General features: G+C 37.6%; 5 protein-coding genes across 5 annotated transcripts in view; 2 read left to right on the forward strand and 3 right to left on the reverse strand.

The window, feature by feature from the left end:
• The window catches only part of LOC131609469 (galactan beta-1,4-galactosyltransferase GALS2-like), a 3,145-nt gene extending 492 nt beyond the window's left edge, over positions 1–2,653 (reverse strand). Inside the window, exon 1 of the mRNA XM_058881165.1 lies at positions 1,329–2,653. Within this exon, the coding sequence (XP_058737148.1) occupies positions 1,329–2,449 (1,121 nt within the window). The 5' untranslated portion in view covers positions 2,450–2,653. The remainder of the gene's footprint in view (positions 1–1,328) is intronic.
• A 4,414-nt stretch (positions 2,654–7,067) lies between these two features.
• Positions 7,068–15,855, forward strand: LOC131641937 (plant UBX domain-containing protein 7-like). The gene is made up of 10 exons (XM_058912236.1): positions 7,068–7,265; positions 7,465–7,604; positions 7,680–7,781; positions 8,651–8,846; positions 12,411–12,488; positions 12,578–12,646; positions 14,130–14,273; positions 14,409–14,505; positions 14,813–15,096; positions 15,497–15,855. The coding sequence occupies exons 1-10, from the start codon at positions 7,164–7,166 to the stop codon at positions 15,662–15,664; spliced, it is 1,380 nt and encodes a 459-aa protein (XP_058768219.1). The 5' UTR covers positions 7,068–7,163; the 3' UTR covers positions 15,665–15,855.
• Positions 15,856–26,339: 10,484 nt separating this feature from the next.
• LOC131645704 (uncharacterized) lies at positions 26,340–32,394 on the reverse strand. Its single transcript, XM_058915962.1, has 3 exons — positions 31,924–32,394; positions 26,553–26,624; positions 26,340–26,378 (listed from the first exon to the last, which is right to left on the reverse strand). The coding sequence occupies exons 1-3, from the start codon at positions 32,392–32,394 to the stop codon at positions 26,340–26,342; spliced, it is 582 nt and encodes a 193-aa protein (XP_058771945.1).
• A 1,731-nt stretch (positions 32,395–34,125) lies between these two features.
• On the reverse strand, positions 34,126–38,675 carry LOC131645720 (uncharacterized). The gene is made up of 4 exons (XM_058915963.1): positions 38,519–38,675; positions 36,929–37,316; positions 36,046–36,472; positions 34,126–35,922 (listed from the first exon to the last, which is right to left on the reverse strand). Exons 1-4 carry the CDS (start codon positions 38,673–38,675, stop codon positions 34,126–34,128), a joined length of 2,769 nt encoding a protein of 922 aa, XP_058771946.1.
• A 20,085-nt stretch (positions 38,676–58,760) lies between these two features.
• Positions 58,761–61,220, forward strand: LOC131645736 (uncharacterized). Its single transcript, XM_058915964.1, has 3 exons — positions 58,761–59,604; positions 59,662–60,236; positions 60,405–61,220. Exons 1-3 carry the CDS (start codon positions 58,761–58,763, stop codon positions 61,218–61,220), a joined length of 2,235 nt encoding a protein of 744 aa, XP_058771947.1.
• Positions 61,221–72,089: the final 10,869 nt, after the last annotated feature.

Consider the following 72,089-nt stretch of genomic DNA (forward strand, 5'->3'; position numbering starts at 1 on the left):
AGGAGACGGTAGGACTGTTAATGACGCACTCTACTTATAATAGTTAAATCGTAATTAAATTAGACCTCAATTTTTTTTATCGTAATTAAATTGTGATTAATCTATGCAGAACTTCTAAAAACTTGGTTCTAATAAACGGCAAAACTCAATTTCAAAAAATTTTAACATTATTATATTTTAAGAACATAGAACCGAATAAATCCAAAATCTCAAATGAAACCGAAAGAGATCTATATCATCTCATTCAAATACGAATGACCTGAGAAAAAACAAAACATATTTAAACCAACATTATACAACTCAATCACCATCACTATACTAGCTAGCTACCTTTTGATACCTTTCATTTTCAGAATCTTATAACAATTTTGTGCAATAAAACCAAGCAACTAACACTTAGACAGCTAGATCTAACAACTATTGTTTGGGACTGTGACCAAATTAATTGGTAGTTGTTACTATGAATATTAAAATACTCAAAATGAATTCTATACCTACAAACTACAAAGCTGTCATAATCAAACCTCACTTGTGGACAAAACCATTATGGCTCTAATCAAAAGATAACATGAAAAAATCAGTAAAAATAAACATCAGGAGAATCACCATCAATTCCTGAAATTCACATGATTTTGAACATTGTGCAGCTATCTTATTGATGAAGACATTGATGAGTGAATAAAAAATTGTTCTGAACTTTCAACATATGTTGGAAGAATCTTGAACAAGTTGGACCAAATTATTGTATTATATAGTTGTTTATTTACTTATTTTATTAATATATGGTTCAATTTAGAAACAAATCACACTACTACAAAGGTCAAACATGTCCCACATTTACCTGTCTTGGTACACTATGTAAAACAAAATTAATATCATAGAAATGGGTTAATAATTCCAAATTCATGTACACCACAATAATACAATTGTTTGTCCCCTCTCTATCCAAGGTGGAAAAAATAGTATCCAAACTCAAACTCAAGTTTCATAATAACCTATCATTGTATATCACAGACACCGACTATATTGACGCACCAGACACCAGACACACCTGTTTATGTTTAGATTTGCAATGAGATTGACATAATCACGATGAAAGACTATAACTCAAGATCTATAATAATCTATGATTGTGTGTCACATAGTCAGAGACAATATTGACAATTTAGTTAACAATTCAGACACCAGACACCTTTGTATATTTTGATTTACAATGAGATTGACAGAATCACGACAAAATTATGCATAATGAAGCTATTAGTCAAGTCTAGTTTAAGCAAAAATAAAAAGAGAAGAAAAACTCTAAATCAAGGAATGCAAAATCATACCTGTAAGTTTTTCCATAATCATCTTGTAGACAAACCTTGCTATTCATAGCCATCTGTTCAATTGTGAACTGAGAATACTCAGAAAGAGAATCAACCACAGTCTTAATAGTACTCTTTGGAGGAACATAAATATACTCATCAACATCAAAAAAGAACATCCACTTAGCCATAAACTTATATCTATGCAAACAATCATTCACAACCATGAACTGATTATGATAATATCCATCAAACCTTTCTTCATCTCTAATATCTTGCAATGTAACATAGCCAAGTTCAATCCATGGCTTCAAAACCTCCAAAACCTCCTCATGAACACCACCAGCATCATGTATCACAAAATGTGACTTTGGCCCAAATAGTCTCACATGATAAGCTATCCATTCTCTCACCCTTTGTGGATTCAGATTCCCATACAATGATGATCCACAGTATAAAAATTCAAACTTTGGCTTTGAATCATAAAGGGTATGATCCAAAAGTTTGGGATGTTCAACAAGAACTTCCATTTTATCAGTAACATTGAAGCTTCTGTCACCACCACCTGATGTTGAAGCATAAAGCATCAATTTTCCACCATTGTTGTCATCATTGATTGTGTCATTGAAAGTGCAGTTAACAACAACAACAGTATAGACATGGCCATAGCCCCAGTCAGGGAGAATCTTGTAACCATTTGTGATGATTTTTTCTGAGGAAGTGTTTGTGAAAGGGATCCACTGGCATTCATAAGTGGGATTTCCATAAACATGAAGAGGCTTTGAAGAGAGACCAATGATGGCAAAAGTGTTGAGTCCTCCTCTATAAGCACTCATTGTGATGAAGTTATAGGCTGCTGAGCCATAAGGGTTGAAGAAACGTTTGATGGTGTTGTTGGTAGTGAGTTTTTCATGGATAATGGTAGAAGCTTGTGATGGTGATGGTGTTGGAGGGGTTTGAGAGATTCTTGAGATGCAAAGTCTGAGATCAGAAGCTGAGATAGTGAAAGAAGAAGGAATGAAGTGAAGGAGAGTGGCAATGGTGCATAGAAGTAGTAATGTTGTGAGGAGAAATTTGAGTTCTGCAGCATAGTTTCTTGGTGAAGAAACAAAGAGTTTCTTTTCTTTGTCTTTGATGGCCATTGATGTAACCAAGTTGAAGTGGAAGTGACTTAGTTTGGAGTGAGTGATGAGTTTGTGTGTTGTGGTTGTTGTTTGAGGTTGTGTTGTGTTTGTTGTCTTATATTAGGACAGTGTTTTGTGGTTGCTGAGGTTTAGGAACAAATCAGATTCGTTTTTGGAGAAAAAAGAGATAACCATTGTCTCATAATCTCATTGGTCATTGGGAGATGTGAAAGGGGAGATAAAAAGAGAGAGAGGTAAAAAACAAAAAGCAATGAAAAGAAAAGATATATATATATATATATAGAAGTAGAATCTAGATTGATTGCAATTAAAATTATTTTTGTTTTATTCTCATGTAAAATTATGTATTTTTTTAATGGGTGTGAAATGACCAAAATATTATTGAATTTATAATTAGAAAATAATATACAAATATAAACTAACAATTTTAATTGATTATTAGTATCAATTAAATCAAGTTAATAGATACAATTTTTTTATTTTTATCATGGAGCATTGTTTTTGGATGTATTGTATTTTTTATGAAGTACACTTTAATTTTGTGAATTTTCAAATTTGGTTTTTAAGTTTTGTAATTCTTCATCTAAATTTTTAAATAGTTGGAGATGTTAATTTATCCTTACTATTTAGATTTTTTTTTCTTTCAAATCTTGAATTATCCTTCAACAAAGTTGATAAGTCCAAATAATACTTGAACGTTGATCTAGCCATTGATTTAATGAATACATCTGTTTGATTCTCCTCTAAATCATAATCTTCTTCTATTGCATCATATCTTTTATAAAGTGCACAAGAATGTTAGTATTCTCTATCCTTTCTTGATACACTTGATAATTGACTAAGTAAATGACATTTTGATTATCATAATGTATTTTCATGCATTTTTAAGTGATCCCTAACTTCTTAACCATATAGTTTTTCTAACCCCTTCAACAATGATAATATATTTCTCTTGTGTGGTAGATAACATGACCATTGTTGATATTCCTTTGAGTTTGTAGATTTTTCCAAATAACGTAAACATAAAACTTGATAGAGATTTTCTAGTGTCCGTGTAGTGTTATAATTGTAAAACGTCTCGCCTAAGGCAATGCCTTTAGACCGCCCCATAAGAGGCGACGTCGGAGTGTCGTCCATATGAGTAAGGATGGCAAAACGGGTCATCCGCCCCGCCCCGCCTAAAGCCTGCCAAAAAGCGAGCGGGACGGACAAGTCCGCTAAGTAAAATGGGCATAGAAATCATACCCGCCCCGCCAAGGTGGCGGGTTGGCGGGCGGCGGGCTTGCCCGCCTATTTTTTTAATTTATTTTTCTTTCATTTTTTAATAGATTTATAGTCTTCTTTTACCTTTCAATTAAATTTTTCACTTATCTTTTAGAATAATTTTTTACAAAGCATATTTTAAATAAATTTGACCTAAAAAAATATTGCATATATTTATAAATAAATGTATAAAATAAAACCATCAAGAATTTGAATTACTAGAATTAACTAAAAAAAGGCGGACTTAAGGCGAGGCGAACTTAACAAATAGGTGAGGCGGGCTTTGGCGAGGCGGCGGGTTTTGGCAGGACGGGCTTTGGTGGGCGGCAGACCCAAACTCCCAACCCAACCTGCCATTTTTTGGCGGGTGCACGGGCCGGCCCGGCGGGCCACCGCTCGTTTTGCCACCCCTACATATGAGGTATCGCCTCGCCCCATGATTTTCCTATTAGTCGATCATGGAAAACTTGGGATAAGACATTTCTCGAGCAGGGAGAAGTTAGGGTCAATAACTGACCCGTGACTTTCTAGAAAATAGGGATTCAACGATCCACCGTTGACTGAGTGGGCGGTGACCCTTCTCAAGAGAATCTTATGTCATATAGGTCTCTATAAATACATCTCATTTCAAGTAGAAAACTAGTAACGAACTCGTGCACACCCACGGGTTCTGGTCCGTTACGCATATTTGTTACATAATACATTTACTTTAGATAGAAGATGAAAAAAGAAAAAAAATATATTTAGATCAATAAGAGATTTTTTCGTATATAAAAATATTATATCAATAATCGATTTTTTTCTCATATATCATTTTTGGATAAAAAATATTTGATCATAAATACCATTTCTCGTATATAAAAATATTTAGATCAATACTAGATTTTCCACCGTATACAAATATTATTTTTGTTTATGTATCATTTACAAAAATATTTGAATCAATAGTAAATTTTCATATATAAAATATTTAGATCAATAATGGATTTTTTCCGCATACCATTTTCTAATCAAAAATATTGGGATCATAAATATCATTTTTCTTATATAAAAATATATAGATCAATAATAAAAAAAAATTGTATACAAGTATTATTTTTGTTTAGGTATCATTTACAAAAATATTTGGATCAATAGTAAATTTTCATATATAAAAATATTTAGATCAATAATTGATTTTTTTCCGTATACCATTTTTGAGTCAAAAATATTTGGATCGTAAATATTATTTTTTGTATATAGATCAATAATAAAAATATTATTAACAAATATTATTTTTGTTTAGGTATCATTAACAATAAATATTTGGATCAATAGTATATTTTTTCCCGTATAAAAATATAATTTTTGTTTATGCGATGTTGGAGTATCGTCCATAGGAGGTATCGCCTCGCCCCATGATTTTCCTATTAGTCGATCTTAAAAATTTGGGATAAGACATTTCTAGAGCAGAGAAAAGTTAGGATCAATAAATGACCCATGACTTCCTAGAAAATATGGATTCAACGATCCGCTGTTGACTGAGTGGACGGTGACCCTTCCCAAGAGAATCCTAGATCATATAGGCCTCTATAAATACATCTATTTTTCAAGGGGAAATGGACAGGTCTTAAACCATACAGATCACAATCCCACATACGTTTAAACCTAAGCACAATATTCATTTTCAGAGCCTCTCACCTCACATGATTAGGACTCTTAAAACCACCGTAAAACACCATCATACAAGGCTTCTCACCGCCGTGGGAAAACCCTTACCACTATACAACATAATATACCTACTAAGACATTAAGGTTTCCCTCTCCTTGTAGACGAGACATATACACATGTACTTTTTGACTAGTACAGTGGTGTCGATCGTGGGCCCGAAAAAACTAACATGGGTCACACTCCTACTCTAACTTCATCCATCTTCCCTCAAAAGATGGCCGACAAAACCATAATCTACAACACAATCAGCACCGCCGCAAGTTTCGTCGATGGAAGTAACTCTATATTTTTTGGAGGAAATACCCAAGGCATGTGCTTGTAGCAAATGTAATATCCATTGGCTTCTCTAAAAGCTCCCAAAGGAAAGCGGGGGTTAACATCATCTTTGCTGAGGAAGACGCCCTCAGCATCAACCCCCACGATCCCTTGCTTATCACTATGCAACAGGGTAATGTTGGAATAAAGTTTGTTCATACTTCTTGGGTTTTGATGATAAAAAAATACATAAAGAACAATTGGGTATACTAACATTTGTTAAAGTGTGCAGGATCATAAGCTTTAAAGTAACTTGGGTTTGACCCTATTAAATAGCTTATAAAGAGAAGCATATGAATTAGATTCAAAAGGATCAAAATTTGATGACTCAACACTTGGAATCTCAACTTTCGATGACACTTGGAAACATAGTATAAAAAAAGGCAACTTGACATGATTTATTCTGTCTACTCTAGAATACCTATGAATGTGTTAATTAAGAAAGACACAATGGATAAAGCAATTATTCAAAAGATGAAGATCCTCATCATACCAACTCCGACGTCTCTCTCTCTTAGAAATTGCTTCTTCAATTAGATTTTTCACTTATTTGTTAGAATAATTTTTTATAAAAAATCTTTTAAACAAATTTTATTTTAAAAAATATTTCATATATTCACAAATAAATATATAAAAGGCTTAATTGCAACTCTGGTCCTCCTATTTTGTCTTTTTTACGATTTTAGTCCCCCATTTTTAAAACCGCGGTTTTGGTCTCCTTTTGAGTTTTCTATTGAAAAAGAGACCGGAATAGGGACTACTTAAAAGCAAAATAGGGGGACAAAAATTGCACAAAAAACTTTAAAAAGGGACTAAAATAGTGATTTTTAAAATAGAGGGATCAAAATAAAAAAAAGACAAAATAGAGGGACTAAAGTTGCAATTAAGCCTATATAAAATAAAACCATCAACAATTGAAATTACTAAAATTAACTAAAAAAAAGCTGACTTAAGACGAGACAGACTGAACGAATAGACAAGACAGACTTTGGCAGACGGCGAACCCAAAATTTCAATCCATTCCACTATTTTTTTAACGGGTGCGCAGACCTTCCCGGCGAACCACGACCCGTTAACATCCCTAAATTAAATAGATCCACAAAAGCTCTTTGCATTAAAGGAATAATTACTAATCACATTGATTATTAAATCTTGACTCAATATTCTTATCCACACAAATAAATTTTGACTCAATTTAATTTTTCCACACAAATAAATACTGACTCATTACTATTAGTTATTACCATATTAATATACATCCAATATATTTGATAATTAAATAAATAAATAAATTCATAAATAAATATTTCGTGAAGTGGCAAAACAAAAATGATCTTTTAGGTTTATTTCATTACAAGAGTGTGAACATAAAATCATCATATCGAAACCCTAATTCCCAAATCACAGACTCAATCAAATTCAATGGAGGGACTGTTATCTCCCACTGATCAACAAGCATTGGTCTCTTCTTTCCTAGAAGTTGCTCAGGGCCAAACCGCCGCTACCGCTAGACAGTTCCTTCAGGTTCCTTTAACTTCTCGTTCACTCCTATTTTTCCTTTTTTGTATAATCACTGTAATAAACGATTTTCCATGTTGTTGAATCTTTAATCCATTGAAATGTGTAAACTCTAGTAGTGAAGCTTTTGAGTCTTGAATAATTGTTGATTCAAGGATTGTTGTTGTGTTGAGATCTATAAGATACGGTGTGTTTGTTTTAACAGGCTACTAGTTGGAAACTTGAGGAAGCTCTTCAGTTGTTCTTGATTGGGAGTGAATCCGGGGTGGTGCTTCCGCCTGCTCCATCGTCTTTTACTCCACCTTTGGAAAATATCGAGTCTTATACAGATCAATCTCTTTTAAGGTAATGCGAGGCATTGAGTTGGTTTTGGAGTTAAGAGTAAAGATTAGTTTCTTACTTTTTTTGTAATTGTTCTAGTGAACAAATTAATCCAAGGGGTGGTGTTACTGATGGAGATGAAGTGCGCGCTCCCTTACCTGTTATAAGGGAAACTCTTTATGATAATGCAATGCTGTATGGGTATGTTTTCCTTTTGGCCGCTTCTTTGTTTACTTTGGAAGCTATATGGTTTTGGTGTTATGTAGATGCAATTGTAAATGGTATTTTTAGCCTTTCTTTATTAAGCATGTTGATGCAAATGGAATTCATTAGGTAGGATTTAATGATGACATTGATTAGGCTTAACTCCGGTTGACTATCCTTGCAACGAAGTTTGGTGCTTTTACCATTCCTTTCATTGTGCAACTAATTATTCGTTCGAATACATATCTTAGTTCTGTAGTTAATACATAATTCTTCTCCCCCGCGCATGTGTGTGCTTTCCTTTGTGAACTAGTAAGTGATGACTAATAGGGAGTATGATGAAAGAAAAGTGGAATTGTTGGCGCTGGATAGGCTGTCTCGTGAACTTTATGCAACTAGAATCAATGAATCAAGTCTTACTGAGTGGTGTGTACTGTTGCGGTGACGTATCAAGAAGCGTACTGCTAGTATCATTTTTTGGAATTTAAAATCTTTATGTAATATTTACTTATTTTACCGTTATATTTTCTTGCATATTACAGCATAGTATGCTAGGGCTGTCTTCTTTTATCTGTTGTTTCAGAATGTAAATTACATCGATGCCTCTTGAAGAGATGTTATGGTCAAAAGTCACCTGGTGCTGTTTTTGTTTCTTCTTTATCTAGGAAATGTTTCATGTACTTAAGTTGTGCTCATTAAGCTTCATAAGTTAACACACACTGTCTTTTAGTACGCACGCCATTATAACTGTAGGTTGTGTGTGCATGTATGTATGCGTCCACTTACACATGTACGTATGCACATAAGTTTATGTTGTTTTCAAGACAAATTATTTGTTGAAACTGTGTTTTGTCATTTTTGTGCAGAGCATCAAGGCTAGGACATATCTCACAAGAACCAAGCCCCTTAATTGCGTTCCGTAACTTTGAACAGGAAACAAGGCGTCCAGGGGTTTGGGAGCCAGAGCAAGGTGCCGCCTCTACAGCAGAGAGTCCCCGCGACAATCTTGCTTCTCTTTATCGCCCTCCTTTTCATCTTATGTTCAATGGTTCTTTTGATAAGGTAAATATGCTTCTTAGTTTGGATTGTTTGGTTCATGTTGGCAGTAGAATTGGAATTTAGCAAAGACAAGCTCAATTTACATTTTTTATTTGATTTGACTTCAAACTTGAGCATGTAAAACCCGGCTCATACTCTAGCTGGATTTTAATTTTTTGAACTTGAGCTTGATTGTATTGTTAATTTTTTTTATACTTTCTTTACTTCAACATGCAGTGTTTGTCACTCCAACCTCCTCTATATTTCCCAATTATCCTGATTTTTGACATTTTTTTTTTACTTTATAAGCTATCAAAAACCCCTTGCAGCTCAGTAGCTTTGCAATATAAATCTCTTGTATTTTTAGAATGCACTGCACATAAGTCCATTTGAGTATAATGAGCATGAAATGAGTAGATTCCTTGCTCAGCACACCAACATAGATTTATGGGGAAGAACAGAGTCCTTTACAAGGCTCTATTGCAGTTGAACTCCCCATCCCTATTTAGCCCTCATGCACTTGTCCTCTCATTGTTTCTTGTGCTTAGTCAGTCTTAAAAGTTGGGGTTTTTCCTTACCAGATGGAGACATATTCAAGTGTTTAAGGCATCTTATGTTCCCGAGGTTCTTTAAGGGAATAACTAATTTCTGGACCTTATGGTAAAAGTGTTCGCCATCCCATTCGTTAGTAGTTATTGCTTATCTTCTAGTTGAAGCTCAGATATTTGCATTTTTGGCTTTCTAGAAAGTTCTAAGGGACATGTTAATTGGAAACTCAGTTCTAAAAATATTTTAAGCTAGGGATCACGATTGAATAAACAACAATGCTGTTTACCATTAGCTATTACCAATCAAGGGACCTTCGGTTGCAACTTTGACTTCTTATTTATTACTATCAATTTAGAAATTAGGCTATGTTCCTACCAACCCATCAGTGAGTCATGATTTGCGTTTCTATCACCGTCTCTCTTTTACAGTCTTTGTTTTTGATATTTAAGTACATAGATCGGCAGGCAATGTAGTCATCAAGTTAAGGGTGCGGAGTACGGCAGAACAGTGGATTATTACGCGTCATAGTCTAAACATACAATCAGCATCAACCTAGTCTAAACAAACAGTTTGCATTTCTAACACCCAAATAAATGCTACTGCAGGACAGTGGATGGTGATGACCACTATGCCTAATATTGCAGGACAAACTAAACAATTTATACTACACACTTGTAAATACTTTAAAATAAAAAATTACTCAATAGATGTGTGGGTAGCAAATAGGTGCACATCATAGTCTAAACATACGCCTCCCTCAACCTAGGAGCAAAGACAATATGGGAATCAAGTTAAAAAGGGATGGTGGAGTTAATCGTAAAATACATGACACATTATATGAAAAGTTAAAAGAATGTTACCTTTGATGTCTGGTAGATAACGAAAATGTAGGTTACAATGCATAAAGAAAAGAACAGAGACTCGTGAAGGAATGTAACACGACGAATAAAAGGACAGACACCTTTGAGTAGTTGGCCAGTCGCTGGGAAATCTCAGGGTTGGCTGAAAACCGACACAGGCAAGCAGTGGGTCACTGGTAGGCATGGCAATAAAACCCGTACACGTGGGTACCCACCCGAACCCGACCCGAAGTTGATGGGGGGAAAGCCCGCTTTGAGTGGGTTTGGGTTTGAGTTTTCTCCGATTACAAAATATGGGGATGGGTCGGGTAATGAGACACTAGTATCCACCCCGAACCCGCCCCGTTTATTTCATTATGTATATTGTTATTTATTTTTGATAATTTAAAATATTAAATAAGTGGTCAATGTTTTGGTATTTTGATTTGTATTTATTATTTAAAATATTTTAAATGTATGTATGAAATTGTTTAATTTTATTATTTATAATGTAATTTTATTTTGGAAAAAATAAGTATTTTTATTAAAAGAATTGATTTCACTAAATGGATGGTGGCGGGGTGGGGGTGGGGGTACCCGAACCCGTTTGGGTCGGGTTTGGGTTTTAATTCTCCATCCCCGTTTGAGTTTGAGGCGGAGAACGGGAATTGTTTGGGGACTCAGGTTTGAGTTTGGGGGAGATAGTAACCGTCCCCGCCCCGCCCCGTTGCCATCCCTAGTCACTGGGTCAGAGAATATAGTTTCAAACTAAGATAATCTTTTGCGTATGAATGTTCGAGGAAGAAGTGTTTCAAACCCTATAATATTTTGATAGAACTGGTACCAAAATAGATAGATATTTGAATAACCACTGATTTTTACGGGAAATCTATGGAGGAAAATTGCCTCACGTAGAAATACTCAGAATTATACAAGTAAACAAAGCAACAGAAGGAAAGAAAAAGAAGTACAAGGACACGGTTCTGCCAAGGAGTTTGAGAGCCTTGGAACTCTCCCTTTCCAAATTCCGCTCTGAATTTCTAAAATGCCTCCCCTGTTAAGTGTCTTTCCTTTTAATTGTTAGTACGCACCACCCAGAACTGAATAGGCATAAATAAATACATAATTAATTTCTGCTCACAGTAGTAACACTCCATAACTAGCCATCACTGTCCTATAAAGTAATGGCCCCATATCTAGCATTAATTTTCAACAATTCTGAAGCATACAACGTACCAGATTGACAATCTGTCAAAAAAATATTGGTTTGGAAACTCAGCTGTGGGTGTTTTAAGCCCCTGTTCATCATAATGCTTTCCACACATGCATTTTTCTTGTAGTAACCATGATTTTGAGTATGACGTATGTAACTCAAAAACACCACATGAATGAGCAGCTTTTGAAGCCACCTGCCACAACACAATGGTGCTGTAGCACTGCTGTCATGTGCAATACAGAACTCTTGCCTGGGAGCTATTGTGTTGTTCTTTTTTGGGCAGGGTAGGGAGTCACAGATTCATCCAATTGTTGCAAATTTTCATTGCTATTTGTGCAGTTTGGTTACCCATTTACTGTTATTCTATTTCCAGCTATGCCCTCTTCACTTAGTTCAATTTACCTCTGTTTAACCATGTCTTTATTTGATAATGTTCATGTGTATAAACAGATTTTGATTATTAACGATTAAAATCTTTATTTTGGGCACTTCTTTTTCTGAGCATTAAAGTAATATTTACTTTGCAGTATAAATTATTTATCTTGTTCCCGCCATCTGCTATTTGGAATTAGTTGTTTTGTGCCACCATCCAGGACTTGTAACTATGCTATTGAATAAAACTAGCTGCACAAAATGATAAGAACCCTTATCTAGTAGTTTGAGAATTTAAATCAGACATAGGAGTATCTGAAATGTGTTGTAATAAAATTCTGAAGTGATTGATTGAATGTACGAGGCATAAACCTATGGCTAGGACGAACCTTTAACAGAATATAGAAGCCCCTACAAGCATCTGCATGTACATCTTATATGCATTTCAAAAAGACTAGCACAGAAACGCAGAATGTGATAGTAAATTATAGAGTTTGCTTGCATATAATGTGTCATGGTTTGCGCTAGATGGGTGGTAGTGCATATAATTGTGAAATAGTGGAACATGTAGCTGATATGCAGTTCCGACTAAGGTTTGATTTTTGAGTGCAGGCAAAAAGTGCTGCTGCTATGCAGGACAAGTGGTTATTGGTGAACATTCAATCTACCAAGGAATTCAGCTCACATATGGTATTTTGTTCTCGATACTCCATTTTCAATTTTCTGGATTATTTGTTTAAGCTTTTATCAACACTGGTGTTAATTTTTTCTCTGTGAAGCTTAATCGGGATACATGGGCAAATGATGCTGTTTCTCAGACCATTAGTACAAATTTCATATTCTGGCAGGTCAGCTTGTTGCTCTACTCACCTGAACACTTGTGGTCAATTTATTTTTATTTTTGTAATGTTATTTTAAATGGTAGTTATGACATATCCTAGCCACTATAGGTGCTCAACCTCTGTAGAGAAGTTGACTGTTAACATTAACTCATAATGCCAAAAATCACAATGTAAGGTTGACTGGTTAATTTTCGATACAAAAACAATCTTATTAGGAGTTGAGTTTACAATTTTAGTTCATTTAGGAAAAACGTGTTTACCTTCTGAGTTTGACAACCTTGATCAGGATAGTAAGTTGTTGATTATAGTTTAGAGAATGAGGATGCTCCTTGTTAAAATAAAAAGGTAAAAAACAACAAAGCTTAACCTAGAGTTTATATTTGTGGAGAACTTGTTAAACTTCTGCGCCTCTTCTATAGTTTGCAGATGGCAATCCTACTGCTGTAGAGATTATACTAAGACTGATAACATATCCTCGTTTTTCTAATTCTTTATAATCTGATGGTTAATTTGGGGAATAGTTGTTTGGCAGATATGAAGGTTTGAAATCATATCCGTTAGCTAACTTCACTGGTTATGAGATATTGGTCTGGCATTATGTAGTTGGATGGTTTTAAATTGCGGTCCGCAACCGCAATTGCACCCGCAATATTGCGGATGCGGTTGCCTCCGCAACCGCATCGGACCGCAATTGCGGTGTGATTTTAAAATCTCGCTTCCGGATGTATTCGGAACCCCATCGGATAATTTTCATCATGTTTTTTTTAGTATTTTTATCAAAAATCAATATATTAGATTTCTAAAACTCAATTTACTTTTTATATAATGAAAAAACATAAAATTAAGTGTTTTTTAATATAATATTTCAAACACTTCCTTTAAAAAATTCACGCCGCAACGGCCGCAACGCGCATCGCAACAAGCGCAATGACCGCAATCGCAACATCCGCAACCGCAACCGCATCCGCAGCCGCAACCGCAATTTAAAACCAAGGTGGAACTTGCTTTAGGTGGTAATCCATAGGTTGTTACTATCTTGGATCCTGTTGATTATAAACTCTCCAGTCTAAGAACCTTGATGATTGGAGCCAACCCTTTTTTGTGGGAGGAATTTAAGTTATTATACACCCATAGGTAATCTTTTTCCTAGTTCTGCCGGGCTTAGTCGCAGACTGAGGTAGTTATGCGGGATTTTGTTTGATCTAGATTGGGAGAGAAAAGAGGGGCTGTTTGGTTGGTATTGTATGTTGGGCAGGTTTAAGAAGGGAATGTTGGGTCTTGATGATTTGGACTTGCATAAACATTGCTCTGACTGTAAATAGCTACTGCTTTAGTTTGTGCAACTACTCTAATTCCGCTGTATTTCAAACGCTTAAGGTGAGAGTAGCTGTGGAATATATTTGGGCTATATTGGGATGTTTGATCAGTTTCTTTTGCTGGTATTTAACACATCAATTTTTAAGTTTTTTGTTTGCTTTTTTGCATACAGGTATATGATGATACAACTGAAGGCAAAAAAGTCTGTACCTATTACAGACTGGATTCAATTCCTGTTGTGCTTATTATCGATCCCATCACTGGGCAAAAGATGCGCTCGTGGGGCGGAATGGTTCAACCTGAAAGCTTATTAGAAGTATGTGATACAGCTCCATAGCTTACTATGTTGGAATCATTTTCTACGGAAACTGAAAAGCTATTCACATTTAAAATCCCGGGTTCTGTTTTTAATATTTCTTACTGATTTGACGAACCCTGTGCTTTTCTTTAGGGTCTGCTAACATTCCTTGACGCCGGTCCTAAGGATCATCACAGTACCTTGTCTAACAAGCGTCCTAGAGGAAGTTCTAGCCCACCAAAAACTAAAGGTTTGTTGCTCATTGCTATGTGCTGCTTGTTTGTATAGTGACAGGTCAGCTTAATGTTTAAGGTGTCCTTATTGTCCTGTTGACTTATTTACTTCTTTTAACGTATCAACACTACATAGAATTGATATCTTCTATGTTATTGTTGTTAGATGGACCTTGCTCACCAACCTTAATCCTATTTGATTATGATGTCTTTCCTTTGGTTTTGTTTTAAAAATCTTACTGCCTGGATTTTATGGCCATTACGAATGCTAAAATTCTATTTTCTATGTTTTTTTCGCCGTCATGATGTTGATTGATTTTACAGCTGTTGTTGATTCAAATGCAAGTAAAGAGGAGGATGAGGAAGTTCAAAGAGCGCTAGCAGCTTCATTGAAAAACATGAAAGAACCAAGTGCAGTGACTGAAGGAGATAATGCAGATGCAAATGTTGATGCCAACTTGCAAGAAACAGCCTTACCAAAGAGGCCTGCTTATCCAACTCTGCCCGAAGAGCCTAAGGCTGAAAGAAATCTCTTATGCAGAGTTGGTGTACGACTTCCAGATGGACGTCGCGTTCAGCGAAACTTCTTACGCACTGAACCAATTCAGGTAACACATGTTGCTCTGTAGGAATTCATCAATAGGCAACCCCTCAGCTAGGTAGTTAATCACTTAGTTTAGTAAGTCTAGGATAGGATATGCTATGAATAAAAATGATTATGAGATTGGAGGGAGGTAGCTTGTTATTTGATGGAGTTGGGGCCTTTTGGCATTAGGAGGTACTGTCCTTTGAAGTTCTGCAACTACGCTGTAATAAGGAAATTATGCCAAAATTATTCTAATAAAGGCACCAGTTTATACAACTGACACTTGAGCCTGCATGTCTGTTCTTGGAGAATATTTAATTTATTCATCTTCTCATGCAAGTTCATTTTGCATTTTTGTTACCAGTTTTCTTTCTTTCTTTTCTCTGTTTTGGATTCTGTGTGACCCTTTGTTTCTTTTGAAGCTGTTGTGGTCATTCATTGCGGTTCAGCTGGGGGAAGAAGACGAGACAAAGACATTTAAATTAACTCATGCAATTCCTGGAGCATCTAAAAACCTTGACTATGAAACTAATTCATCATTCGAAGAATCAGGCCTTGCCAACTCTATGATTTCGGTGACTTGGGACTGAGTTAGATTTTTATTTTCAGACTCAAGAATTTCGGATTGATAATATATGATCCTGTTTTTCATCTTTTGTCACGAGGCTGGATTACGATTATGCTGAAAGGAAAAGAGAAGTTTTATTTAAACTCTTTTGTGTATAAACTACGGATCTAAGTTATGCGTAAAATCAATGAAAATATATCAATTTAGCTAGTACTCCTATATATTTATATTTATTTGGTGACTTTTATTGGTAGTGGTCACTTAACACTAGCACTTTATTTTTAATTGGAAAGTTGGTGGAGGCTTGGATCTTAGAGAGAAGTACTTCTCAAGGTTCTGAGTTTGCTAACAACCTTTGTGTTGGGCTAGTCCATACAAAGCTTTGTTTTGGCTTGGGATTGGTCCCAAGATTTAAAGAAAAAATGTAATAAAGTATTTCTCTAAGGACTCTCAATATAACATTAAGTATAATACAATTTACATTGATACTCGCTTCTTTATCCTAAAAGAATTAGAAATATATTTTGCAAATTCATATACAAGTAAATACTTGGCTTATACCGTTTTTGGTCTTGTATATTAATTTTGGGGATCATTTGATCCCTTAACTAAACAAGTCTTTTAACTCTTTAAAACTATGTCTTATTAGTAATATTTTTTTTAGAAATCGGTGGTTGAATTTGTTACTACATGAAATTATTAATATAATGTGTTTTCACGAGTTAAAGGACTAATATATTATTTTTGAAAATTAAAGGAGGAAAAGAACTACCCACATAGTTGACTGTAGAATAATTATGCTCTTGTCAAATTATGGCGTAAATATAGTTTCATCATTATTATATTGATGCAATTTTTATGTACTGAAATTTATTTAACTTTGAGTTAATCGATTAATTTGGCAAATTAAGCATAGCACATTAGAGCTAATTAGGAATAGTTTGGTTGATGAGTATCAAAGATGGAACTAAATTGTTTGGGTTAATATTTATAGTTTGATCTAACATATTCTACGTGTAAACATTTAATTTGATTCAGCAAAGCGGTTATAGCTTCTTTAAAAAACTTTAAAACCTTTCCCTTAAAGTCACTACTCACTAAGATGTTCTTTAGATGGGGTGCTAATTATCCTTGTCTCTAAGAAGTATTGTGTGATTAAAATTCGTGTGAACGTAGGGTAACATACCCGTACTCGTGCGGTCGCACAAGTAACACACCAGTACCAGAACTGTGTGAATGCACGGGTAATATACTAGTATTTGTGCGGTCGCACAGGTAACACACTAGTACTGGAACCATGTGAATGCACGGGTAACACATAAGTACTCGTGCGGTCGCACGAATAACGCACCAGTACCGTGTGAACACACGGGTAACCAGTTGAGAAATACATTTCTTTTTTTATCGATTTTGCACATTTTTTTTTTTTGTTAAATTGGTGTTTAATTTTTTTTTTTATATTTATCTTTGACTACTTTTTATTTTTATTTTTTTCATTACTACAATTAAATTTAAATATTTTTTATTTTATTTGAATTTCAAAACCATTCTGGTGACAATTCCACGATCCACATCTGTACCTGTGAACGTACGAGTAATCATACCAAAATCCGTACAAATGCAAGTACGAGTAATCATATTAAAATCCGCGCGAACGCACGGGTAATACAACAATACCGTGTGAACGCACGAGTTATTACATTTTTTTATACAATTAAAGAAAAAAAGTAAAATGTCAGTTGTATTACTGAGTTTTCATTTTTTTTTAATATTTTAAACCATATCCCCAAATTTAATAAATACAACATTAAACTTAATTCTTTAATATCATTCTCTTTTTGGATTTTTATGTAAAATTATGTTTCTACCGATTTTCAACTAATTTTAATTTTAGATATTTATTTGTCTCATTTATTAAATTTTAAAAATATTTTTATTATTACAACTCTGTGAATAACATTTTTTTCTTTTATTTTTCACAATTGTTTTTTATGCAAAGTATGTATATCTGAATTAACTAATATTCTAAGATGCGTTCAGATATACATATTCGAAGAGTATTTTAGAATTTTTAGGGAGTCTTTTTCCATTCTATATGGGTGTATAGAGAAATTCCCAATAATTAAAAGATAAATTGAAAAAGGAAAGCTAACATAGAAAATTAAAATTTGTTTGAGTATTGCAATGAGGACTATCCATAATTGTAACTAGAGCTAGCTGAGAATAATTTAGGAGCGGATTTGTAAAATTTATTAGAGAGCTTTTAACACTGATGGGAGGGGGAGAGAGCCCTCTATTTATATGATAAAAGGTGGTTAAAATATGAAAATAATCTATGGGCTTTTTAAGGATAATAGTCAATTAAGCCAATTTTATAAGCTTATCAAGTCCAAAAATGGAAGGTTTTCAAAATAGACAGTACTAATAGATTATTAATCCTAATAGTTAATTATTAGGCATTACAATAAAGGATAATCAAGGGCTAATAAATTATACAATGTAAAAACACACCCATAAAGAATTTTATGAATTTTTAGACAATTGGCTAAGCATAAAAACATTTTCGGACGATTTTAATAAAAAGAGAATGAATAAAAAATGTGTGTGTGATTTATCTTACTAAAATAGAGGGTGAGTCTTATAGTTTTACAAATACTGATCACTTGACACAGACTCGACAAACTTTCATACTTCATTTCTTTCAATACTCTGAAGCTTCTGGTTCCTTGCCACATTATCTTTGCCTTTAAAGCTTCACTGAAACCTTGAATTTTCTTCTGATGGTACTTGAGATAATTATTCAAGATAAACACCATAATTAGACCCACTGCTTGATTAGAGATCTTCAATGACTTCATCAAATGGCGCTTGACATAAGTTGTTGTCTTCCACATATATGCTTTGATATCTTGATCTTTAAGCACCACAACTTAATCTTCAAGTACCACCACTTGATCATAACAAATGATAACTTCACTTGACATTATTCAAACCAACAACCCTTGAACAATACTTTTGATGAAGATTTTTCTTAGGAGCGTTGTCAACATAAAAACCAAAAAGGTTATTGCACACGTCATACATGCAAGCACGTTGATCCCAAGAGTAACCCTCACTAGGTTATTCTTCCCAAAAGTTGGTTGACCTATAAAAGGAAGCAAAAGAACAAAATAAAAAGCTCAAGTAGACACCACAACAAATCATACAGTTAAATAGAGACTGCCAAAGTGTATATGGTTTAATCGAGAAAAATTGTACCATTTAAAATATCTTGGCTTAAAGGATCCTGAATGAATGAATCATGCTATGAAATTAAGTGATTCATTGGTTCAAGAAAAGATCATACACTGCCAAAAAATGAGGTTAAATCACTTTTATCTAGTCCTTTATGCATATTAGGAGTAAGCTATGTGGAATATGTAATGTAGTATATGCGTGCATAAGAACATGAGTAAAACCATGCAAATATAATGCATGGATATGGAATTCATGCACACTCATGTATCATCATCATCATGTTAACCTTATATAAAGGAATTCCTTGCAATGTAAACAAGTTAATCATTCAAGCAAAATCTGAATAAAATTCAAACAAATTCTATTATGGTATCATTCACCGGTTTCGATCTCTTCCACTCTCTAACTACTCTATAATCATTTCAACCATTTTTGGTTAGTTCTAACAAATCAATCTTCATCTTCTACCTTTCTCGCTTGAGCTTCCACGGCGGATTCCTCCCCAGCTGTAAATGATGGCTCACTTGCACCACCAACACTTGCATTTCTTGGCAATACTTCAGATTCAAATTTATCTCATCAATTCAGCCCAAAAATCTCAATCAATATTCAAGTGAACCCTCAGATTCCACCGAAGTTCAAGATTGAACAAGATCACATTGATGGCAATGTATTTGCAGAATATGAAGCTTAGATTGTGCAATATCAAGCCGTGTTCATCTGCCTCCTTTCGACCATCTTTGAATCTCTATTACCACAAGACTTATAATGCAAAGAAGATTTTGAAGTATGGGACAAAATTCATCGTTACTTAAATATTCACATGAAAGCTCGTGTCAGGAAACTGCATGTTGAACTAAAATCTATGAAGAAAGGCAAGAAATGTGTAACTGGATATGTTCTTGCAGTGAAATCGATTGATATCTCGCTCTTGGCAGCTGGTGATTCCATCACTGAACAAAATCAGATTAATTTTGTTCTAAATGGCTTACCTGAAGAGTAAACTCTTTTGTCATGCAAATGTATGGAAGTCATAAAACTCTCTCTCCCTCATTGATTTTGAAGCACTTATCTATGTAGAGGTAGCACATCTTGACAAATTCAGGTAGGAATTAGCCATCTCAAATGTTTCAGAAAATTTGGCTCACAAAAATTCTCAAACAGGTGGTGAGCTTCAGCCGATAATCTTGGTAGAGAACGCATGTATCGCCACTGAGGGCGTGAATAAGGACGTTATTCCTCAGGATTTAGACCTACTTGTCAATTGTGTGGCAAATATGCCTATGTTGTAGCTGATTATTGGCATAGGTTTGATGAAATCTTTAGTCCATCAAATACCTCCTCAACCATGCATGTAGTTTCCTGTTTAGTTGATAAAGTTAAGGCCTTTACATCAAACCTACAAGCTATAGAAATGATGACTCACACTCATGAGTATTTCTTACCTGAGGCCCCTGAGAAGAAAGCATGGGTCGCTGACTCAGGTGCTTCTCATCACCTTACTCCTTATGTTTATTTCTTGCATGCTAAGCAAGTAGTGTCTGTATTGCTAATGGCCAGTCCTTAGAAATTACATGCATAGATTCTTCTTGTGTCATCCCTAAAGTTAAACACCATTTTGCTTTAATTTTAAGTGACATTCTTCACGTTCCTTGTGTTACATGGAATTTGCTATTAGTTTCAAAGTTTTCTAATGATAATGATGTGGTGTTTAAATTTATTTTTAACAAATGCTATGTGAAGTCTTAGGGTTCTAAGCATATACTTCTTGAAGGCTTTCTTGATTCAAATGGCCTCTATTGCTTTCCAAACCTGGTTGAGGGACTTCCTAACTCTGACTTTTCCAAGAAAAAAAATCCTATTTTATTTTCCTAAGCATGCTAATTCCATTTCATGTTTAGTAATTTCAAATTCCAATAAGTCTAGTCCTAGTTCCTTATGGCATTCAAGACTAGGGCATGCAACTTTCCTGCAATTAGGCTTGCTTTAAAGCATTGTAATAGTCATGTATGAAATAAAACATCACTGTATTTTGTAAATCATGTTGTCTTGGCAAGTCACATAGGATTCATGCACCATTATTTTCTACTATCTATCACGCTCCTTTTGAAGTGATCCACCTTGATCTTTGGGACCCTGCACCTTGACCTTCAAGCTCTGGCTTCTCATGTTATATATAATTTATGGATGCTTTCACAAAATATACATGGATATATTTCTTTCATAACAAGTCAGAAGCATTTCAATCCTTCAAGTTATTCCTCACCTTTGTCAAAATACAATTTAACACTACCATTAAAGTTGTTCAGTCAGATAATCGGGGGGGGGGGGGGGAGAATTCAAGATATTTACCGATTTCTCACTGAATTGGATATATCTCACAGTTTCACTTGTCCACATACCTCACACCAAAATGGTACAACTTAGAGAAAGCATCAACATATTGTAGAAATTTGGATTACAGTTCTTGCTCACTCCTCTATCCATCTGAAATTTTGGGACCATAACTTTGTTACATCAATTCACATCATTATTAGACTTCCTTCCTCGGGCCTTCCAAAATTCCATTCACCATATCATGCCTTGTACAAGAATCTATCAAAGTATCAATCTCTCAAGGTCTTTGAATGTGCTTGCTTTCCATTCACAAGACCATATAATATACACAAACTTGAATTCAGAAGTCAAGAATGCATATACTTAGGAGTATCACCTCAACACAAAGGGCAGAAATGTATCAACAAAGTGGGTAAAATCTTTATCTCCAATGATGTAATTTTTCATGAACTTGAGTTTCCTTTTCCAAATATGTTGCCATCAGAGTCAATTTCCTCAAGCCAGGATGTAACACACTTCTACCCCACATAGAATTTCGCATATAAGTTTAACGAAAAACAAAACAAACATCCGCAAGGGTGTCACATCTTCATGATAACCTCATTTAACAAATAGCCCTGCTCCGTAACATGGGTTACAAAAACATTTAAATCTAGATAACTTCTTTAGTATCATCAGATAAATTACTTCAGAGCTTCGCAATAGAATAAATAATTCAAACATCTTCATCATAAATAACCAATACCATGACGGGTAGTCCAACATCAACAAAATCACCATAATTCATGTTAAGTCTACATGATTATAAAGGTAATACAAAATTCTCAAAAATAACAAGGAATACTCATCGTTCTCAAATCAATCGATCCCAACCCAGATGTTACATATCAGAGCAAGACCCATAGACTCGATGAAACTAAAGTAAACGCATTCCGAAGCTATTGTCTAGACTTCAACGGACTACTCCTTATTACTTGAGTGTTACCCACGTGGAGGTAACATTCAAACAGAAAGGGTGAGTAAATTGTAATCATTATAAAAAGCATAATTAATAGATATAGTAGTTGTAGATGTTTTTGATTGGCTGCATTTTATGGTAAAACATATTTCTGTGTTTAGATGTCTTGACTGATGTCATGACATGCATTTGTAGTTTTCTGCAGGATATGTGTTTTTAGCTAATACAAATTTTAGTGATGTCAAGATGCATGATGTGACATCATTGCCTGAACATCATGTGATGTTATGTTTCCTACTTTATCTTAGGCTATATTTTATGAAACTAACTATTATGTGCTGATTGTATATCAGTAAGAGACCGAGCCATGGCCTGATTTTTAGCACCCTAATTTGTGAAAATTAGATTAACTTGGTTAACCCTAATTTATGTTCTTTAGGCCTAAGGCCGAGGATCTGCATATAAGAAGATTGTTAGTTCTACTTTCAGAAGCAGAGAATTGAAATGAAGAACATTGTTTGCTGCAATTTGTGAGTTAGGTTTATTTGTTCTTAGTTTTTCTTGTGAGCCAACCAATTGTCTCTTTGATAATTGTATTGGAGTAGGGTGTATTGAGTTGTTACTTGTTGTGTCACTCAAAGCTTTTAAGCAAGAGTACTATGTTCCTTGATTGAAGCTTTTAAGCAAAATCAAGCTTTGTTTGAAGTGTGTCTTCACTTTATTCTAGTTTAATTTGTCTTGTTATCACTACTGTGATTGAGGGGGAGTGAGTAGGAACTCAGGTCTTAGTATTAGATTGAAATTGCATTGGGTAAGTTTTAAGTGAGGGGTGTAAACTGTTGGTTTAATCCTGAATTGATACCTCTTATAGTGGATTTCCTCCTTGGTTTGGTAGCCCCCAGAGTAGGTGTAGTTACACACTGAACTAGGTAAATAATTACCTGTGTTCCTTATTACTGTTAATGCTTACTTACTGCTAAGATTAATAATCTGTACTTAAGTGAATGTCATAACATCCAATACGACATCAATTGTCTGTTACTAGAATTTCAATAGTCATAGCATGGAAACAACACAACATGACATCATCTATTACATCCACAGTATAATCACAACCTCCAAATCTTTGCACTAACCATCACAACTCAAAAGTCAATTACATACATCATATAGTTAAAATATCGCGTAATACCATAAATAATTAAATGCAACATCATTAGACTCATGCATGTGGTACCAAACGTCACTGATGACTTAGTCATCGTTAATCTCCAAAGATCCCCGCCATAGGATCGATTCCCACTTAGAACTGGAGCACATCACAATTTTCACTTAATCCATACAATGGGATTAAGGCCGTCACTAGACCAAATTGTCTTACAACTTCACTGGACCATCATCCTGCAAAACTTCACTGGACTACTTGTCCGACAAATGCTATGAATGCATGATGCATAACAATCACACAATATGACCACAACTAGTCAACAACGCATCATCATTCATCATATTTATCATATTCATCATTGCATGCTTCATAATTCACATATCATCATAAATAGCACGAAAACATCATATTACGCAAGTCAAGTAACACAAGAAATAGTTAAATCAACTTCACAATAACAAGCATTACTCACTATTATTCATCACAAGGCATCATAATCTCATCATAAAATAAGTACTACAAAACTATATCCTACAACTCATTTTTGTTCACCAGGATGTAGATTATTTTATTAGCTCTCTAACGCTTCGAACGACGCATCAAACTTCTGAAAACTCAAGTTATGGCCCTTACAATTTTTCTGGTTCAGGCATCCTTTGCCCGACGAGCACCCTCTTTCGCTCGGCGACTTAAGGCAATAGCCAACTCTCTCAATTTCTCAGGTCCCTCGCCTTGCGAAACATGGCAGTAGCCAACACCCCCTCTTGCCCACGCCTCTCCCCCAACACATTCCAAAAATTACAAACGGCTCGTACGACAAGCCCTCTTTCGCCCGGCGAAGCTATGCGAAGAATTTCCTAATGTGATTTCCTGCATAATTTAGTCCAAATTCTGGTGATTCCTTCACATTATAGACCCTAAATTATCATCTTAACTCAAAATTGCTATCCATGCTAAATAATCATCATCTTTTGCCGGAGGGGCAGATCGAAAAACCCTAAAGCCATTGTTCATGAATTCTAGCTTAATGGGTTCATCCATCGAAGAATTGCGTTGGCAATCAGGGTGTGGGTTTTCGACAGTATGAACCTCGTCTGTTGATCTAGGTTTCCTAATGTTCCCTATAGGTTTATACCTATCGTAAGAAGGGAAAAATGCTTAAGTTTTTCCTGGTCTACTAAAGGGTTGGGTATGGGACCTAGCATTGTATGCACTTTAGCAGTTACATAGATAGGGATCAATACCTGGAATTTGTAGATGGAACGCTGTTCTTCGCTGAACATCTCGGGGATGTACTGTTGATTTTTGACGACCTTAGGCCCTAGTATTTTGTGTACTAGAGGTAAACTCGTATTCTTCTTTCTTTCTTGAGCTTTTTTGGTGGTTGTTGTGGAGGAAGTTTCCATGGAGATTGCAAAGTATGCTTGAAGAGGATGAGAGAGATGAAGATTAGAGGATATGAGTTTGCAGAAGACTTGAAAAGAGAAAGGAACATTGAAATGATGGGTATTTATAGGTGCAGAATTGGAACCGTTTCATCAAGTAGAGGGAGCAAGATATCACTGAGTAGGACGTGTGTCACGTGTTTGATTCGCCAGAGGGTAGTAGCAGTTACTGAGCTACTGTAACTCGGTGAACTGACTTTTATTTTTAATACGCAACAATGTTGCGGTGAGCATGAGTCGCCACCGACTTTTATTTTGTCCAATGTTAGGAAGGGCAAAAAGTACAGAAAAAGACCCTTTTGAAAGAAAGCGGGCTCGGGGGGTAAGTTATGAAAAGGGAAGGTGCAAGCACCCTTTTCATCCGTAGTTATCTACGGGCTCTTAATTTACTTAGCTCATGTTTGTTTTGTTTGTTTTGAATTGAAAAGGGACATAAGGACTTTAGCGTAAATGCGTAGCCTTAGTCTTTGAAAAAGTGTTGAAAAGATGTTTTTTAATAGAGCTAGGCATATTAAGAGCACTACCCTAGATTGGTCTTTTTCTATGCTTTTTACGATTCCCAGGATTATCCATACTATATAGAAGTAGGAAATCCTTGTTATATTGGACGTGTTCGGGACATCGAAGGGTCATCGAAGGTCGTTTGAAGGCAACAGGATAGAGGTATCTTTAGCGATATCAAAGGGACAAATCATCTTTCGTTTAGGCAACCGTTCGAAGGACAAGATCATATTTTTGTAGGCAGCAATTCGAGGGACTATGATCTTTGATGATTTTGTTTATCGAGGGACGTTCGCTTAGATACCTCTATATTCGAGGGACACGACCTTTATTCGTAAGGCAACCGAGAGGGGCGTACCCTAAGGGTGAGTGCGTGCAAGTGTGTTGGATTCAATAATATTTATTCTTGAGTTAACGTGAGCTAACGATTTATTTATCTTGCCATACACACCCTAATTAGCATACATCTAAACAATATATATAATAATAATACGGAAATTTAAAAAATGCGGGAAAGTAAAGAGATTCACTATAATGTTTACATTTGGACCTATATACATTCTAATGTCTAAAACAAAAATAAACAAACATGCGCCATACATGGAGTTTCGAGATGGGAGAAGAAATCGGGAGAAAGTAAATTTGTTGATTAAGTGAAAAATTAATTTTAATTGGAAATGATTAATTATAAAAGTTTGATCAACTAAATCCTAAAACATTTAAATTATTTACTAAATTAAATTATACTAATTAAATAACCTAATTTTATTAATTAATTGGTAAATAAGTTAAATTAAATCTTAAATTAAATTAATTTTGAAACTAATAGCAACCTAGAAAATTATAACTAAATGATTAAATTAATTAACTCAAATTCAAAAGTCTAAAATATAAATGGTTAAGTATTAGTTGTTTTCCTTTTTTATATATTTTTTTATTTTGTGTTTTCTTTTATTGTTAATTATTTACAAGAAAAGTTAGAAAAGTGTGAGGAAAGAAAAAAAACATGCAATTTGCCCCTGGAAGAATCGAACTAGGGACCTTATGGTTATCAGAGGGTATCTGCAACCATTTGTGCTACGCTGCTTGGCTGTAAATAAAAGCAAAAACAATAATTAAATATTAAACGTATTCTATCAGTCAATTCAACCAAAAGTCCAAACGGGCCCACGTATGCTATGGACGGACGAATCAGGAAGGCGAGAGACGCCACGCGAGCGGTCAAATGGTCTCGTCTACTGTTCATCTTCTCTAACCTCAGTACCTGCGGAAATTCTTGCGATTTTATCCACGGAATTACCTGCGGATTTTTCCGCGGTTTTCCTTTTTTTAAAACCTGCAATTTAAACAACGCAAACAAACGACAAGGCAAGCAAACTATCGGCCCAGATCTACTAATTAGGACCTTGTGAGTCCATTGATGCTGTTTGTTTGGCCTGAAACATTACGCAAATATGAAAAACGCAAAGTAACATGTTTATGCCCTAGTAATGGTAAATCTCGTACCAAGCCTCTAAACTCCAAAACAATGGATCAGACCTTCTCTAATACGTGCCAAAAACTTAAAACAAACGTTAGTTTTCAATTGAGCAACTTAAAACAAGAGATACGAAATTTTAAATTATGAACCAAGTTTATGAATATGGAATGATCATGCTACACGTTATGGTGCTTCAATTACGATTCATTCCTCATTTATATTACCTTGGGAGATGATTTCAATGACTCTTTTGCTCTGAATGTTGGCTGCCCACGTGAAACAAAATTTCAAGCTTTCTTTGAAAAAATTTGGAACTTGGAGGCACACCAAAGGCTAGCGTCCTTTTTTCTTTTTCCTTGTATGCTGAGTGATAGAGTATTTAAAGGGAAAGAATTTGGCTAGACAAATGAGGAAAAAATCAAGTGTTTAAATGGTTGCCAAAACAAGATAAAACATGTTTTTTTAACCTTCCATTTTGAGAAGATTTTGCTTCCTCCTTGTCCATTCACGAAATTTTTGCTTTATGGCAAGATTTTTAGGTCTTCTAGAAGATCCATAAAAAGATGGGCGCCATTCTCCTTTTTTAAATATCTTTTTTTTGATTTTTTTTCATTTTATTTTAATTTTAAATGAATAAACTCAAATAAAAATAAAATAAAATCAAGGAATAAAATAAAATGAGTTTATGGGCCCCTAGCAAGCTTAAAATTTCGTGGGTGATTCAAGCATTATGGCCCATTACTCAAAAATATGAATTTTGTCACTTAGGTTTTTTACGCCTTTCTTGAAAATCGCCTACCTTGTACCAATCATATCTCCCTCATTTTTTATCGTATGAAGGTGTTCTTGTACATTTTAGAAAGCTCAAAGAGTCTTCTAAAATATACTTTTGGTTTCACCTTCATTGAACTTACCATGTTCATTTACCATTCTTTGAGAGAAAACGTCTTTTTGTTGACTTTCAAAAGGACCTATAATGTATTAGCTTATATCTTCCAAATGAAGCATTTTTGGACCTGGCATGTGAGAGCCAAAGTTGTAGAGAATTCAATTTCCTTCAAATTGAGCTTTGGATGGGAAATTTTTGATGCTCCATGTGAAAGTTATGGCCGGTCAAAGTTCGGTTGACTTTCTTCTAGAAAACCCAAATTTAGGAACTTTAGGATTTTGTTGATTTTCGAACTTTCCTTGATGAATCATGATCAATACTTGATCAAATGATGAATAACACTTCATAATGAGGATGTTGACCAAAAATCAGAAGTTTTGACTGTGATTTGACCATAGTTTGACTTTTAGGTCAACTAATCGATTATTGATCGTTTGGGCCAATGAATGAGCAATCTTTTGAATCGAGGCTTGAAACTTGGTATGGGATCTCTTTGAAGCATATAAGAATCCACGAAGTCCACTTGAGGTGTCAGAAGCTGACTTTTCATTGAGAAGAACAAAACCCTAGTTTGAAGGGTAGTTGATTAGGAGAGTATATACTCAGCCGAGTATTGAGACTTTGATTTTCAAATGATCTTGAGTGGGCAAATTTTGGGGTATGACAGCTGCCCCTGTTCAATCTTCTTATATCTGAAGATGTAGACTAGCTTGTATACTAGTCGGAATCTGAAGGTAGAAGAGGATTGAACACTAGAATACCCAGGAATTTGCCCTAGCTGAAGTAGGGACTTTTGTCGAAGATGGGCTTGAAGATGCCATCCAAGTGTATGGAGATGGGCTTAAAGATGCCATCTAGCTGAATGAGGGGTCATGCTTCCCGGGGTGTGTATATGATAGATATTCAGAATGTTTGGGAATCAAACTTCCAAACGTATATCTGGGATAGAGATTCATAGATGTTCAGGGTTCGAGCATCCGAAACATCTACTGTGGACTTCAGATCATTCGGGGTTCAAGCTTCCGAAATATATCTGCCGTAGATTTCAAAACATCCGGGGTTCATGCTTCCGGAACGTTTCTGTCGTAGATTTCAGATTATCCGGGGTTCAAGCTTCCGGAACATATCTATTGTAGAATTCAGATCATTCGGGGTTCAAGCTTCCGAAACATATCTGCCGTAGATTTCAGAACATCTGGGGTTCATGCTTCCAGAATGTTTCTGTCGTAGATTTCAGATTATCCGGGGTTCAAGCTTCCGGAACGTTTCTGTCGTAGATTTCAGAACATCCGGGGTTCATGCTTCCGGAACGTTTCTGGCGTAGAATTCAGATCATCCGGGGTACAAGCTTCCGAAACATATCTGCTGTAGATTTCAGAACATCCGGGGTTCATGCTTCCGGAACGTTTCTGTCGTAGAATTCAGATGGTCCAGGGTTCATGCTTCCGGAACATATCTGTCGTAGATTTCAGATCATTCGGGGTTCTAGCTTCCGAAACATATCTGTCGTAGATTTCAGAACATCCGGGGTTCAAGCTTCCGGAACGTTTCTGGCGTAGAATTCAGATGGTCCAGGGTTCATGCTTCCGGAACATATCTATTGAGAATCTGGGGTTCAAGCTTCCAGACTGTATATTTGATAGAAACTGGTTTTGTTGATGCTTTTTCTTTGGCCAGTTGGTCAACCTGAAAGGTAAAGTTATTTTTATGCGATGACATGATGTATGTATTGCATTGTAGTATGAAACTCTCAAAATGAATGAGAATCTTCACATGCTATGTTTGTGTTTGCTATGATAAAGCTTATGATGCATGGAAGTAGATGCATGATATATGGATATGTGTAGATGCTTATTGATGGCTCTGCATAGTAGCTTTTCGCAGGAAAATAAATCCCTATTTGTTGCTAGAGACGATAACAATATGATTGTATGGCGAATTTCTTGTCTTTTTGTGCAAGAATATCTGGTTGGAGATTTTTATTTGCGCTTGAGGCGTACGTCCTTGTAGGAGAACGATGCTTTCTTTGAGAAATGATTTGTGGGGATACTTCCATACTATTAACTATGGGAGGACACCTGGATGATTTTGATGTTACTCTATTGTTTTTCCTGTTTCCTGTGAATGTAGGAATACTCTGGCAAGCACTAGTCATGTTCAAAATGCATATGGTCATTCAAAATTATCATTGGACGCTTGCATACTCAAAACAGAGAAAGTAAAAAAAGTAAACTTGAAGTAGTTTTGTATTGATTTGGAAAAGTGCCATAACAGGCGAATTAGTACAAGGAGACAGAATTCCTAGTAAGAGGAAATTGTCGTGCAATCTTTTGAAAGGAAGTACAAAGAGAATAAAGAAAAACAACTATGTGGAAGTGATCTCATTGGGTTTCGACTCAGCTATTGCCATCATGCCTTCGAATATCTCATCCCTTGCTTGTTTGGAAAAGACAATTGCATTGATTAGTGCCTTTTGAACTTGATCTTGGTAACAGAGTTAATTGGAGATTGATGAGTGATGATCCAATGGGACATAGTCGTACGCTTTAATCCCTAACTTTTGCCTAGACCGCCTTTTCAGGTTTTCAGCCTACCGGGATACCCTTTTTTGCCCAAGCCGCCCTTTCAGGTTTTCGACTTGCCGGGTGTACATTTTTTATATTTATATCCCTAATTTTTGCCCGAACCCTTTTGGTTCGTCAGGATGCCCTTATTTTTGCCTAGGTATGTCAACCTAGCGGGTCTATTTTATGCGTAGTATTTTTTGACTATGTCTGCATTCACAGGGTGCGGGAAGTCCTCGCCATCCATTGTGGTGAGCATCATGGCTCCGCCGGAGAATATCTTCTTAATCACAAATGGTCCTTCATACGTTGGAGTCCACTTGCCCCTGGGATCCCCTTGTGTAAGAATAATGCGCTTTATTACCAAGTCACCAGTCTGGTATGCCTGGTGCCTGACCTTTTTGTTAAATGCTTTGATCATACGTTTCTGATATAATTGTCCATGACATACAGCCGCGAGCCTCTTCTCATCAATCAAGTTTATCTGGTCTAGTCGAGTCTGGATCCACTCGTCTTCGCCCAAATCTGCCTCTTTCATAATTCTCAGGGAAGGAATCTGAACTTCGATAGGCAAGACCGCCTCCATACCATAAACCAATGAGAAAGGAGTTGCCCCAGTTGAGGTACGTGCAGAAGTACGATAACCATGAAGAGCAAATGGTAACATCTCATGCCAATCTTTGTATGTCACCGTCATCTTCTGTATAATCTTCTTTATATTTTTGTTGGCGGCTTCCACTGCGCCATTCATCTTTGGTCTGTATGGAGAAGAATTGTGGTGTTTAATCTTGAACTGCATGCAGAGCTCGGTGATCATTTTGTTGTTCAGATTGGTACCATTATCTGTAATAATCCTTTCAGGGATGCCATACCGACAGATGAGATTATGCTTGATGAATCGAGCCACAACATTCTTGGTTACTGAAGCAAATGAGGCCGCTTCCACCCACTTTGTAAAATAATCAATAGCCACGAGAATAAAGCGATGCCCATTGGAAGCAGTAGGCTTGATTTCTCCGATCATATCAATGCCCCATATTGCAAAAGGCCAAGGAGCAGTCAAGACGTTTAGTGGAACAGGAGGTACATGCACTTTATCAGCGTAGATCTGACACTTATGGCAAGTCCTGGAATGCTGGTGACAATCAGTCTCCATGGTGGACCAGTAATAGCCTGCTCTCAAAATCTTTTTAGCCATGGTATGTCCGCTGGAATGAGTTCCAAAAATACCGTCGTGCATGTCTTCCATTATTTCTTCTGCTTCCTTCTTACTCACACAACGAAGCAAAGTCGAGTCATGATTACGCTTGTATAAAATTCCGTTACTCAGGAAGAACTTGGCAGAGAACCTTCTTAAAAACTTCCTATCATTGATGGATGCCCCTTCAGGATATTCCTGGGCTTCAAGATATCTTTTCACTTCATAGAACCAAGGTTTCTCGTCTGCTCCTTCTGTAACAACCTCGCAACAATGTGCCGGTTCATCCAATCTTTCAATAATGATCAGGGGTGCCTCATTGTCCCACCTGACTTTGAACATAGATGACATGGTAGCCAGCGCGTCTGCCAATTGATTCTCTTCTCGTGGAATATGCCCAAAAGTAATCTCTTCAAAATAAGGGATCAAAGTTAACACATGTTCCTTGTAAGGGATGAGATTAGGGTGCTTTGTGTCCCATTCTCCTTTGACCTGACTGATTACCAAGGCTGAGTCTCCATACACTTCTAGAAGTTTGATTCTCAAGTCGATTGCGGCTTTGAGACCCATGATGCATGCTTCATATTCGGCCATATTGTTGGTGCAGTCGAAGCATAGTCTAGCAGTGAATGGTGTATGTCCGCCTTCAGGAGAAATAATTACAGCACCAATACCATTACCCAGTGCATTCGAAGCTCCGTCAAAAACCATAATCCATCGGGATCCCGGTTCAGGTCCTTCATCCGGACCAGGCTCTTCATAGTCAGTAACAAGCATGATATCTTCATCTGGAAACTCAAAACTCATGGACTGATAGTCATCTACTGCTTGATGAGCCAAATGATCAGCTAGTACACTTCCTTTAATTGCCTTCTGCGTGGTATACTGGATGTCGTACTCTGTCAATATCATTTGCCATCTTGCTATTCGTCCGGAGAGAGCGGGCTTCTCGAAGACGTACTTGATGGGATCCATTTTAGAGATCAATAAAGTAGTATGGTTCAACATATACTGTCTTAGTCGGCGAACAACCCATGCCAAAGCACAGCAAGTTTTCTCGAGCAGTGAGTATCTTGTTTCACAGTCGGTAAACTTTTTGCTAAGGTAGTATATTGCATGCTCTTTTCGACCAGACTCGTCATGTTGCCCCAGTACACACCCCATTGAGTTCTCTAACACTGTCAGGTACATTATCAGAGGTCTTCCATCGACTGGTGGCATCAGAACTGGAGGTTCTTGAAGGTACTCTTTGATTTTGTCAAAAGCTAACTGACACTCGTCATTCCATCTTACCACTTGATCTTTCCTCAACAGTTTGAAGATTGGTACACAAGTAGTTGTCAGGTGGGAAATAAACCTTGCAATATAATTCAAACGTCCCAGGAAACCCCGGACTTCCTTCTCAGTACGTGGTGCAGGCATCTCTTGAATAGCTTTAACTTTGGCCGGGTCGACTTCAATACCTTTACTGCTGACGATGAACCCTAGGAGCTTACCGGATCTTGCCCCAAAAGTGCACTTGTTCGGATTCAATCTCAATTTGTACTTCTTTAACCTGTCAAAAAGCTTTTGTAAATGGATGAGGTGTTCCTCTTCAGTGTCAGATTTTGCGATCATATCATCCACATACACTTCTATTTCTTGGTGAATCATATCATGGAACAAGGCTACCATTGCACGCTGATATGTTGCCCCTGCGTTCTTCAAACCGAAAGGCATTACCTTGTAACAAAAAGTCCCCCAAGGTGTTGTGAATGTTGTCTTCTCCATGTCTTCTGGTGCCATCTTGATCTGATTGTAACCGGAGAAGCCATCCATGAAAGAGAACACTTTGCATTGTGCGGTACTGTCCACCAGTGTATCAATGTGAGGCAGCGGAAAATCATCCTTTGGACTTGCTCGATTCAGGTCTCTATAGTCAACACACATTCTGACTTTCCCATCCTTCTTAGGTACTGGCACAATATTGGCGATCCATGGTGGATAACTTACTACCTTCAGAAACCCAGCATTAAACTGTTTCTCAACTTCGTCTTTAATCTTTTTGGCCATATCAGGTCTACTTCTTCGTAGTTTCTGCTTTATCGGAGGACTATCTTCCTTGATTGGCAGGCGGTGTACCACAATATCAGTATCAAGACCAGGCATATCTTCGTAGGACCAAGCGAAAATCTCAACATAGTTTCGTAGCATCTGGACTAGTCTCTGTTTGACACTGTCTTCCAACCCAGCGCCTACCTTGACTTCTTTCTTTTCTTCGTCAGTACCAAGATTTACAATTTCAATCGGCTCTTCGTGCGGCTGTATAGTTTTTTCTTCTTGCCCTAGCAGTCTGGCAAGCTCTCTAGGCACTTCACAATCTTCCTCGCCTTCGTCCTCAGCTTGGTAGATCGGATTATCAAAGTTATAATAGGCAGTAGCAGAGTCGTTATCAATGGGATCCAGAGTGGATGTGAATCTGCAGTGTATTATGTGAGTGTGTGTAAGAACACATAACTTTAATAATATGACAAAAGAAAACAAAAACATAGAGCGCAATATGAAACGTCCAATGATTTATTTGAATGAAAATATGATCATGACATGACAAGCCCTAACAAATGGACCAACTATGCCCCGGGCAAGGCATATGGCTTTGAAGTTTATTGTTTGAATTACATAACCGAAACTTGGACTAGAAGACAATAAAAACAGGAAAAATTGCAATTACTCCTGATTGAAGGAGATAGAGATAACATCTTCGGTCTTCCAGTTGTTCAGCCCATGATCAGGTGTCGGGAAGATCCACTTGTCTAGATTGCAGTTGCTCTCCCCATCTTCCAAGGCATTGACTCCTTTGCTGACGAAATGAGACATTAATCCTCCAAGCCGGGTGTGATGATTATTCTTCTGAGTTCCAGCAGTACAACCTAAACCAAGTTTGTCAGATTTATACGGGACATCAATGAGCTGGCCCCAAACAGTACAACCACCTTCTTCAACTACAGCCTTAGCATCCTTCAGAGAAGCCATTGTTGAAGGGATCCGGGTAACTTTAGGAACAGTAGGAGCGTGCTTGGCGGTAGAGACAACTTGAGGAACCAATTCAAAAGTCTGGCAAGGAGTCTCGATAAATTCGCCGTTCACTTCGATATACTTGTACTCATTCACACAGCTAACCACATACTCTTCTTCCCCATGCACAGTGACGATCTTGCCATTTGCAAGGTACTTCAGCTTCTGATGCAAAGTAGATGTCACAGCACCTGCCCCATGTATCCACGGACGCCCGAGCAAGCAAGAATAGGCGGGGTGGATATCCATCACATAGAATAAGGAGTTGAAAGTTTGAGAACCCACTCTGATTGGGAGCTCAACCTCTCCATAGACTGTACTCTTCGACCCATCGAAAGCCTTTACCACCACATTACTGGGCATTAGCACTATCCCTTCAGAATCAAGTCTATCCAGCACCAATTTAGGCAATACATTCAGCGAGGAGCCATTATCCACCAGCACATGGGACAAAGTAGTACCCTTACACTCAATGGAGATGTGCAAGGCTTTGTTATGACTCTTTCCAGCAGGAGTCAGATCAGCATCAGAAAACCCCAGGTAATTGTTCGTTGTCAAACTTGCAACACAGCTCTCAAATTGATTAACAGAAATCTCTTGTGGTACGTGCGCCGCTTTTAGAAACTTCATCAAAGCCTTAGCATGGGCCTCAGAACAGGTTAACAATGACAGCATGGATATCTTGGAGGAAGTGTGCCCCAACTGTTCGATCACATCGTAATCACTCTTCCGGATGATCTTCAGAATTTCATCCATTTCCTTCTGAGAAACTTCTTCAGCAGTAGCTTCCACCGGTGTCTGAACTGGCTCCAGCATTGGCCTTTTCCCTCGCACATCAGCAGTTGAATCGGGAACAGGGACCTGGGTTGAGATATTGGCATCAGGAGATATTTCCGGAGAGAAAATTCTTCCACTTCTTGTAACCTTACTGGTCCCTACGATATTGTCGACGTCGGGACTAGGAACTTTGACAGGCTCATCATTCAGGGCTTCTTGTTTCACACCATGAATATACACATCATTACCATAGCTCCAAGGGACAGCCTTGTCAGAGGAGTACGGGATCGGACCAGGCTTGGTAATGATCAAGGGAGCTACCTTGGGCTCAGCAGTGATCCTGATGGGGGCCTTGGTAGGGATTCTGATAGGAGTCTTGGAAATTACGGACACATCTTCAATTTTCAAGTTCTGGGCTAGATCTTCACATAATTTTTCCACAGAAGGCACTTTTTCAAACATGATCTTTCGATTATCCATCAGGCATTGAATACCAATCTTCAACCTTGTACAACCATTTGGTTGAGACGAGCAGTCATAACAGTCTTCAATGCAACCCGGAAATAAACCGGCTTGCAACAACTTCTTCTTGATAAGAGGGAGTGGAGTAGTCAGACTCATCACATTAGTAACATAGGATTCTTTGTCAACAACATTGACAGCTTTGTCATGCTTCGGCATAGGAGCAGTAATAACATTGGGAGTTTCTGGAGGATCGAACTCGATTTCTCCTGCGTCAATCATGTCTTGGATTTTGTGCTTCAATGTCCAACAGTTGTTGGTGTCATGCCCCACACAGTCAGAATGGTAAGCACATCTTGCGTTAGGATCATAGCGAGGAGAAGATGTATTGATGTTTGGCGGAGCTATTGGCGCAAGTAACTTTGCCTTCAGCAAGTGTTGCCATGCTTGATTCAAAGACATATTGATCTTTGTAAAGTTTCTTCTAGGTGCATCTTGTCTACGCTGGTATCCCTGTTGTTGATTTTGTCGAGGTGTTGGTGTAGAGATTAAGACAGCCCCGACAGAATGGCCACTATCATTTCTATTGCGACCCCTCTGGCTGTGCACAGCATTAGCTTCAGTCTTTCCACTATAAGGCTTCTTCGTAACACCAGAAGAGGTAGCTACCTGAATTTTCCCACTTCGGATGCCACTTTCAACCCGCTCCCCAGTCAATATCAAGTCAGTAAAACCAGCTGATGAGCTTCCCAACAAATGACTATAAAATGGGCCAGTCAAAGTACCCATAAACATATCTACCAGCTCCCTATCTGTTAGAGAAGGTTGAACTCTGCCAGCCAAGTCTCTCCACTTTTGAGCGTACTCCTTGAAACTTTCTTTTGGACCCATGGACATGTTCTGCAATTGTGTACGAGTCGGTGCGAGATCAGAATTGTATTGGTATTGCTTGTAGAAAGCAACAACCAAGTCTTCCCAAGTACGGATATTGGTACTCTCCAGCTGATAGTACCATTCGAGTTGAGTTCCTGTCAAACTCTCTTGGAACAAGTGGGCCCACAACATCTTGTCGGCAGTGTGAGGTTGGATCTTCCTCACATAGGATTTTAGGTGCAGCTTCGGACAAGAGACTCCATCATACTTTGCAAAGGTCGGAGTTTTGAACTTTGGAGGAATCACAACTCCTGAGATGAGCCCTAGTTCCTCAAAGTCTAACCCTGGGATCTTCTGGATTTCTACAGCCTTCATTCGTTCCTCCAACTGTCTGTACTTATCTTCCGGATACTCTTCATCATCATAGTACTCTTCTTCATCTTCATCTTGCTTGACAGAACCATTGCTCTTCTGATCAGCCTTACCACTAACATTGTCATCTTGTTCAGTCTCTTCTGGGATATCGACTTCTTTGGCCTTTTTGAGAGGGCCTCGGAATCTTCTTCCCATGTTGAAAACGCCCACAGGCTTCTTAGTCTTCTTCTCATTCTTAGTAAGGAGGGTTTTCAGCTCTTCCTGCCCTTTAGCCAGACTCAGTATCAGGGCTTGGAACTCAGCATTCTGTGCTTGCAGATCCTTAACCGATTGCTCGAGAGGATTCATTTTCTTAGCTGAAATAAACAGCGAGAATATGAGTGTCTTGTTAGAGAAACCTGTTATGCAATGTTTATGAATGGTATGCTTATGTTTATGCAATGCTTTCAAGGACCTCGAAATTTAAATTTGCTTAAACCAACAAGAAAGAAATTCTCATTAATAATGTTAAAAAAAACATAAAATTGTTTGCCATTTATAGGCTTTACAAGGAAAGAAACTTGAAATAGCAAAATAAAAGCATAAAAGGGAAAAAAAAATCTTCAAGTCTCCCATGGACGCTGTCGCTTTGCCCCGAGGAATGTGTTGATACTCTGCTCATCCTGAAGTTGCTTTGTGAGCTCTAATACTTTCTTCTCTTTGGCGCGGAATTGAGCTTCAAAGGTGTCTCTTTCTTCCTTCAATTGGATCCAAGATCTCTTCAGTTCCTCAATATCAGTGGGCATGTCGGGGTGAGAAATAACCTGAGGTACATCTTCTTCATACTCGGGCTCCACAATCACAGGTCTAACATAAGGATATGGCATGACAAAACGTTGAGCGCGAGTGCGCACCCATCTAAGATAGGGTTCTGAAGGAAAGGAGTTCTTTTGCCCCCAACTCTTGCTATCTACCCTGTACACTTTATTCCAAGCGCGTATGAACTCTCGGCGTTGATTTTGAATATCTTCTTCATAGTTGAAAACAATCCCTTCAATAGTCAATCGGTGAGGGCCATCTCTTCGAGCATAACCAAACTGTCGTAGTGCTAGTGAAGGATTGTAGGTGATTCCCCCTCTAATGCCAAGGAGAGGCACATTAGGGAATTTCCCACAATGATCGATAATGGTGACGTACTCCTGAGATATGACGTGCCAACGGATATCCGAATGAGAAAGTGACATGATTCTTCGAGACCATTGCATTTTTTGATCGTTTCTTATCACTGAACGTGGAAGGTGCGAAATAAACCACCTGGCCAGCAAGGGTGTGCAACACATAAGAGTCCCTCGCTTCTTCATGATACGGGAGTAGAGAGAATGTAGAATATCTCCAAGTAGTGTAGGTACGGGGTTGTGAGTCAAGAAAATTTTGATTGCATGCACATCAATGAATTGATCAGGGTTAGGAAACAAAACCAAACTATATATCAATAAGGCCAAAACATCTTCAAAAGCTTGGTAACTCATAGCTTCCAGAAATTGTCGAGCTTTCCCAAATAAGAATTTGGCCGAGAGACCCTCGACTCCATTCTTAGTGTCCCAGTTGGAGGCAATGTCTGATCTCTTTAGGTGTAATGCAGCAGCAATAGTCTCAAGTTTTGGAGTGCTCTCCAAACCAGTAAAAGGTAAATGCTCAGAAATGGGTATACCAAGTAAATCCGAGAACTCCTCCATGGTAGGTACCAACTGATAATCTGGAAAAGTGAAGCAATGGTGCTCGGGATCGAAGAATTGGCATAAGACTCTCATCATATCTTCTTCAAATTGGGAGGTGACCAGTCGGAGTAGATAACCATGTCTTTCAGCAAACTTAGAATCTCCAGGAACTTCTAAGGCAAGCTCCTTAAGCTCAGAAGGTATCCCCACAAAGTTGAGTCGTACATAATCCCTAGTAGCAAAGGCCATGTCCTACAAAACAGAACAAAAATAAATTTCTTGGTCCTTGAAATTATTAGTGAGGATGATATGCCATGATGTTATGATGTTATGATGCCAAGTAGATAACACACACAAACAATTCACACAAAGTCCTTAGGTTTAAAAGCCAGCATGAAGTCCATAGGTACATACCCTCCCTTCTTGAGTTTAGTTGGTTCAACCTGTCCTAAAAAAGTAATCGGGTTCTATGGTGCTCATATCCCTGATCTTTCTCGCGGGCATTATCTCAACATGGCGCTCAATCGGCCAGCCAAAAACATCCCTAGAGTCCAATCTCAATGAGTGTAGTATCGAGTATCAACCGACTTCAGTCAGGAACCCGAAGCCAGCCATCTCACTACTTCTTATAAGCCAAAGTTAAGTTCGACTAAGGTTCTAAAGGCGAATTAGTGCTCATGACACCACGCGGTAGCCAAATGTCTCCTCGATCAGATTCAAGGGCCATCAGGACAAACCAAAGCGTCGCACTAACGGTGGCCACCAGTTCAACCATAACGATACATGTCGTACAGCCTCCCTGGTCTCATGCCACATACCTAAGGTACACTAGATCCGGGTGTAGGATCTTTCACACAGCAGAATACCCAAACAACCTTAAAATAAAGCACACAAACAAACAAAAAACATTTTATGATGAACTAAGCCTTAAGGTAAACCCCTCTTAAAGAATCCCCAGCAGAGTCGCCAGTTCTGTAACTCGGTGAACTGACTTTTATTTTTAATACGCAACAATGTTGCGGTGAGCATGAGTCGCCACCGACTTTTATTTTGTCCAATGTTAGGAAGGGCAAAAAGTACAGAAAAAGACCCTTTTGAAAGAAAGCGGGCTCGGGGGGTAAGTTATGAAAAGGGAAGGTGCAAGCACCCTTTTCATCCGTAGTTATCTACGGGCTCTTAATTTACTTAGCTCATGTTTGTTTTGTTTGTTTTGAATTGAAAAGGGACATAAGGACTTTAGCGTAAATGCGTAGCCTTAGTCTTTGAAAAAGTGTTGAAAAGATGTTTTTTAATAGAGCTAGGCATATTAAGAGCACTACCCTAGATTGGTCTTTTTCTATGCTTTTTACGATTCCCAGGATTATCCATACTATATAGAAGTAGGAAATCCTTGTTATATTGGACGTGTTCGGGACATCGAAGGGTCATCGAAGGTCGTTTGAAGGCAACAGGATAGAGGTATCTTTAGCGATATCAAAGGGACAAATCATCTTTCGTTTAGGCAACCGTTCGAAGGACAAGATCATATTTTTGTAGGCAGCAATTCGAGGGACTATGATCTTTGATGATTTTGTTTATCGAGGGACGTTCGCTTAGATACCTCTATATTCGAGGGACACGACCTTTATTCGTAAGGCAACCGAGAGGGGCGTACCCTAAGGGTGAGTGCGTGCAAGTGTGTTGGATTCAATAATATTTATTCTTGAGTTAACGTGAGCTAACGATTTATTTATCTTGCCATACACACCCTAATTAGCATACATCTAAACAATATATATAATAATAATACGGAAATTTAAAAAATGCGGGAAAGTAAAGAGATTCACTATAATGTTTACATTTGGACCTATATACATTCTAATGTCTAAAACAAAAATAAACAAACATGCGCCATACATGGAGTTTCGAGATGGGAGAAGAAATCGGGAGAAAGTAAATTTGTTGATTAAGTGAAAAATTAATTTTAATTGGAAATGATTAATTATAAAAGTTTGATCAACTAAATCCTAAAACATTTAAATTATTTACTAAATTAAATTATACTAATTAAATAACCTAATTTTATTAATTAATTGGTAAATAAGTTAAATTAAATCTTAAATTAAATTAATTTTGAAACTAATAGCAACCTAGAAAATTATAACTAAATGATTAAATTAATTAACTCAAATTCAAAAGTCTAAAATATAAATGGTTAAGTATTAGTTGTTTTCCTTTTTTATATATTTTTTTATTTTGTGTTTTCTTTTATTGTTAATTATTTACAAGAAAAGTTAGAAAAGTGTGAGGAAAGAAAAAAAACATGCAATTTGCCCCTGGAAGAATCGAACTAGGGACCTTATGGTTATCAGAGGGTATCTGCAACCATTTGTGCTACGCTGCTTGGCTGTAAATAAAAGCAAAAACAATAATTAAATATTAAACGTATTCTATCAGTCAATTCAACCAAAAGTCCAAACGGGCCCACGTATGCTATGGACGGACGAATCAGGAAGGCGAGAGACGCCACGCGAGCGGTCAAATGGTCTCGTCTACTGTTCATCTTCTCTAACCTCAGTACCTGCGGAAATTCTTGCGATTTTATCCACGGAATTACCTGCGGATTTTTCCGCGGTTTTCCTTTTTTTAAAACCTGCAATTTAAACAACGCAAACAAACGACAAGGCAAGCAAACTATCGGCCCAGATCTACTAATTAGGACCTTGTGAGTCCATTGATGCTGTTTGTTTGGCCTGAAACATTACGCAAATATGAAAAACGCAAAGTAACATGTTTATGCCCTAGTAATGGTAAATCTCGTACCAAGCCTCTAAACTCCAAAACAATGGATCAGACCTTCTCTAATACGTGCCAAAAACTTAAAACAAACGTTAGTTTTCAATTGAGCAACTTAAAACAAGAGATACGAAATTTTAAATTATGAACCAAGTTTATGAATATGGAATGATCATGCTACACGTTATGGTGCTTCAATTACGATTCATTCCTCATTTATATTACCTTGGGAGATGATTTCAATGACTCTTTTGCTCTGAATGTTGGCTGCCCACGTGAAACAAAATTTCAAGCTTTCTTTGAAAAAATTTGGAACTTGGAGGCACACCAAAGGCTAGCGTCCTTTTTTCTTTTTCCTTGTATGCTGAGTGATAGAGTATTTAAAGGGAAAGAATTTGGCTAGACAAATGAGGAAAAAATCAAGTGTTTAAATGGTTGCCAAAACAAGATAAAACATGTTTTTTTAACCTTCCATTTTGAGAAGATTTTGCTTCCTCCTTGTCCATTCACGAAATTTTTGCTTTATGGCAAGATTTTTAGGTCTTCTAGAAGATCCATAAAAAGATGGGCGCCATTCTCCTTTTTTAAATATCTTTTTTTTGATTTTTTTTCATTTTATTTTAATTTTAAATGAATAAACTCAAATAAAAATAAAATAAAATCAAGGAATAAAATAAAATGAGTTTATGGGCCCCTAGCAAGCTTAAAATTTCGTGGGTGATTCAAGCATTATGGCCCATTACTCAAAAATATGAATTTTGTCACTTAGGTTTTTTACGCCTTTCTTGAAAATCGCCTACCTTGTACCAATCATATCTCCCTCATTTTTTATCGTATGAAGGTGTTCTTGTACATTTTAGAAAGCTCAAAGAGTCTTCTAAAATATACTTTTGGTTTCACCTTCATTGAACTTACCATGTTCATTTACCATTCTTTGAGAGAAAACGTCTTTTTGTTGACTTTCAAAAGGACCTATAATGTATTAGCTTATATCTTCCAAATGAAGCATTTTTGGACCTGGCATGTGAGAGCCAAAGTTGTAGAGAATTCAATTTCCTTCAAATTGAGCTTTGGATGGGAAATTTTTGATGCTCCATGTGAAAGTTATGGCCGGTCAAAGTTCGGTTGACTTTCTTCTAGAAAACCCAAATTTAGGAACTTTAGGATTTTGTTGATTTTCGAACTTTCCTTGATGAATCATGATCAATACTTGATCAAATGATGAATAACACTTCATAATGAGGATGTTGACCAAAAATCAGAAGTTTTGACTGTGATTTGACCATAGTTTGACTTTTAGGTCAACTAATCGATTATTGATCGTTTGGGCCAATGAATGAGCAATCTTCTGAATCGAGGCTTGAAACTTGGTATGGGATCTCTTTGAAGCATATAAGAATCCACGAAGTCCACTTGAGGTGTCAGAAGCTGACTTTTCATTGAGAAGAACAAAACCCTAGTTTGAAGGGTAGTTGATTAGGAGAGTATATACTCAGCCGAGTATTGAGACTTTGATTTTCAAATGATCTTGAGTGGGCAAATTTTGGGGTATGACAGCTACCCACAGTCTCCTAGTTCCTAAGAGTATCATGATTGCAGAAAATCTGCAGTTTTGGAGGCAAACGCCATGACGTCATGTAAACTGAAAGGTTTTTGTGGCGTCGAAAGTAATGGTCAAAGAATGCGCATTTCTTCGATATGTTGAAAATGACATTTTTGGGGGGCAACTTTTTAGCTGGCAATCTCGACACCACATTATTGTTGAAGAAAATGAAATGAATATTGAGAAGATTGGAAATTCTCGACAAGATGACATGATTGAGGAAAGCTTGTCGAAGTGGTCTTTTGATAAGAAAAGTTGTTGGACATGGACTTAGAAATATTTTCTAAGTTTTGATATTTGGTTAGTCGGAGACGAGCGTTCGACAAGAAGTTAAGTCTGAACGAAGGCGTAACTGCTTTATGTCTTGTTCCGTTGTGTAAATGGATGCGTGGAGCTTCAGGACAAAAGGAGAACATGCCAAAGGCAACGTAACAATCTCTGATCGAAAGACCGTTGTGACGATTATTTCGATTTAATATATATAGGAGTCTCAGTGTTTAGATTCGGGGTGTTCATTTTGTACAAAATCTCATTAATTTACTCAAAGTACCTATGTGTGAGAAACGAGTCAGTATGAGAATGTACGTATAAAAACACCACTTTCATATTCCTTTTTACCGTTTTAACATTTCTAGAATTTTATATTCTTGTCGTTTACATTATTGCAATTTATCCTTCGATTGCCTTTGTATTGTTTGTTTTACAAGTTACAACACTATTTAAAAAAGATTTGCGTAAATCAAACAAACTTCAAAACGAGAACGTGTTTCATGTCAATTTCTATGAGAATATTGAAAATATAAAACACATGTTCTAGGATCAATCTAGTCGATCCTGTGAGTAACCAAAACCTTTTTACTTTTAAAAAATTAGCGCTTGTTTACTAATTTTCACGGTAAACACCTATGTGAAACATGTATTGTAATATATGTGTATGAGAACATGAGTAGAACCATGCAAATAGAATGCATGGCTATGGAGGTCATGCACACTCATGTATCATCATCTTGTAAACCTTATATAAATGAATGCCTAGCAATATAAACAAGTCAATCATTCAAGCAAAAGTTGAATAAGATTGACATAAATTCTCTTAGTGCAAAATATGATTTATCTTAACCGACATATAAACGAGAGTTAATGGGAACAAATCAAAATCAAAGACGAAATTCATAGCCCTTACTATTCTTTTATAAAATATTTTTAATCAATTAAAAATAACTTCAATCAAACGGTTTTAGAAAAAGAAAATTTCTCATCCTACCCCATGAATTTCTTACACACCACATAAATTTTTATTTTTGCCCCCAGTTTCCGTAGATGGATCTCCAGAAGCACCTCATATTTAGAAAAAATTCAATTTTTTCCGTAGCTGCATCTACGGAAACGTACAAAATCAATGAAATCATGTTTAAACATACCCTTTTTCCAATTTAAAAATACTTCCGTAGATGCATCTACGGAAGGTGGTGAAAACAGAGTGTTCTGTAGATGCAGTCTGCTATTTTTTGAATTCTTTTCATTTTTATTTAAAAACTTCATTTTTTAAACACACACATTTTTTAATTAAGAATTACATATAAAGACAACAATGCATCGACCAATAAAAATACCATATATAAATAATGTCGGTCAAATACATAATCCAAACTCATAGTTGAGTACATCATCAAAAATACATAAACAAATCAAATATAAAAATTACTGAGTATTCCGGGTAGCATTCTGCGTATCGTCCTGGCCATGTCCTCCAGCTCCGTCTCCGCTTCCGAGTCTACCAAGGGCTCTGCTGGCTCTACCCCTGGCGTCAAGTGTCCCACGGGTCCTGGCTCGATGTCGATGGTACAGAAATGCACTCTCTGCCATCTTGATCATATCGTCCAGCACACGCCTATGAGCAGTCCCCATCGGGAGGAAATCCTCTGCAATGGCTCCGAGGCCCATGTCAGCTATCTGACGATACAGAGGAAAAAGATCCTGAGTGTGGTCAAATTGAGCCTAATGCGCACGGAGAATCTCCTCGTGGGCTGGTCTAGGCGGACCTCCCTCGACAGCTGGAAGCATGTAGGAGTGTGAGACTCTGTAGTACCAAGAGATGTATCCCTCGGCACAACTCCAGTCGTGCTCTGATGGCGTTGCCCGGAAGATAGCGTACAACAATGGTCGAGCTGGCGGCCAACCATCCGGAGTACAGAGCTATCTCTTTAAACAGAACCGTCTCCCGATGCACAACATAATAGTCATTCCAGATGTCCTCGGCGGCCATGCGGTCAAGACCGCGCTTGTATGGATTCAGATGCTGGTTCCCTCTACGGGGGATGAAACGACTGGCACGCGGCATGAACTCTGTATAGGTGGGCACCTCTTCCCAGCCTGAAACAACAAAACACAGTTATTTTAAAGTACTATTAAAAAATATAAAAAAAGTAGAAGAGTATAAGTTTGTTACCACTAAAAGTGTACAGCTGTCCGCCACGGTCCTTGCCTTCCACATGCATCCCTCTCCCAGTCTATAGAGAGGCATCTACGGGCCTGTCGCTACCGCGAAAAATGGATCAGAGTCGCCACTAATATATTTATCCCATAAGGGAAAGGAATACCAGGAAACCTAACTCAGAATAAGAACAAGGTCTTTCGACCAGAGAATCTAGGTACGGGAGTCGGTTACGCAAGGGGAAGGTGTTAGCACCCCTCGCGCCCATCGTACTCGATGGTATCCACCTATGTTTGTTTCTATCTAAAGGGTGTATCTATGTCTAAAACCTAAATGCGAATGAATGCAAAAGAAATACGGGGAAAAGAAGGAATTATTTACAAGTGTGTTCGCTTAGGCCCCGCGACCCAATGCCTACGTATCCTTTTCAGGAATCAGAACGACCGTAGTTCGGCTCCATAGTTTCCATTTGTTTTGTGTTTTTTAGTTGAACAGCGGTTAAGGTCACAATCCACGATGCTCGACCTTTGGAGACTTATACGCCTAGTTTTGGAAAGGACTTAACATGTTCTTAAGCGCCTAACAAGGCAAAAGAGTGAACTTGGGTTTGTGTTTTTTATGTAACTACATGATGAACGCAACCCAATACAAGGTTTCGCACCGCTTCGTCACTTTGTTTTAATTCGAGCCTTTATTAAGTGTTTTAAATGTTTTTGGTTGGGTATTTTTTAAGGGAATTTACTTTGCGATTAGAATCACATAAAATGTATAATGATCGAGAAGCAGATTAGGGAATGAATCCCACTCACTTCTATCCCATTATATAATGTTCAAGAAACAGATTAGGGAATGAATCCCACTCACTTCTATCCCATTATATAATGTTCAAGAAACAGATTAGGGAATGAATCCCACTCATTTCTATCCCATTAATTTAATGTTTGAGAAACAGATTAGAGAATGAATCCCACTCATTTCTCTCCCATTAAGTAGTGACCGAGAAACAGATTAGGGAATGAATCCCACTCATTTCTATGCCACTAAGTGATTGAGAAACAGATTAGGGAATGAATCCCACTCATTTCTCTATCACTTTCCTAATGTGATTCGCCTCTTTATTTATTAATGTTTTAAAGTTGAAAAGAAAAATAATGAACAAGGGAACTAACCTATTCTCTAATCTAAGTTATCCTAATCTAAGTCTAATGGCCCTAAGGTCAAGGATAACTATCCTAACCTATCTCAATTCCTCTTGTCAAAGAAGGAAGAGTCTAAGGGAACATGGCAAAAGAATGGAGTTACAACTCCAACAAGATGAGAAGAGAGCCCTAGGGCAGTAGCTAACCAAGGAAATAAGTGTCCCAAATCAAACACAAAAGCATCATGACATCACACGAAAATATTCGCAAAGAGTTACCAAAGTATCGCATAAATCGTCACTTAACAATTAGCGAACAAACATCCATTAATCGAAACAAAAAGCAAATGAAAAAAATGAACAAAGCTTAGAGTCAGTAGCAATTAGTTCATTTATAGGTCCAAGACCTTGTACCAATCTAAGTTAGTCAATTAACTTGAAACAAACAAAGTTCTAACAAAACTATACAAAACTAGGTCAAAACTAGTTAATAGAATTCAAATTAGGAGTGAAGTTAGAAAGATGTAATCAAATGCTATGAATCAGTAGCTAATGACCTCTAAAAGGTGTCTAAGCAATCACAAAACAAGTCAAGAAGTTTCATACAAAATTATAGGTCATTCGGACAAATCATGGTGCGATCGTTAACCAAAGGCGAGTTATTTACAAGTAACAAAGAAAAATCAAGTAAAATAAGAAAACATGACTTGAAAAATTCAACTCAAGGTCTTAGGACCTCTAAACATCCCTACTTATATGTACAAAAAGAAACCAAGTCAATTGCATAAAGGCAAAGCAAATTATAGGTCAAATTCACATGGTTATCCGTTTGGGAACGTACATAAATCGGGTATAGAAAATCTAATGAAAACCTAACCAAAACATAGAATTAGACTTTTATTTTTTTCACACAATATGGTATATGAGTATACTGATATCACACAAAAAATGGCAATTAAATTCTACTCCTAAGGTATTAAACAAAATTAATTTGCAAAACCGATCAAACTTAAAAAACACAATAAACACACTAAAGGAAATGATTTATTAAAAACAACAAACTAAGTTCTAAAAATCTAACAAAAATATCAAAAATTTCTACACACCTTATTCTATTTAAAACATATTTTTATTTATTTTTTATTTGAGTTAGAACTGGTCAATGAGTCAAAAGTTATGAAGAAAACAAAATGAAACAATTTCTAACAAGAAAGCCTACAGGGGGTGCACTAGCAATAGAGAAAATGACCTGGGATTAGTGTATTGCGCTTGGGCCCAGAATAGGGGGGGTGCGAAAATCAGCGCGCCAGGCCCAGTTCCATTAAGTCCATTTCTTCAATTTTATTATTATTACTCAGACTAAAGTTTTGGTTTTAAACGTAGCATGCAACGTCCATAACCTAACATCAATTGGGCAACTCAACTTAAGTCAATAAGAACAAAAAAGATCACTTCGCCCAATCAAAAAGCACCACCTGGCATTCTAATGATGATAATAAGACAATAAAAACCAAAGAGCTGGGAATAAGAGCCAATTGTAACGCGCCACGTAAGCGCGGATGGAGGGAGATATTATGGACTTTCAGACGCCGGAGATGCTTTCTCCGGTCGTCTTCCCCGGCTTCGCTCACGGCGGCAACAAGCAAACTTTCCAGAAACAAAAAAAAGCTGGCACCTTTCTACTCCAAATCTCATGCTGATTACAAATCCACCGGTAGAATCATCTAATACCCCCGTTAAACGCCTAACCGAAAGCGTTTTCTAAAACCCTAACTTCAAGAGTTCCACTAATACACACCGAAGTGGTACCAAAATAATCCTCATGATACAGAGATCTCAAATACGCAATTCAAACATTCATACAAGGGCTATATTTTGCAAACCGAATCTTTGTTCAAGGGAGAGAAAATTCACACAGATGCAACATATACAGTGAAAACATGGTGGTTCTAATTGTCCTAACCCAATCCCTGATGACGGGTTCCAGGCCTATATGCTTCTAAATGCAAAGGAGTAGAGCTTACTTGTTGCGAATCTTGATTCAAAGAAATGAAAGAGAACTCCACGAATCTTGAAGTTCCTTGGCGGTGATGGTGATGATGATGATGATGCTTTCACGCTTTTGATAAGAATGATGATGATGACATGATGATGGTGTTCCGATAGTGGAGGTCATACCATGGTTATGAGAATTCAAGAGCTATGGCACTAATGGATGAATGGGGGTTTGAAGGTTGTTGAGATGAGAGTGAGGTTGTTATGGTGTAGATTGAACGGTTATGGTGGTGGTGTTGGTGGTTGAAAAAGTTTGTTGTGGTGGTTGGTGGTGGAGAGGAGAATGATGAGAACATCTGAGAGCAATGGGAGTGTGGAAGAGAGGAGAGTTGAATGTGAGAGGAAAATGAATCTTCATTTGATTTGTGAAGGAACTTTGGTTTTATAGTGTGTGCATGGCGTGTATGGTGTGTTTGCTGTAGCGGATTGTTTCTCTTAAACTTGATATGCAAGTTGTTGTTATTTCAAGTAAACCTCTTCCTCTCGTGCTTAACTTTTGCATAGCTAGAACTGTGGCATGTTGCTTGTGTTGCAGCAAATGTCATCACTGTTATGCGCTAACAGTTGGCTTTCTAGTTATTAACACGCTGCCGGTTTCTGATGCGATGCCGGTTTGAAATTGTGAGATTTTGACAAGTCTATGAGCGGCACTAAGTTTGGAATTGTTGCAGCCTGTTTGTTTTTTCAACTCAGCACGCCATACGAAGTCAAATACGACTCCGGTTTAAGACGTCAACTTATCGTACGCATAACTTCTTCTACAACGAACTGTATGACGCACTCTTGGTATCACGAGAAAGCTGACATGATATTCCAGACTTCCTATCTTGTAAAATCCTTGAGATGGCACCGGAATCTTCGTTAAAAAACTCTTCGAATTCATGTCATCAAAACTGACAACGCTAAAAAAGCTTCTACCTGTTTTGTTAATTTGAACGAACGAATTCGACTTCTGCCATTTATATCTCCGGATTCACGCAACATTTGGAGTCGATTCCTTCTATGAAGTTAGACATTGGGATGAAATAAACAACTTCGCAGTTGGATCCGTCTCGAGAATGTGGCGAGAATATCGTGTATTTTCCTTTCGAAGTCAGGCTCCTGGACTGGTTCATAAAACTTTCAGCAGATGGTACAACCCATCGCACCTAACGAGACGTCGATTTCTCTCTTCCGTATCTCTCGATTCAAGCCTTATCTGAACTTAATTCCTTGAGCAAAGTTACGACCGGCACTAAGGGCAACAACCTTGCAGTTGAGCTCGTCTTGAGTCGGAGCGTGGATCGATATGAAAATTAACTTCAAAGTATCATACTTGATCTCTCATAAGACTTCTCAAAAATGCTGCCAGCTGCTAGGCCTAACAAGTCCGTCGGAACCAACTTCCCGGCTCTGTATCTTTGCATCCGAGCATCTTTCGGAAAAAGTTCCTTCTTCAACATTGTAGATTGCCACGAGAGGAAGAGCTTTGTAGTTGAACTTGATCCGAAATAATGTTTGCAACCGTGTCGAAAATGAGCTTGAAGTCAATCGTTTGGCCACGCCATGAATGCTCTAAAAAATTCCTTACGTGCCTGACAATCATTTCTTAATGGATCAGTTTCTTTCCATGCGTGTATCTTTCCAATCATGGAGAATTGGCTCATGATTCCTTCTACAACATTGTTTATTGTCATGAGGAGAAAAATCTTGATGTTGAAGAGTTCTCAAAACATAGCTTGCATCCCTATGAAATCTTGCCTCAAAGTTACATGCTCACACTCAATTGTTATTATGCATAGTTTCTCTAACTACTGAAGACTTGACAACCTTGAATCATGAACTTCAGAACTTCGTAACTTCCGATCTGAGTCTCGAATGAAGAAACTTCAGACTGAAGAGTTTCAGCTTGCAATGAGATGAACCTTTTTGTATTTGAGCTTGTTTCAAAATGATGCTTGTAGCTATGTGAAAAAATAGACCTAAAGTCAGCTGCTTAGCCATTCTCAAACTCTTTCAAATTTCTCTAAGTATTAGAACCTTCCATTTTTGGGAAATTCCAATTTCAACTAACTTTCCCAAAATGGCAATTTTGAATATTTCTTGATTTTATTTATTTCTTTGATTTTCTTTGACCAATTTTCCACCAAGAGTCAATATTTGACCGTTGACCCTGACTTTAACCAAAAAGTCATTTTTTCCTGATTTTTCCGATTCCAGATGAATTTCCCGATTAATCAATTTTCGATCCCATTCTCAATCAGTTTCTCATCAACATAAATCCACTGAATATTTCTTACTCAAAAATCATCTACTGATTAAATGTTGACCAAAAGTCAACAGGGTTGACTTTGGTCCGACCCTAACTTGGAAAGCCTGATGAACTTGAGGATTGTATCTTTTAATCGGAGCTTTGACTCAGAGAGAATGAAACTCTGATTTTAGGAGTATGCCCATGTAAATGATCCTCTTCAATAAGACCTCAGATCTGACTCTTTTTAACCAAGAATTTTCCCCAACCTCAGCCTCTTTTGTCAATTTTCTTGAACGGTAACTGTGATATGGATGAACGTATTGGATGAATGACCTAGATGAAGTATGCATATGAATGTGTCATGAAAGCCAATTGGGAAATAAATAAGTGGGCAAATTTTGTGGTGCAACAGCTGCCCCTATTCAATCTTCTTAGAACTGAATGTACAAACGATACAAGTTCTGGACATTTGAGGTGTAAGTGGATTGAATACCAAAGAACCCAACAATTTGCGCTCTGGAGTGACAACTCTGAGGCGATGTTTGTAATTTTGATTTTGAGGAAAGACACCAGTTACTACTGATTCCAAGCAAGGGATACTATTGAATGCTTGATATAAACAAGAAACGCCAGTCAACTACTGGACCTTTGCCGATAACAACCGGACTTTGAAGGAAAGGACCAATAACAATCAGACCTAACCGAAAGATGCCTGTAACCACAGGACTTTAAGGAAAAGGCTAGTAATCACTAGACTCGACCAAAGGATGCCTGTAACAACAGGACTTTTGCTAGTAACAACCAGACTTTGACGGATGCCTGTAACAACAGGACTTTAAAGGAACAGACTAGTAACAACTAAAACTGACCAAAGGACGCCTGTAACAACAGGACTTTCGCTGGTACCAACCAGACTTTGAAGGATGCCTGTAACAACAGGACTTTTACTGGTAACAACCAGGATTTGAAGGAGAGGACCGATAACAATCAGACCTAACCGAAGGATGCCTGTAACCACAGGACTTTAAAGGCACAGACTAGTAACAACTAGAACTGACCCAAGGACGCCTGTAACAACAGGACTTTTGCTGGTAACAACCAGACTTTAAAGGATACCAATAACAATCAGACCTAACCGAAGGATGCCTGTAACCACAGGACTTTTGCTGGTAACAACCAGACTTTGAAGGATGCCTGTAACAACAGGACTTTTGTTGGTAACAACCAGACTTTGAAGGATGCCCATAACCATGGGACTTTAAAGGAAAGAGATGCCAATAATCATTGGACTTGACTGAAGGGGACTAGTAACGGCTAGACTCTCATTGGGGATGTTGATGAACAAAGGATTTGAAAGCGATGCCAATAAATATTGGGCTTTGAAGGCGATGCCAATAACCATTGGGCTTGACTGAAAGAAAGGCTAGTGACAACTAGAATCAACCAGGGGATGCCAGTAAACACTGGACTTTCAAGGAGATATTGATGCTTGCGAAGCGTAAGAATTACATGGATCCCTCAGGCCAAAGGCGGGGTGTAACCCTTCAAGGGTGGCATTCATTCGAGTTGCCACACACCAAGTATGATTACCCAAATGATTGAAAAATGAGATGGGTTGAATGCCCACCCTCATTCGCACTCTAATATGCACGCAGCATACGGGTAAATAACCAAGGAAAACTTGCAAGAAGCAAGAGGTATTCCTTATGCAAAAGGCAATAAGGGGACTCACAAGAAGTGAATACAAAGAGAGGACCGGTAACGACCAGACTCTATTATAGGATGCCAGTAATCACTGGGCTTTGAAAGAGGTATTGTTACATATGGAACATAAGAACTACATGATTCCCTCAGGCCAAAAGGCGGGGTGTAATTCTACAAGAGTGACAATCATTCGAATTGCCACACACAAAGTATGGGTTATCCAAACGATTGAAATCAACAAACGGGAAATAACCAAAAAGGCAATGATCTTGACGAAGAAAGGCTTTGTATCCAATCCACATTGGAGTGAGAAAGTGAGACTTCTTATGGGGGTATATATTACCTTGTGCCTTTGGAGCACAAACAAACTTGGCTTATGCATGTTTGATTTTTTCCATGGCGTAATGCTCCATATTCATGCTACGCATTCTTGTAGATGCAATGTGAATGCAATGATTACTATATGCAGAGATAATGAGGGCCCTTTAGAGAATATTCCACTGAATTGTCGATTGAACTTCGTCTCTGACCTCGGGAGAGGTAAACACCAGGGAGAATCCCCTTAGTGTTATGAACTCCGTGGGGGTGCCAATAGACATTGGACTTTAACTTGCAAGACATGCATCTTTGTTGACTTGAAGAATACTTTCTGACTTCTCACCATGTGCCATAGCTTGGAGAATTTTTAGCTTGAGGAGATTCCCTCAATTTACCATATTAGGGATGAGAAACCTTGATGAGGAACTCTTTATGGGATGAGTGGAACAACTCTAAGGAGAAATAAACTCCTATACTTGGGGAGAGAATGAATTCTCAGGAGAAATAAACTCCTATGCTCGGGGAGTGACTTTTCCAGGAGAAATAAACTCCTATGCTTGAGGAATGGAATCAACTCTTAGGAGAAATAAACTCCTATGCTTGGGGAGAGAGTAACTTGCTGGGGAAAAGCATTGTGATACTTATCCACTCTATAATGGCCAACTACACTTTACAAGTGAATGACGGTTTCTTCAATACAAACCAAAGGAGTATGCACCAGACCGCTTGACTTGTGAAGATATCTGATTCATCGAAGACATTTGCCTCGAAAGGATCCTTACACCACCATTACTTGAGAAAATCTGCCCCAGCATATTCATACATTTGAAATATTCTTTCTCTTGATCCACGGATCCTTGAAGAGATTTGTCGAATCTCGAGGTAATTGCCCCAGATTGAGTGAGCTTGAGAGATTCCTCGACGTCACTACTTCAGATTGATTGAAATCAAGAGAGATTCCTCGACTTGATTAACCCTGATTGGTCGAATTTGAGATGTCAAACCTTGATTTTCTTGCCCTAGATAGGCTGAACTCACGAGAGAGATTCCTCATCGTGACTGCCCCTGATTATGCACATCTTATCAGAATCCTTGAGTTTACTTCCCTTAAGTCGACCAAACTATGGAAACAACTTTATCACGCTTAATGGAGTCTTCAAACTCTTCCTCTCAGGGTACTTAATCAACATGCATCTACTCAACAGAGTATTCAGACTTCTCCCCTCAGGGTAATCAATCAAAGAAGGTATCAACTAATTTGCTCAATGGAGAATTCAACCCATTCCCCTCAGGGTAACCAATCAAACTGATCAGACTCAACGGAGTGTTCAGGCATTTGTCCTTTAATAACCAAACAACGAGGGCATCAAACTTCATACGCTCAATGGAGCCTTCAAACAACTTGCTTTGATAATGATTTCATTTTCCTCTACGGAGTTCTCAAGTCTCTTTTATTTTAACATGATCAAGCTCTTCATGGATTCTCATCATGGAAACTTCCTTGATGTTTAAGCAAATGTTTTGTATGCAAAAGAATGTTAATTATAAGAATGATAATTCTAATGCAAAGCCTATGCTAGTCTTGAAGTTTAGAAACTTTTTATGCAATGAGGTGGCCACCTCTTATGAATGAAATGTAAAGCGGGCATGCAATACCAACACATATATGTGTTACGCTTCATTGGGAGTCAGTAAACACTATCTCATTGGAGTGCGTCTTCGAAATAAACCCTACTTCAATTAGGACTTTTAAGGGTTGTAACTTGGTCGAGTTCATGGTTTTCAGAAACAAAGGATTTTTAGGCTCAAAATTATTTGGTGCCCACCCCCTTCGTGATGTTCTCCACTCCTAAGTTCGATTAACTCAACATGAGTGCTCATCCCTCACAAGGAATTTTTGAAATGGTTGAGGAATCAATGAGGTTTTTCGGACATGGCAGTCGCTCACCTTTTTTTCTTTTGATTCATTATCACACGACTTTGTTCTTGCTTTATTTTCACCATCATTTTTTCTTTTTATTGCTATATTTTTTCATCATTTTTCTTTTCATTCTTTTTTTTATCATATATTTTTTTGCTCTTTTTTTTTGAACAAGTCGTGTGACCTCACACTGTCTTTGATTCGTTGGAAGTGATTGCGACTGCCTCATTCCATGATTGATGAAGAATTACCATTGTGGTATTGTCATCTTTTGTCCTCTTGGTAGATGAAGGATAACCATCGCGATCTTGACTTTCCTCAACCTTTTGAAGGATAACCCTTGTTGTATCCTTAGATGCATACTTTTTGGTGAGTTTTGAACACTCGGTCGAGTTAAATGAATACTACCCTGCCCCAGGGTTAAAAATGAGGGTTTTTTTTTCCAGAAAAGAAACTCCTACTTCAAGGCTCAAAGGGGTTGACAAGGGTCTATCTCCCTTATATCTCCAGTGTTTGGGAATTTGAAACAATGCATGTACATCCTCAGTAGGGTTTTATTCAAAAACACACAATTAGAGATTTTGCATTTTTTTTCATCATTCTCCCTCCGCTCTTTGCCTAAGCAAGAGATTAGTAAAGTTGGTATCGTAAAGCCAAAACATTTTTATGAGTGAAAACGAATGGATTACTTCAAGACAAACATAAATAATGTATTATGATTTTCATTCAAAAATTAACAAATTTTTACATGCAATCAATGCTTAAACAAACAATGAAATATTACAAATGAGAATGCAATAAAGATCTTAAATGAATTTCATTATTGAGGAGACTTGACTCCGTATGGACTTATTGCTCTCGAATGCCTTTTGCAGTTTTGATACCCCATCGAGACTTCAATTTGTGCATAAAACCTCTTGGAGTGGATGTGATTATTCTGAAATCAACGAGTACTTGAATTCTGCCTTTGAATGTCCTACCACCTTCAGTTGAATAGCTAGGTGCCCCAGCATGGTAACCACTTAGCATTATCATATGTTCCTTCCATACACTTTAGATTACTTCCCAAAAGAATATTCCAACAAAGGCGTACAAGAGTGGTGAATTTTTGCCTTACTTTAGGGATTCGAGCAATGCGAATGGTGCAATGCTCAAGATAGACGATGTCTTGCTTATCCCTCGGTCGGGAGCCCCAAATATAGATGCTAGAACAGTAACCACCATCATGACTGAAAGAACATTATATTATCATCGAACTCAAGAGAGCTATATGTGGTGAGGAAGGCCCAAAACACCAACTGAAATACCAACAACCGGGCACAAGGCACTGGAATTACATCGGTTCATTTCCCATATTATTTCTGTACTTGTTGACAAGCAAAGGCCACTGAGAAGAAAGTTCCGAGAAGAGATGACACATGATATGAAACAACAGCTTAAGAATGAGAAATGCCTCTTTAGAACACTCTAGATTACCACATGGCAAAAGATTCTGACGGAGTTGCACAAAACTTTGTAGTGCTTTAGGGATTCGAGCAATGCGAATGATGCAAGTGCTCAAGATAAGAATATGTCTTGCTTATCCCTCGGTCGGGAGCCCCAAGCAACTTCCACATATGTACAAGAGATGATTACCACTTTGGCTTCAATATCCAAACCATTTGGAGTGAGAGTAAGTCACCCTTGCATTTTTTTTTGACATTAGGCGCTAGGCACAAACCAACAATATCTAAATTGGCGGAGTCACGACTTTTTATGGCTTCCAAACTTTCCTCCAAGAGGTGAAACCTTTTTGTTATTTTCAGTACTCGGAAGCTTGAAGACTTCAATGATGTGAACTCTCCTTACCAAGAATAGGAATCTCACCATTAAACAATTTTTATTCATAAGACCTTCTCATGGGGAGAGATTAACATTCGCATTTGGCCTCTAAGGAACCTGTCTCAATTCTTCTTGTCAAAGAGAAAAGGCTTGAATAACCTCCATACACTGATTCATGTTAATCCCCATTTCTGTTCTCATCTCAGTCAGAAACCTCACGGAGTCATTCCAATACCAACTTTCGAGCACATAACGGTGAGAAGTCAGATTTCGTTGTTGAAGTCAGAATTTGAATGGAAAGGGCCCCCATAAGCTTCTGATAGAACCATGAAATGCATGATAGTATGAATGCATGTTTCATTTCTAGGGGATCCTAAAGTCTTTTCATCAACTTTTTGTTTCTCTTTTATTCTCTTTTTTTTGTATATAGTATCTTTTCTTTCTTTCTTTTCTGTTTTTTCTACTTTTTTCGTTTCCCCTTTTTTTGGAAATAGACTTTAGAATCCCCCACAAAGGAAGTGGATAAAGTAATGATGTTATGCAATGCACAAGTGTTAGGGACCAAATAGTACTAATTTTCATATATTGTTTTTGGTCCCTTTAACCACTTTTTACTCAATAATCACACTTTTATTCATACAATTTAATAATTTTGCAATTTTGTTCATATTAGTTCATTTGAATTGTTATTTCACATGTTTGTTAGTTTTGTAGCGTTTTTAAAGGTTTGAAGATCATGGAAGCAAAGAGGAATTACTTGAAGACTTGGAATAGCAAAAGAAGTGTTGATGAGGCCAATTTTCCCCGCAAACATCCTTTGCGCCGCCAACTGCTAGATGCTGAACAAGTCCAGTTTGGAATTTCACTGTTTGCCCCGCAAACATTGTTTGCCCCGCAAACACTGCGCTGCAGAATTTTATCTTTTACTTTGTTGCCACTTGTCATGAGAATTGGGCTTATCTTTTGAATAGGAAAAGTTAGTACGAATTAGGGGTTATTTAGGGAGATAAAAAAGGGGAATTAGAGGATTCTATTCTATTGAAAACCACACATTGAGACTAGGGTTTTGGAGAGGAAAAGCTTGCACCTTTGTGAGAGATTGATGCTCATAGCTTCTTCTTCATTCTTCACTATTCTTGCTGTCAACCATGGTGATGAGTAGCTAAATCCCATTTTGACAAGATTGGAGGTAGTAGCTATCCTTGTTAACTATGTATTTCCTCTAACACTTTTGTATGAACTTCATTAGTATTGAAATGGATGAATGTTGTTGTTTTATATTTCATATTTAGATTTGATTTATGATTGAGAAATATATTTCAAGTCTTGTTCTACAACATTTTATCAAGTAGTGGATAAATGCTAGAGATAGATTTATTTGCCACTTTTCTATTTGTATCAATCAATCAAGCTTAATGTATTGATAGTTAGAGTGAGAGATCATCTAAAGATTAATATATTAACTTTCACAACTTTGTTTAGACATAAACATTGTTGAGAGGATACTAGAACATTGCATTGCTATTGAAGTATACTTTAGTTGTTAGAGTCACATAGGAGATAGGGATAGTGAAACTAAAACCAATCTTGTCAATCTTTTATCTTTGAACAAGTTTTATTTTATTGCTTATTTTACCTTTTGAATAGAACAATAGAAACTCAACTCAAACCAACTTTGTTACAACTTAAACTTAAAGCGATAGTAACTATAGAACGGCGGTAATATCACCCAATCTCTGTGGATATGATTTAAAAATATTTGCCTTGAATATACTATTCAACAAATTGGCGCCGTTGCCGGGGATTGGCGTTTGATATTGCAAGCATTGCAATAGTTCATTGTTTTAAGTTTTTTTACTTTATTAATATTGCTTTTGCGTTTCACTTGGTTTGCTAGTTTTGTAGATTCTTATGTATGCGAGAAAAAGCTTCCGAAGAGCAATTTCATTTTGATCCCGAAATTGAAAGAACACTCCAAAAGCTCAATAGCAAGACACGAAGAAGAAGGAAGTTAGCCCAAGAGAAGCGACAAAGAGAAGAGGCATCTACTTCTTCTAACAATCAAATTGAAGAAGTAGTTGTAGACACTTTTGAAGGAGACATGGCGGGTGTTGTTCCAACCGAAATGTCCGCCAATAGTCCAAGGCGCACCGCCCAATTTGCACGCAATGCTCAAGGTGGAGCAAATACGGAGATGAAGACCGGAATCCTCCAACTTGTTTATGCAAATCCATTCACCGGAATGGATCATGAGGACCCCTTTGCACATCTCACCAAATTTTATGAGATTGCGGGTTCGACGGGAGTCGATGCGGCAAATGAAGAATCATTGTTCAAGAGACTATTTCCACACTCATTACTTGGGAAAGCCAAAGAATGGTATCTTGATCAATTACCAAATGTGATGATAGATTGGAATCTATTGGAAGAAAAGTTTTTAGAACGATATTTTCCTCAATCCCGATTCATGGAGGCCAAAACGGCAATCGTGGTTTTCAACCAAGGAAGCAGCGAATCACTTAATGAGGCTTGGGAAAGATACAAGTCATTGTTGAGAAAGTGCAAGGGGCATGGTTTTGATGAGCTCACACAAATTCATCTATTCCGAAATGGACTTCAACCGGTTCACAAAACGCTTTTGGATGCTACCGCGGGTGGTTCTCTTATGTCCAAAAGTGTGGAGGAAGCAATCACTATCATCGATCGAATGGCCCTCAATGATCGACAAAGTCAACATGATCGAAGTCCTTCACAAAGGAAACCGGGAGTTCTTGAATTGAACACCAATGATGCCATCCTTGCGCAAAACAAGCTTCTTTCACATCAAGTGGAGTTACTCACACAACAAATGACCAAACTCCCGCAGCAAATGAAAGAGATTCAAGGATATCAAACTAGGCACCATGTGGCAGCTTATGAACTTTGTAATGGAGATCATCCGACTGGTTTTTGTCCTTCTCCCGATGGTGAAGAAGTGAATTATGTCAACAATCAAAACCAAGGGTATCAAAGGCAACCTCCACCTCACAACAATCCTTACCAAAGAAACAACCCAGGATTCCAACCTTCAAGATTCGGCAATCAACACTATCAACATCAAAGTCCTTATCAAAGTTCAAACCCACAAGGCCAAGGTCAACAATCTCAAGGCGGAAGCTCAAAGTTGGAAGATACTCTTACACAATTCATGCAAGCATCCATGGCTAACCAAAGGAGCAATGAAGCGGCCATAAAGAATTTAGAAAATCAAGTGGGCCAACTTGCAAAGCAATTGTCCGAGCAACAACCGGGAGCATATTTTTCCGCCAACACCCAAACCAATCCAAAGGAGCATTGCAAAGCCATTGTTACAAGAAGTGGGAAAGAGGTGAATAGTGGTGTAAATGAAGAGTTTATAGTGGAAGATGAGGAGGAAGTAATAGTTGAAGATGAAGAGGAGGAAGTGATAGTTGAAAATGAGGGAGAAAAGAGTGAGGAGAAAATTGAGGAAGAATTAGTTGAAAAAGAGCGGAAAGAAAAAGAAGAAAGAGAGAAGAATGACAAAAAGGTTAAGAGGAATAAAAAGAGAAATGAGAACGTGAGCACAATTCCTCTCCAATATCTACCTTACCCGCACGTGCAATCAAGGAAGGAAGACGCAAGGCGCTACGCTCGATTTATGGATATATTTAAACAACTTCACATAAATATTCCATTTTCCGAAGCATTGGAGCAAATGCCCAAGTATGCTAAATTCATGAAGAAGATGCTCACAAAGAAAAAGAAGTACACGGATGAAGAGACAATTGTGCTTGATGCTCATTGTAGTGCAATTATTCAAAAAACTCCCCCAAGAAAGGAAGCCGATCCGGGACGAGTCATTTTACCGATCACCATTGGAGGTAACTACATTAGTAATGGTTTGGTTGATTTGGGGTCTAGCATCAATTTAATACCTTTATCCGTTGTCAAGAGATTGGGGAACATTGAGATGAAACACACCAGGATAACTTTGCAACTAGCCGATAAGTCTATCATTTCACCATATGGAGTTGTACAAGACATGCTGGTAAAGGTGGACAAATTTTTGTTCCCGGTTGATTTTGTGGTAGTCGACATGGAGGAGGATCGTGATGTGCCATTAATACTTGGAAGACCATTCATGAAGACCACCCGAATGATGATTGATGTCGATGATGGGATTATGAAAGTAAGGGTGCAAGATAAAGAGGTAATTTTTACTCTTTTTGAGTCTATGAAGCCTCCTAAGGATGAGCATGACAACTTCCGAATCGATGATGAAAAAGGAGAAATCATTGAGGTGGAGAATCAATTTCACAAGGAAAAGGACAAGGCAAATCATGAGGGAAAGACTCATCACAAAAACTTTAAAGTTGGACAAATGGTGCTTGTGTGCAATTCAAGACTCAAGGTGTTTCCTAGCAAGTTAAAGTCAAAGTGGTCGGGGCCATTTGTTGTGAAAGAGGTGCGAAATTATGGAGCCATTGTGGTGGAGGACCCCAAAACACAAGAAAGCTGGAATGTAAAGGAACAAAGACTCAAAGGCTACCACGATGGATAAGCAAGCCGCGATGGTGTGTCATTTCGCTCGTCAAGCCTTGGTGCACCATCGAACCGTCGAGCTCGAACGACGTTAAACAAAGCGCTTGTTGGGAGGCAACCCAACGTCGTAAGTAGATTCTATTATGCTTTTTGATTTTTGTTTTCAGAGTTATTTAGTAACTATTTTTGAAAGGAAGTGGAAGTTAAGTGTAAATTGGCATTTTTCAAAAATTCAAGTCTGTTTGCCCCGCAAACATTGTTTGCCCCGCAAACAGAGCACAAACAGTGAGTAAGCTAATTTTACAAAGAAAATTTCTCCTGTTTGCCCCGCAAACAGGTGTTTGCCCCGCAAACAGGTCAGCCAATTTTGAAAAAGAAATTTTCATCAGTGATTGCCCCGCAAACATTGTTTGCCCCGCAAACAGAGCACAAACAGTGAGTAAGCCAATTTTACAAAGAAATTTTTTCTTGTTTGCCCCGCGAACAGGTGTTTGCCCCGCAAACACTTCAGTACAAAAAAATTTCACTTTCAAAAAAAAAAAAAATTTGCTTTTAATTTAACCTAGTTTTTTTATTTTTATCTTTTATTTTTACTTCTCTCCTCTCACTCTACCGCTCTCGTCCTCACTAAACTCATCTCCCATTCTAATACCCTATCTTCACCCACATTCCTTGGAAGCGGAGTATGATGCATACGCAAATTGGCCTGTGGGCAGGCCACTTTTCATGGGGGGGGTGCAGGAGGCAACGATACCGAAAATAAGGACGATACAATGGAGGAGGTGATCGGGACAGTTGGTGGTGGTGATGAAGAAGAGGATTGAAGTGGTGTTGTAGCATTTTTTTAGTTTATTTTTATTTTTATTTTAGTCTTAATTCTGTTTTGTTTTATTTATTTATGGTTTCACTTTTTGGTTTTTAATTATGTACTTTATGGTGGCTCTCGTTTCACCATTTGAACATCTTTAAAATTGCATTTGTTAGTATTGTAGTTTAATTGTGTGTTTTGGTGGAAAGTGATTAGCCCAACTTTTCCAATTTCTGTTTTGTTAATTGTTCTTGTACAAAGGAAGCTTGAGGAATCAATTGGCACGGACAAGAGTTGATGTTGTGAACACTTCGAGTGGCAATGATGAGAAGCGGTATCAAGAAAAATTAAGGTACACTTTATCGCTCACTAGACTTAACATGGTTAGTTGATGGTGTGTGCAAACTGCTTAGCATAAATTCCTTGAGTCACATGTCATTTTTGAATCAAAATTTAGAACTTAGCTAAGTGAGGAAACTTTCCATTGTACACTAAATGCGGGATACCGGAATTTATTTCAACTCATTTTTATGATGCTAAACCATGCATATTTCTTGTTTTTGAAAAGTGTGAAAGTGATAGAGGCATTGTTTGAATTTGAGAAAAACCACTTGACCAAAAAGTTAAATCAATTAACCTTGTGAGGAGTGATTCTTAGTCAACCCCTTTGAGCTTATATTAGGATTCATGTGATTACTAAATATGTTTTGTATGTGAATCCTAATCTCTTTTTTCATTGAAACCTTCAACCGCAATGGTTGCAATTTTGTCTTGTGCCTATGTCTATGTAGGGAGCATTGTTGTATCTAATATGGTTTGAATCCTAAAGTTGGGGAGAGTTGATTGAAAAACAAATGAAAAGTGGTACTTAGGAGTTTTGTGGTAATAAGAAAAGAACAACACATTTTGAAATTATGGGGCAAGAAAAAGAAAAAAAATTGTTTCCGTTATGTGTTGTTGAAAAATAATGAAAAAAAGAAAAAGAAAAAGAAAAGAAAGAAAACGGGATTCAAACGAGTGTTGTTGTTAAGTGAATTGATAGGAATGCTCCCTTAGGATAGGCATTTTTGTTTAATTTCCCTTTAATAAAATCCTTTCTTTGTAACCCAAGCCACATTACAACCTATAAAAGCCCTCTTGATTCTCACTTTGCACATAATTTTTGAAATTGTTATGGTGAACGCATGATTTGAGTTGTTGTTGATTTAAATTCCCGGATGAGTGAAAGTAAACCCTCTTGTATTCATCATTACTATGATGTGTGTGTAGGTTTGATTCAATCTTGACATGTATCTTTTGGAATTTCTTGATAATAATTTGCACTTTGCCATCATTCTTTCTCATGCTTTGTTTTAGTATTGTGGTGAGTGTACTTTGAAAGGACTTATACTTTTGAGCCATGTGATTGTTCGATTACCATGTCATCATTCTCTTGTGCATTGCTCTTGCTACTCTTGTGAATTTTTGTTTAGGGACAAACAAAATGGTAAGTTGGGGAGAGTTGTTAGGGACCAAATAGTACTAATTTTCATATATTGTTTTTGGTCCCTTTAACCACTTTTTACTCAATAATCACACTTTTATTCATACAATTTAATAATTTTGCAATTTTGTTCATATTAGTTCATTTGAATTGTTATTTCACATGTTTGTTAGTTTTGTAGCGTTTTTAAAGGTTTGAAGATCATGGAAGCAAAGAGGAATTACTTGAAGACTTGGAATAGCAAAAGAAGTGTTGATGAGGCCAGTTTTCCCCGCAAACATCCTTTGCGCCGCCAACTGCTAGATGCTGAACAAGTCCAGTTTGGAATTTCACTGTTTGCCCCGCAAACATTGTTTGCCCCGCAAACACTGCGCTGCAGAATTTTATCTTTTACTTTGTTGCCACTTGTCATGAGAATTGGGCTTATCTTTTGAATAGGAAAAGTTAGTACGAATTAGGGGTTATTTAGGGAGATAAAAAAGGGGAATTAGAGGATTCTATTCTATTGAAAACCACACATTGAGACTAGGGTTTTGGAGAGGAAAAGCTTGCACCTTTGTGAGAGATTGATGCTCATAGCTTCTTCTTCATTCTTCACTATTCTTGCTGTCAACCATGGTGATGAGTAGCTAAATCCCATTTTGACAAGATTGGAGGTAGTAGCTATCCTTGTTAACTATGTATTTCCTCTAACACTTTTGTATGAACTTCATTAGTATTGAAATGGATGAATGTTGTTGTTTTATATTTCATATTTAGATTTGATTTATGATTGAGAAATATATTTCAAGTCTTGTTCTACAACATTTTATCAAGTAGTGGATAAATGCTAGAGATAGATTTATTTGCCACTTTTCTATTTGTATCAATCAATCAAGCTTAATGTATTGATAGTTAGAGTGAGAGATCATCTAAAGATTAATATATTAACTTTCACAACTTTGTTTAGACATAAACATTGTTGAGAGGATACTAGAACATTGCATTGCTATTGAAGTATACTTTAGTTGTTAGAGTCACATAGGAGATAGGGATAGTGAAACTAAAACCAATCTTGTCAATCTTTTATCTTTGAACAAGTTTTATTTTATTGCTTATTTTACCTTTTGAATAGAACAATAGAAACTCAACTCAAACCAACTTTGTTACAACTTAAACTTAAAGCGATAGTAACTATAGAACGGCGGTAATATCACCCAATCTCTGTGGATACGATTTAAAAATATTTGCCTTGAATATACTATTCAACAACAAGCATGGGATCAAGGTCCATATAATCTTAGTAACCACTGTACAATCCTCTGATGTAAAGCCTTGGTAGGTAAAATGTCATGAGATCAAAGATCCGACACCTTTTTGAATACCAGGAGAACCAATAGTCACCAACAGAAAAGAATAGTCACCAACGGTACCTGTCATGTATATCCCACCCCACTCACAGGTGAATCTAGGTCAAGGTAGGTCAAAAGGTCTCCAGCGTTAACAACTCTCCTGAAACACCATCATTGTTGCAAATACATGCCAACAACGGTATCCCATTCAAGTCTCAACTGGTCGTGGGTCTCATGATCGCAATCAACAGAACCTAACATTCTGTTGGCGTCATGACTATCCACTCTATCCTAGGTATCCTATGTGTCAACTCTGGCCTGGGTATTGGGCCTTTTACCTCATATAACATCCCACCCAACCTGCAAAACAAAGCAGAAAAATATGTGGTCCCCACGGGGACCCATAATATAGTCCAGATGCATGATATGCAAGCAGAACATAAAACATGATATGCATATATACAACATATAAACAAATAAACAAACAAACAAAGAAACACCCAATAAACAAACAAAGGCTAGGATCGACTCGCTAAGAACGGACCAGCACAGGTCTAGCAACGTCCCCAGCAGAGTCGCCAGCTGTCGCTACCGCGAAAAATGGATCAGAGTCGCCACTAATATATTTATCCCATAAGGGAAAGGAATACCAGGAAACCTAACTCAGAATAAGAACAAGGTCTTTCGACCAGAGAATCTAGGTACGGGAGTCGGTTACGCAAGGGGAAGGTGTTAGCACCCCTCGCGCCCATCGTACTCGATGGTATCCACCTATGTTTGTTTCTATCTAAAGGGTGTATCTATGTCTAAAACCTAAATGCGAATGAATGCAAAAGAAATACGGGGAAAAGAAGGAATTATTTACAAGTGTGTTCGCTTAGGCCCCGCGACCCAATGCCTACGTATCCTTTTCAGGAATCAGAACGACCGTAGTTCGGCTCCATAGTTTCCATTTGTTTTGTGTTTTTTAGTTGAACAGCGGTTAAGGTCACAATCCACGATGCTCGACCTTTGGAGACTTATACGCCTAGTTTTGGAAAGGACTTAACATGTTCTTAAGCGCCTAACAAGGCAAAAGAGTGAACTTGGGTTTGTGTTTTTTATGTAACTACATGATGAACGCAACCCAATACAAGGTTTCGCACCGCTTCGTCACTTTGTTTTAATTCGAGCCTTTATTAAGTGTTTTAAATGTTTTTGGTTGGGTATTTTTTAAGGGAATTTACTTTGCGATTAGAATCACATAAAATGTATAATGATCGAGAAGCAGATTAGGGAATGAATCCCACTCACTTCTATCCCATTATATAATGTTCAAGAAACAGATTAGGGAATGAATCCCACTCACTTCTATCCCATTATATAATGTTCAAGAAACAGATTAGGGAATGAATCCCACTCATTTCTATCCCATTAATTTAATGTTTGAGAAACAGATTAGAGAATGAATCCCACTCATTTCTCTCCCATTAAGTAGTGACCGAGAAACAGATTAGGGAATGAATCCGACTCATTTCTATGCCACTAAGTGATTGAGAAACAGATTAGGGAATGAATCCCACTCATTTCTCTATCACTTTCCTAATGTGATTCGCCTCTTTATTTATTAATGTTTTAAAGTTGAAAAGAAAAATAATGAACAAGGGAACTAACCTATTCTCTAATCTAAGTTATCCTAATCTAAGTCTAATGGCCCTAAGGTCAAGGATAACTATCCTAACCTATCTCAATTCCTCTTGTCAAAGAAGGAAGAGTCTAAGGGAACATGGCAAAAGAATGGAGTTACAACTCCAACAAGATGAGAAGAGAGCCCTAGGGCAGTAGCTAACCAAGGAAATAAGTGTCCCAAATCAAACACAAAAGCATCATGACATCACACGAAAATATTCGCAAAGAGTTACCAAAGTATCGCATAAATCGTCACTTAACAATTAGCGAACAAACATCCATTAATCGAAACAAAAAGCAAATGAAAAAAATGAACAAAGCTTAGAGTCAGTAGCAATTAGTTCATTTATAGGTCCAAGACCTTGTACCAATCTAAGTTAGTCAATTAACTTGAAACAAACAAAGTTCTAACAAAACTATACAAAACTAGGTCAAAACTAGTTAATAGAATTCAAATTAGGAGTGAAGTTAGAAAGATGTAATCAAATGCTATGAATCAGTAGCTAATGACCTCTAAAAGGTGTCTAAGCAATCACAAAACAAGTCAAGAAGTTTCATACAAAATTATAGGTCATTCGGACAAATCATGGTGCGATCGTTAACCAAAGGCGAGTTATTTACAAGTAACAAAGAAAAATCAAGTAAAATAAGAAAACATGACTTGAAAAATTCAACTCAAGGTCTTAGGACCTCTAAACATCCCTACTTATATGTACAAAAAGAAACTAAGTCAATTGCATAAAGGCAAAGCAAATTATAGGTCAAATTCACATGGTTATCCGTTTGGGAACGTACATAAATCGGGTATAGAAAATCTAATGAAAACCTAACCAAAACATAGAATTAGACTTTTATTTTTTTCACACAATATGGTATATGAGTCTACTGATATCACACAAAAAATGGCAATTAAATTCTACTCCTAAGGTATTAAACAAAATTAATTTGCAAAACCGATCAAACTTAAAAAACACAATGAACACACTAAAGGAAATGATTTATTAAAAACAACAAACTAAGTTCTAAAAATCTAACAAAAATATCAAAAATTTCTACACACCTTATTCTATTTAAAACATATTTTTATTTATTTTTTATTTGAGTTAGAACTGGTCAATGAGTCAAAAGTTATGAAGAAAACAAAATGAAACAATTTCTAACAAGAAAGCCTACAGGGGGTGCACTAGCAATAGAGAAAATGACCTGGGATTAGTGTATTGCGCTTGGGCCCAGAATAGGGGGGTGCGAAAATCAGCGCGCCAGGCCCAGTTCCATTAAGTCCATTTCTTCAATTTTATTATTATTACTCAGACTAAAGTTTTGGTTTTAAACGTAGCATGCAACGTCCATAACCTAACATCAATTGGGCAACTCAACTTAAGTCAATAAGAACAAAAAAGATCACTTCGCCCAATCAAAAAGCACCACCTGGCATTCTAATGATGATAATAAGACAATAAAAACCAAAGAGCTGGGAATAAGAGCCAATTGTAACGCGCCACGTAAGCGCGGATGGAGGGAGATATTATGGACTTTCAGACGCCGGAGATGCTTTCTCCGGTCGTCTTCCCCGGCTTCGCTCACGGCGGCAACAAGCAAACTTTCCAGAAACAAAAAAAAGCTGGCACCTTTCTACTCCAAATCTCATGCTGATTACAAATCCACCGGTAGAATCATCTAATACCCCCGTTAAACGCCTAACCGAAAGCGTTTTCTAAAACCCTAACTTCAAGAGTTCCACTAATACACACCGAAGTGGTACCAAAATAATCCTCATGATACAGAGATCTCAAATACGCAATTCAAACATTCATACAAGGGCTATATTTTGCAAACCGAATCTTTGTTCAAGGGAGAGAAAATTCACACAGATGCAACATATACAGTGAAAACATGGTGGTTCTAATTGTCCTAACCCAATCCCTGATGACGGGTTCCAGGCCTATATGCTTCTAAATGCAAAGGAGTAGAGCTTACTTGTTGCGAATCTTGATTCAAAGAAATGAAAGAGAACTCCACGAATCTTGAAGTTCCTTGGCGGTGATGGTGATGATGATGATGATGCTTTCACGCTTTTGATAAGAATGATGATGATGACATGATGATGGTGTTCCGATAGTGGAGGTCATACCATGGTTATGAGAATTCAAGAGCTATGGCACTAATGGATGAATGGGGGTTTGAAGGTTGTTGAGATGAGAGTGAGGTTGTTATGGTGTAGATTGAACGGTTATGGTGGTGGTGTTGGTGGTTGAAAAAGTTTGTTGTGGTGGTTGGTGGTGGAGAGGAGAATGATGAGAACATCTGAGAGCAATGGGAGTGTGGAAGAGAGGAGAGTTGAATGTGAGAGGAAAATGAATCTTCATTTGATTTGTGAAGGAACTTTGGTTTTATAGTGTGTGCATGGCGTGTATGGTGTGTTTGCTGTAGCGGATTGTTTCTCTTAAACTTGATATGCAAGTTGTTGTTATTTCAAGTAAACCTCTTCCTCTCGTGCTTAACTTTTGCATAGCTAGAACTGTGGCATGTTGCTTGTGTTGCAGCAAATGTCATCACTGTTATGCGCTAACAGTTGGCTTTCTAGTTATTAACACGCTGCCGGTTTCTGATGCGATGCCGGTTTGAAATTGTGAGATTTTGACAAGTCTATGAGCGGCACTAAGTTTGGAATTGTTGCAGCCTGTTTGTTTTTTCAACTCAGCACGCCATACGAAGTCAAATACGACTCCGGTTTAAGACGTCAACTTATCGTACGCATAACTTCTTCTACAACGAACTGTATGACGCACTCTTGGTATCACGAGAAAGCTGACATGATATTCCAGACTTCCTATCTTGTAAAATCCTTGAGATGGCACCGGAATCTTCGTTAAAAAACTCTTCGAATTCATGTCATCAAAACTGACAACGCTAAAAAAGCTTCTACCTGTTTTGTTAATTTGAACGAACGAATTCGACTTCTGCCATTTATATCTCCGGATTCACGCAACATTTGGAGTCGATTCCTTCTATGAAGTTAGACATTGGGATGAAATAAACAACTTCGCAGTTGGATCCGTCTCGAGAATGTGGCGGGAATATCGTGTATTTTCCTTTCGAAGTCAGGCTCCTGGACTGGTTCATAAAACTTTCAGCAGATGGTACAACCCATCGCACCTAACGAGACGTCGATTTCTCTCTTCCGTATCTCTCGATTCAAGCCTTATCTGAACTTAATTCCTTGAGCAAAGTTACGACCGGCACTAAGGGCAACAACCTTGCAGTTGAGCTCGTCTTGAGTCGGAGCGTGGATCGATATGAAAATTAACTTCAAAGTATCATACTTGATCTCTCATAAGACTTCTCAAAAATGCTGCCAGCTGCTAGGCCTAACAAGTCCGTCAGAACCAACTTCCCGGCTCTGTATCTTTGCATCCGAGCATCTTTCGGAAAAAGTTCCTTCTTCAACATTGTAGATTGCCACGAGAGGAAGAGCTTTGTAGTTGAACTTGATCCGAAATAATGTTTGCAACCGTGTCGAAAATGAGCTTGAAGTCAATCGTTTGGCCACGCCATGAATGCTCTAAAAAATTCCTTACGTGCCTGACAATCATTTCTTAATGGATCAGTTTCTTTCCATGCGTGTATCTTTCCAATCATGGAGAATTGGCTCACGATTCCTTCTACAACATTGTTTATTGTCATGAGGAGAAAAATCTTGATGTTGAAGAGTTCTCAAAACATAGCTTGCATCCCTATGAAATCTTGCCTCAAAGTTACATGCTCACACTCAATTGTTATTATGCATAGTTTCTCTAACTACTGAAGACTTGACAACCTTGAATCATGAACTTCAGAACTTCGTAACTTCCGATCTGAGTCTCGAATGAAGAAACTTCAGACTGAAGAGTTTCAGCTTGCAATGAGATGAACCTTTTTGTATTTGAGCTTGTTTCAAAATGATGCTTGTAGCTATGTGAAAAAATAGACCTAAAGTCAGCTGCTTAGCCATTCTCAAACTCTTTCAAATTTCTCTAAGTATTAGAACCTTCCATTTTTGGGAAATTCCAATTTCAACTAACTTTCCCAAAATGGCAATTTTGAATATTTCTTGATTTTATTTATTTCTTTGATTTTCTTTGACCAATTTTCCACCAAGAGTCAATATTTGACCGTTGACCCTGACTTTAACCAAAAAGTCATTTTTTCCTGATTTTTCCGATTCCAGATGAATTTCCCGATTAATCAATTTTCGATCCCATTCTCAATCAGTTTCTCATCAACATAAATCCACTGAATATTTCTTACTCAAAAATCATCTCCTGATTAAATGTTGACCAAAAGTCAACAGGGTTGACTTTGGTCCGACCCTAACTTGGAAAGCCTGATGAACTTGAGGATTGTATCTTTTAATCGGAGCTTTGACTCGGAGAGAATGAAACTCTGATTTTAGGAGTATGCCCATGGAAATGATCCTCTTCAATAAGACCTCAGATCTGACTCTTTTTAACCAAGAATTTTCCCCAACCTCAGCCTCTTTTGTCAATTTTCTTGAACGGTAACTGTGATATGGATGAACGTATTGGATGAATGACCTAGATGAAGTATGCATATGAATGTGTCATGAAAGCCAATTGGGAAATAAATAAGTGGGCAAATTTTGGGGTGCAACAGGACCCACCGGGGTACTAAACGGGCTCTGGCACACGCACTGGCCCCGCTCCGGATCATCCTCGTGTACCTCCGGAGGTGGCCCGACAGAAGAAGAACTGCCCCGACGATGTCTATGTGAGGGTGGTGGCAAGTCTGAAGCTGAATCACCCTCAGGATCATCCCGAGGTCTCCATGATGGAGTAGTAGACGTAGAAAGCCCGAATGAAGCGCGTGATGGAGTGGGCCTGGCTGAAGCAGGTGATAGAATGGGTCCGACTGAAGCGGGTGTGTTAGATGTAGAAGTAGAAGGTGGGTCAGGTACAATCGCAGCTCCATCGGTCACCTGGATACTGTGCGCAACGTCCGTTCTCGCTGAAGGATGTGTGCTGTGCTGTCCTACCATGTATGTCTCTGTCTGGACCGTGAGTCATGATGTCTGCATTATGATACAAAAATGATCGAGTTAGAAACTGCGTATTTATAAATAAACATTAAAATAAAAACAGGAAACTACTCTTCCGTATATCCATCTACGGCAGCACCATTTTTCCAAAAATCCAGGGTGCATCCGTAGATGGATCTACGAAAGGACATTTCTTTCAAAAACTTTGGGTGTTTCCGTAGATGCATATACGGAAATGATCTAACGTACATATCTTCCGTAGATGGATCTACGGAAGCTACTGAAAGTAGAGAACGCAACAATGGCGTCTTCTCCACTTTGGGTGTTTTCGTAGATGCATATACGGAAATGATCTAACGTACATATCTTCCGTAGATGGATCTACGGAAGCTACTGAAAGTAGAGAACGCAACAATGGCGTCTTCTCCATTGTTCAATCACCAGAAAAATCATTTTTGTGCCTTGATCGTGTGTTTAAACCCTTAAACATTACCTATATTGTCTATAAACATTATTTATAAACCTATCCAATCAACTATACACCTAAATATCGAATTCTAATT

This window comes from Vicia villosa, linkage group LG1 (assembly GCF_029867415.1).
Source record: "Vicia villosa cultivar HV-30 ecotype Madison, WI linkage group LG1, Vvil1.0, whole genome shotgun sequence".
Classification (NCBI taxonomy): Eukaryota; Viridiplantae; Streptophyta; class Magnoliopsida; order Fabales; family Fabaceae; genus Vicia; species Vicia villosa.

What these genes read in the sequence shown, in the direction of transcription:
- LOC131641937 (XM_058912236.1), top strand. Translation starts at nt 7,164, where the DNA reads ATGGAGGGACTGTTATCTCCCACTGATCAACAAGCATTGGTCTCTTCT. An exon ending in AACCTGAAAGCTTATTAGAA is followed by an intron (nt 14,274 to 14,408) that starts GTATGTGATACA and finishes GCTTTTCTTTAG; the next exon opens with GGTCTGCTAACATTCCTTGA. An exon ending in TAGCCCACCAAAAACTAAAG is followed by an intron (nt 14,506 to 14,812) that starts GTTTGTTGCTCA and finishes TTGATTTTACAG; the next exon opens with CTGTTGTTGATTCAAATGCA.
- LOC131645704 (XM_058915962.1), bottom strand. Translation starts at nt 32,394, where the DNA reads ATGGATCCCATCAAGTACGTCTTCGAGAAGCCCGCTCTCTCCGGACGA. An exon ending in TGTATGGAGACTCAGCCTTG is followed by an intron (nt 26,625 to 31,923) that starts GTAATCAGTCAG and finishes TTTAAATTGCAG; the next exon opens with GTTTTAAAAAAAGGAAAACC. An exon ending in AATCGCAAGAATTTCCGCAG is followed by an intron (nt 26,379 to 26,552) that starts GTACTGAGGTTA and finishes TTTTATTTACAG; the next exon opens with CCAAGCAGCGTAGCACAAAT.
- LOC131645720 (XM_058915963.1), bottom strand. Translation starts at nt 38,675, where the DNA reads ATGGAGGAGTTCTCGGATTTACTTGGTATACCCATTTCTGAGCATTTA. An exon ending in CACTAAGAATGGAGTCGAGG is followed by an intron (nt 37,317 to 38,518) that starts GTCTCTCGGCCA and finishes TGTTTATTTCAG; the next exon opens with CTAAGAAAATGAATCCTCTC. An exon ending in GAAATCCAGAAGATCCCAGG is followed by an intron (nt 36,473 to 36,928) that starts GTTAGACTTTGA and finishes CCCATTTTATAG; the next exon opens with TCATTTGTTGGGAAGCTCAT.
- LOC131645736 (XM_058915964.1), top strand. Translation starts at nt 58,761, where the DNA reads ATGGCGGGTGTTGTTCCAACCGAAATGTCCGCCAATAGTCCAAGGCGC. An exon ending in TAATGGAGATCATCCGACTG is followed by an intron (nt 59,605 to 59,661) that starts GTTTTTGTCCTT and finishes ATCAAAACCAAG; the next exon opens with GGTATCAAAGGCAACCTCCA. An exon ending in ATAAAAAGAGAAATGAGAAC is followed by an intron (nt 60,237 to 60,404) that starts GTGAGCACAATT and finishes TTCATGAAGAAG; the next exon opens with ATGCTCACAAAGAAAAAGAA.